Below are 67,884 nucleotides of genomic sequence, written 5' to 3' on the forward strand. Positions count from 1 at the left end.
AACCTTTTAAATTCGGAGGGATGGGCCCTGCCTAGTCATGCTTAGAGTAGACCCACTGAAGTATTGTACGCATGACTAAGACACGGATCAGCCCAGCAGGAACATGCTGCAACAGGGACCTGGATTGGGTCCAGGGGCTCGTGAGCATGGCCGGGTTCTAGAAGAGGCAGCCCTATGGGTTGCAGCCCCTCTGGCTCAGTTCACACAATCCTGGGGCTCCGAGGGGCTGGTGTGGGAGTGTGACAGGGCTGTGGGTTTCCCTTTGCGAACATCTGGCTGGCCACTGTGAGACCAAGATGCTGGACCAGGCAGACCCATCCACCTGCTGGGCTCCTCTTACACCTGCAACTCGCAACAGCTGCTTCTTCGTGTAGCACATAGTTAAACAATGGAACTTACTCCCACAGGAGACAGTGATGGCCACCAACCTGCATGGTTTTAAAAGAGGAGCAGACCAATTCATGAAGGAGAGAACTATTGATTACTAGCTGCAATAGCTGTGCTCTGTCAGAGGTAGCAGAGAGCCAGTGTGGTGTAGTGGTTAAGAGCGGTAGACTCGTAATCCGGGGAACCGGGTTCGCGTCTCCACTCCTCCACATGCAGCTGCTGGGTGACCTTGGGCTAGTCACACTTCTTTGAAGTCTCTCAGCCCCACTCACATCACAGAGTGCTTGTTGTGAGGGAGGAAGGGAAAGGAGAATGTTAGCCGCTTTGAGATTCCTTAGGGTAGTGATAAAGCGAGATATCAAATCCAAACTCCTCCTCTTCTTCTGAATGTCAGTTGCTGGAGGCCACGGGATGGGAGAGGGCTCTTGTGCTTGAACCCTGCTTGCTGGTTTCCTACTGGGGCATCCAGTTGGCCCCTGTGAGAACAGAATATTGGCCTGACCTAGCAGAGTTTTTTGTTTTTTTTTTGTTCTTATGAGGTGCTGCTCACAAGAACTGCTAGCTCCACATGTAGGGTGGTTCATGTGCCTACAGGACGCAGCACAGTCTTGTGGAGGAATGTGTCCTACCAGATTGAGCACCAGAAATGGAACTTACATTCTGCCTCCCATAATCAAGGCTTTTTTTCCAGCCAGAACTCAGTTCCGGCCCCTCTCAGGTGGGCACCATTGCCATGATAAGACAACAAGGGAGGCGCTCATGGTAAGTTCCGGCACCTTTTTCTAGAAAAACAGCACTGTGTACACTCAATGCTTTTCTGCGGACCTAGTTCACGCATTCAGCTGCTACTGATCAAGGACATACAACTCAGCATAGATAAAGAAAAGGATGCATGTGTGCCTGTGTGAACTGGGAAGGTTGCAGTTCTCACAAACGGAGCCTCCCCATGGGCCCTAACTTGTGTGGGGATAACTTGCTGCCATCTAGGACTGTGGAGAGAGGGATTCCTGGCAGATGCTCAAAGCAGTAAAAAAGGAAACCATGAGACACACCTTCTGGAGACCCGTATGGGGAAGGGGGCTTTGGTAGGCCAGGCGTGGCCTTGCAGGTCAGCACAAGTGATGGAGGGAATGGCTGGCAGAAGCGGGCCAGTGGGCTTGGAAGCCCCCTCACCATTCCCCCTCTGGCTTTTCCATGGGTCCTCTTGGCACACGGCGCACAGTCAGGGGTGGGTGGGAAAGGCCCATTCAATGGGCTCTGGCGAGGCAGCATCCGGGAGCATGGAAGAGTGAGTAGTAGGGCCTTTCCCAAGGTGTGAGCGTGCAGCACAAAGAATCCCCCCTGCTTTTAAGCGTCCTCCCTCCCTGCTAGAGGAGCGCAGTCACATGAAGGGAATGCGGGGGGGGCAGCTCCTCCAGCGGCGGCTCCTCCCGCCCGGCGTCCCCCCCCCCTCGGGGGCTGACTTGGTTAAAGTCATTGTTTGGCTTCGGTATTAACTACATTCCAGAGGGACGCAGCGCCCCGTCTCCTTCCTTCTCCTCCTCCTCGCATTCCTGCCCCACACAAAGAAGTCCCTCCCTCCCTCGCCGCACAAAGGAGCAGCCCGGCGCTGCCTCGGGCCCTCCCGCCCCGGATCTTGGAGCCCAGCCGGGCGGGGGAGAGCCGAGCTGAGGAGGAGGAGGAGGAGGAGGAGGAGGCCGGCCAGTCATCCAGCCGGGCAGCCTCGAAGTGCAAATTCCTCCGCCGAGCGCGCCATTGACTGGCCCCAGCAAACTTCGCGCAGGCGGGCGGGGACGCTTCCCCGACAACGCCGCCTCTCCCTCCCGCCCCCCACCCGCCGGCCCGCCGGCCGCTCTGCCTGCCTGGCGAGCTTCGGTTCATGGTGAGAGCCTCGGGGCGGGATGCCTGGGAGGTGACTCTCTTGTAGCCGGAGGCAGCGCTTGCGAGGCGGCACCGGGCGTCGGGCCGCGGCGGCTTCTGCTAAACTTTGCCGTCTGGAGCGCGCGAGGGCGGCGGCGGCGCCGCCGCCTCTCCTCCTCCTCCTCCCGCCGGCATGGAGAGGTACGAGGAGGGCTTGGGGAAAGCCAGCAAGTTGATGGCGGAGCTGGCGCTCTACGACGAGGGGCTCGGCCGCCGCAGGAGAGACCACCAGCCGCCGTCGGAGCTGGACGGGCGGGCCAAGAAGCAGCTGAACGGCGGCGGCGGCGTCTGCACCACGCTGGGCCCGCCGCCGCCGTACCCGTCGGCAGAGGCTCCTCAGTCGTCGTGCCTCCCGCTGCGCTCCCTCAACGGCGGCGCCGAGGACGGCTCGTGTCCGCGCTCCGAGGTGGCGCTGCCTTGCTACAAGCGCTACTCGGCCGAAGGCTACCCGCGCTGCAAAGGAGGCGGCGGCGGGGGAGCCAGCCCGCGGGCCTCGACGTGCTACGGTGGCGGCGGCCCGTTGGCCAGCCCGCGGGGCAGCTTGATAGCCGGGGCCGTCGAGGCGTCTTCGGCGCTGAGCCCGCGCTCCAGCTACGCCAGCACGGCCAGCGACACGAGCAAGCACTCCAGCCCGCGCGCCAGCCTGACCAGCTCTTCCGACGGCGGCGGGGGTGGCAGCGGGAGCAAGCCGAGCAGCAACCGCACCAGCGGCATCAGCATGGGCTACGACCAGCGGCACATCAGCCCGCGCTCCTCCTTGGCCGGCGCCGTCGAGCTGGAGGTGGCAGCCTCAGCGGCTGGGCGCCACGGAACCGGGCCGGCTACAGCGGCGGCCATGGCGTCGGGGGCCATCGCGGCGGCTCTGGCCAGCCCGCGCTCCAGCATCTCCAGCCACAGCTCGCGCAGCTCCCGGGGCTCGATGGGCGCCTACCCGGAGTTCCAGCTGCCGTCGCCGCGGGCCTCGCTCCTGCCCGAGGAGGGCCTTCTGTTGCTGGCTGAGCAGGCGGCGGCGGATGCCTACCCGAGGCTGCACGCCCAGGCGCCGCCGGTTGCCCTCGGGGGCCCCGACGCCGCCGTCTCCTCGCTGTCCTACGGCTCGCCGGCCGCCAAAGGCGCGGCGGCCGTCTCTAAGTTCCGGCTCCCCTACCAGGTGACGCCGTCGAGGGAGAGCGGGCCCAGCCAGGTGGAGCGGAGGCTGGAGGCGCTCACGTTGGAGCTGGAGAAGGAGCTGGAGATGCACATGAAAAAGGAGTACTTCGGTGAGTGCCTTTGCGGGACAGGACTGCGGGGGGGGGGGCTCTTCTTGAGACGGTGGCATTCAAGAGGAAGCAGGCAAGAGGCTCTCCGTATAGGGCATGTTCCTATACGGAGCCTGTGTTGCCTACACAGACTGGCAGCATCTCTTCAGGGGTTCAGGCAGGAAGTCTCTCCGAGCCCTACCTGGGGACTGAACCTGGTGCCTTCTGCTTATTTCTTAACGTTTAATTCCCACAACAGTCCTGTGAGGTATGTTAGACTGAGAGGCAGTGACTGGCCCAAAGTCACTCAGGGAGCTTCATGGCTGAGTGGGGATTTGAACCCTGGTCTCCCAGGGCTTAGTATTCCAACACATTAACCACTACACCACACCGGTAGGCCTTGATGCCTTCTGTCTTTGGTCCATCAAATTCAGTATTGACCCTCCAGGCAAGGAATTTCTACCAACCACAGCTGGAGATCCCAGGACTTGAACCCTGAACCTTCTGCATACAAAGCTGGTGCTCTAAAGTGTGCTCATTTTTTAAATTTGCTTTTGTGCGTGGGGGTGTAAATCCAGCATAGGGTCTTGCTAGACTCATTTGCAATTCACTCAAATCCTCTTCAATTAAAATAATAAGTGGGTGCCTCCTGAGGGCGGCTTCTGTCGCGCAATCCCAGCCATGTCTAGTCATGGTAATTCTCATTGAGAGCGTGTGGCTGCAAGCATGTTTCTTAATTTCACATTAAGTCAAATGAATCAGTTTGGGGTCATAGTATCATCAGCTGTGTTTGTTCCCTGCCCCATGGTGCTTACAGTCTAGGCTTTGATGCAGCTGGGGGGGGGGGAGGGAGAAGAGAGGAGGATAGCAGAAGGTGAGAGTAAGCAAATGCAAGCTTAGTGCTTAGAAAATGTTTGGAACATGTTGCTCCCATTTCTGACTACCCGCATCCTTGTGTGCCTTGTTCTTGCCCAGGCAAATCTTGCAAAGGCTGCAGAAATTCCTCTTCCTTAATTCTTAGGTGCCGGAAGAAATGACTATTGCATTCCACTGACTTTCTTCAGGGTTGCTGACTTTATTTACTTATTTGAAATGTTTCACGTTTGTGTTTTGCTGAACAGAGACTGAAGCTACAGTCGGGTGCAAATATCTACTTGCATGCTTGTCTTTGGGCAGCCAGCAAGCAGATCTTTTGTTAGCTGGATGAGAATTTGTAGTTTCCCCCCCCCTCCCTTTTTGGAGCTGTTGAGGCATAAACATACAAGAGCAGGTCTGCAAAGGCTAACAACCGGCTTCAAGTAAATAAGTAAATAAGCTGAGGGCTAGGAGCACCCATGATTTATTTGCAAGGATGTGTGATAAGGGACTGATCAAAAGAGGTGCTCCTGTCATCTCCAAAGGTCACCAGGCTTCAAGTCCTTCTGTGGCCAGATGGAGAAGGGATTTGTGTAAAACCACATTTAGTGCATTCAGGGGTGTAGTGGTCATTTCCAAGGAGTGGGAACTCTGCATGACAAGCCCCATAGCCACAGCATAAATTATTATTGGTGGTAATGGTAGGGGTAGTAGTAGTATCATTAAATTTATTACCTGCCCTTCACCAGAGTCCTGGTTGCAGCAATTTAAAATTCAGAATTAAAAGCACATAAAACATGCTACATTCTCCAGAATAGGGTGGGTCCAACTCTTGGAAGCAGACATTTCAGGTGTCAAAGGTCAGGGGTAAAGAAGTGCATCTTCAGCATTTGCTGAAAGCTATATAATAATATAAAAGGGACGTGGGTGGCGCTGTGGGTTAAACCACAGAGCCTAGGACTTGCCGATCAGAAGGTTGGCAGTTCGAATCCCCGCGACGGGGTGATCTCCCGTTGTTCGGTCCCTGCTCCTGCCAACCTAGCAGTTTGAAAGCACGTCAAAGTGCAAGTAGATAAATAGGTACTGCTCCAGCGGGAAGGTAAACGGTGTTTCCGTGTGCTGCTCTGGTTCGCCAGAAGCGGCTTACTCATGCTGGCCACATGACCCGGAAGCTGTCTGCGGACAAATGCCAGCTCCCTCGGCCAATAAAGTGAGATGAGCGCCGCAACCCCAGAGTCTGTCACAACTGGGCCTAATGGTCAGGGGTCCCTATACCTTTACCTTTATATAATAATATAAATAGCTATATAAAGCTATTTGCCATCACCTCCTGGCAAATAGAAGGGGAAGAAATGGAGTGAGAGATTTTACTTTCTTGGGCTCCATAATCACTGCAGATGGTGACAGCAGTCACAAAATTAAAAGACGCCTGCTTCTTGGGAGAAAAGCAATGACAAACCTAGACAGCATCTTAAAAAGCAGAGACATCACCTTGCCGACAAAGGTCTGTATAGTTAAAGTTATGGTTTTCCCAGTAATGATGTATGGAAGTGAGAGCTGAACCATCAAGAAGGCTGATCGCCGAAGAATTGATGCTTTTGAATTATGGTGCTGGAGAATACTCTTGAGAGTCCCATGGACTGCAAGAAGATCAAACCACTCCATTCTTAAGGAAATCAGCCCTGAGTGCTCACTAGAAGGGCAGATCATGAAGCGGAGGCTCCAATACTTTGGCCACCTCATGAGAAGAGAAGACTCCCTGGAAAAGACCCTGATGTTGGGAAAGATGGAGGGCACAAGGAGAAGGGGACGACAGAGGACGAGATGGTTGGACAGTGTTCTCAAAGCTACCAACATGAGTTTGACCAAACTGCGGGAGGCAGTGGAAGACAGGAGTGCCTGGCGTTCTCTGGTCCATGGGGTCATGAAGAGTTGGACACGACTAAACAACAAATATAGTAAAGGTGCCAGGTGACCTCTGCGGGGAGGGAATTCCACAATCTAGGGGTTGCTTCAAAGAATGCCCTCTCCTGGGCCACCCACAATTTTTTGAGCAAGATGGAAGAAATGAACTTGTAACCAACGCAGTGAGGCATTCTGGATTCAACACCAAACAAAATCTCCCCTCTGCCCGCTGCTTAACTTTCACAACTCTGCCGAAGAACTCTGGTGGGCTCAGAAGCTTGCTCACTATTATAATGTTCTGGTTGGTCATATTGAAACTTTTCAAAGTACAGTGGTACCTTGGGTTACATACGCTTCAGGTTACATATGCTTCAGGTTACAGACTCCGCTAACCCAGAAATAGTACCTCAGGTTAAGAACTTTGCTTCAGGATGAGAACAGAAATCGTGCTCCGGCGGCGCGGCGGCAGCAGGAGGCCCCATTAGCTAAAGTGGTGCTTCAGGTTAAGAATAGTTTCATGTTAAGAACGGACCTCCGGAACGAATTAAGTACTTAACCAGAGCTACCACTGTAAAAGTGATGGTTGGGCCTTTGGCCGTGCATGCCTCTTCTTTTGCTTAGCTTAGTTGGTGGTTTTCTTTCTCACGTGCAAAAAGCTTATGTGCCGGGCAGGGGATTGGCAAATGGTGATCTAGGCAATGATATTGCTGCCCCTGCTGTGAAATTGGTGGCAGTGCTTTGTCCCTAACCTGCTGCACTGCTGTGTGAGCTGTGCAGGAGCCACTTTTGGCCTCTGCTATAAGAGGCATGCAGGCTGAAAAGTCGCAGGGCTTCATGCCTGCCTGGCCTGGTTGCCTGTGCCACTGCTGCTCTGCTAAGTGAAGGGTCCCTAACCTGAAGCAAGGTGAGGCTTGGGGCATTTGAGGTGGATTTTGTAGTGTAAGCTAACTACACAGTGAATTCTTCATGAGTGCCTGGAGCTTAGGTCCTATACTGAAAGAGGCATGTCTAAGCCTCTGTGTGAAGTTTTTACATTTTGCTTTAAAGGGGGGGGGCAGGGAGATTCTTTAATATTCACCTGCATGTACTGTGGATTATTATTTGCAGAAACAGATTTAGAGGGTGTACCTGATCTCAGATAAACCCACCACAGGAAAGAGGCATCCTGGTTCCTAGGAAAAAAAGGAGGGCAAATGAAGAGAGAATCTAAGGATTAGAAAATGTGACATTAGCAGAATAGAAAAGTACAGGCAACACACACACCATTTACAGGGGGGTTACGTCCCGGGTCATTGTGCACATCTGCAGAGTGCATGTAAGCCCACCCCGTTCTGCCCTCTTCAGGTGCCAGACATGGCATGCACGGTGATGTGTGCATTGAATGCTACAAACTGAGAGTTGCCTGTACACTACAGGAGAGAAAAGCACATCTTTGGAACCCTAGGGATACCAGAGTGTGGTGTCCAAACAACTCCTCTGTCAGTTACAGCTCTGATGTCGCTCACTGGCAGGTGGGAGAAGTCAGCCTAGCTCAACTGAACTCAACTCACAGAAATTGTTTAGAAGGGTACGCATCCACTTTGCTTCCTAACTTTCCTTCTAGGAGGGCTTAGAGACCTACCTCTCTCTTTTTCATATAACCTCAGAGTCTGCCCCCCTCCTGGCTTGGGTCCTGGTGCAATTGCTGGCAGTCCCTCCACCTCCCAAGCGCTGGAGCATAAGAGATTTGAAGCAGTGTTTCTCCATGTCCTGCAGCTCTTGAATGAAGATTTCATGTCCTGCTGTTCACAGTGCTAAAGGGGCGTAATGCAAGCTTCCCCAACCTAGTGCCCTCCAGGTGTTTTAGGATTCATTGATTTAGACCATTTGTCTCCCTCTTTTCCGCAAAAAAAGAGGCTTCTGGAGTGGCTTGTAATACAGTCAGTTAAAGCAAGACAGTCCTTGCCTTGAAGCTTACAATTGAAAAAGAAAACAAAACCCAAGGGGAAAGGAACAAGGAGGAAGAGGGGAGGGAATCAAACTCAAGCAACAGTTCTAAAGCAGTTGCTCTTACAGCGACCGGCTGGCACAGTTCAAGGGTAGGAGGTGCCTGATGAAACAGCTTCCCATCTCTACCACTGAGGCAGCCTGATGGAATGATAGCTTTGGACTACAAACTCCCGTCATTCCCAGCCATTAAGGCACGTCTGAGGGGAACTGGTAGTCTTTTAATATCTGGAGGGCACCAGAATGAGGAAGGTTAGCCTAAGGTATGGCTGCAAAATCTGTAGAGCTCTCCCTCTCTCCCTCTTTCAATGAGGAAAGCAACCAAGCCAGAGAAGACTGTCGTGGCCTGGGGGGCCAGAGGCTAGATTAGCTACTCCACGGCAAGTGATGGGGCTGCCTAGACTTGTGCAACATGAGAAGTCATGCAAGGTCTTTCAGCCAGGAATTGGGTAGATCGGGGCTTGGGTTGGAAGGTTTTTTCACTGTAGAAAGAGAAGTATTTGTACATGGATTGCTTAACATCTGGAAGTATAGGCCTGCCTGCATCTCTTAACTTGGTTCATGTGGTGAATTGAGATGTTGCATCTTCTGTGGAAGAGTCTCCCTCTGAATACCAGCTGTGGAGGGCATCTTGTTGTATAGTTTAGATGCAGGGAGCAGCTAAGCCAAAATTTGGCTTAGTGTGTTGTCCAAACCCGGGATCATGCTTAAGCTCTTTCCTCCTTAACCACGAGATGTAGTCAAAGTTTGTTCTTGGCTGGGAGCAGCTCTCTGGGAGTATGGCATGCTTTTGTGGTCCTGGTAAAGCAAGACTACCAAGGATTACTGTGATGTAGTCACTATGTCACTAATTGTATGAAACAGGTGTTCTTAAAAAATGGATTTTGTTTCTCATGGAAAAATATAGGAGTGGAAATATTTTCATCCTGCGTTGCTGGATTCTGTGCTGAGAGATCAATCCAGTTGACGTGCTGCCTCCTGCAGCTTTCTGCTGGCTCTTACAGATTCTTTTCAACTTGTGCAAGCCTAAGGTTCTTGGGGGGAAGTGCATGGCTGATCCATATGTACAAACTCAGTCCTTGCCAGTTCCAGCTTGTTAGGCTGGCCAGGTCAGAACTGGCAGAGAAGAGGATGCCTTCACCCTGGTATGGCTCCCCTTTATTACATACGTAGCCCAACAGGACAACAGCAAGAACCCACCAACAGCATACAAATCAATCAGTGTTAGAAACTGAGCTATGAAAGCCAGGAGCTAAATGACACCTTAAACCTAGGTTATTGGCGCAATAACGGAATGTCTAAGCATACTTTTTTTATAACAAGAACACAAAGCTGAAAATGAATGAACTGCAGCTAAAATGTTATGTTCATTTTTCACATGGTCTAGTCCTTCCCCTGCCCACCCCCCTAATATTCTTAAGGGGGTCTTTTCTCCAGTCTTCAGAGAGTAGATGTAGGCGGGGAGGCAGAAAAAGGTCCTCCTTTCCTTCCACTCTGCAGTTTTAATCTGAAATCTTAGGTGCAGTACTGCATCCAGAGCTCAGAAACTGCTCATGCTAATGAAATTCCCTGTCGCAAAATGCGCCTAGAACAACGGGAGTTTTGAACACTGAAATCAGTATGGCTAATTTGACCCAACAATCCCCTCCGCCCACAAACAGATCTTAGTGCAGCCAACTAAAGACAACCAGCCATGCCCTGGGCCTCCTCCAACCTCTCTCACCACCAAGGAAATATAATAAATAGAAAAAGAACCTACCCAAGTGAAGCTGACATAAAAACCACATATACACCAAGTATAGCCACCCCTCCCCCTTCTCCTTCTGCCCCAACTTTATTCTGTATACAACATTATTAATGTCTCACTTCAAATGTCAAAAAGATTCTACAACCTGAAAAAGAGACAAGACATGATCTTTAATAAAAAATATTTTAAGAACAAAACAAACAAACAAAAACTGGCAGAGAGGGTGACAAATGCCTCCATAAGCAAGGAAGTTCCGCCATCTAGTTTGAAAGCTGAAGTTCATCCTCTGCTTTCCTCCTTTCTAGTTCCCACTCCATTGGAAAAAAAAAAAATCTTAATTTTATTCATTCATTCATTCAGCTGATCTCCCTCCCTTCCTTTCAAATGGGCAGTAAAAGATCAACCATTATCCATTTCGGGGCAATGTGTATGGACTGTTGACTCAAGTTCAGGATTTTTGGGGTGATGCCACTTCTGTTGACCCATTTCAGTCTGATATCCAATCCAGTTTTGGGACTGAAATGGCTTTAGTTACCTTGATGCCAGGAATGGCTCAGAGGCTGGAGCACTGAACCACTCAGCAGTTTTCAGAATTGTAGACCACCTTTTGCCAATTTGATGCCAGCCTGAGGATCTGAACTGCAAATCTTGTCAGACTCTGCTGAGGCAATCTGCTGTAACTTTTTCTGAATTGTCCTGCCAGGCTAAGGGGAACTGTATTACATTGATTTGCTCATAGCAAATGCCTTCCCTTCTCTCCAAGGAACTCAAAAGTTATCCCTCCCAAGTATATCCTCGCAACAATCCTGTGAGGTAGGATAGGCTGAGAGCTAAGGTCACCCAGTGAACTTTGTGACTGACTGGGAAATTGAATGTGGGTCTCTCAAGTTTTAGCTCTAGTTGGTATGCTATTTGCGTTGCTTTCTAAACGTTATTAAATTTGTTTTGGCTGTACTTCTGTGTGGGGCTGCCCTTAGAATATTGTTCTTTGAGGTCACCTGATGGGTTGGTTTCTGAGGAACTGATTGGAAAGCCGGGGGTGCTTTTCTGCTGTGGCCCCTGATGACAGGACTCATATATGGAATCCTCCTTTCTGGGAAGTCAAGATGGCCCTTCACTCTGTCAGGGATTCCTCAGTGTGAATATCAGTTGAGAGCAGACAGAATTCCCTGAATGACAGCATCAATTGGCCCCTTAATTATTTGACTAAATGGCCCATGAAACCTAGAATGCCACCTCGTAGGTGGTAGCGTGTGTCTCTTGTGCTTCACAGTGGTACCATTTGTGAGGTAAGCTGCTCTCCCTACCCTTTCCCCCAGTGGCGTAGCGTGGATTGTCAGCACCCGGGGCAAGGCAAGTAATTTGCGCCCCCTAACCCGTGGATTTTGAGCCCCCTAACCCGTGGAGCGCGGCCCCCCAGATGTTGCGCCCGGTGTGGCCAGCCCAGCCTGCACCCCCCACGCTACGCCACTGTAGCACAGAACACCATCCCTAATCCTGCAACTGCAAAAAGTTCTGCAACACAGCACAACAGACCGTGCAAAAGGATCGTTGTTGATGCTTTTATTAAAAAAATGTAAACAACAGCCATCTTTATTTACACTATGAGCTAACTGTCTGAGATGGGTAAAACCAATCCCAAAGGGCCCTTACAAACAGTAGATTATGCTACATTTTCCTTGTTTAAATCCACAATGTTTTGGTTTTTTTAAATGCACTCTACCTCCCCACCCTTATACCCTTTCCACCCAAGACGTACACCTGATGCCTTTGTCACACATTACATGCACCCAACCCCTTCCCTGCAGTCAGCTAGATTTCCCTCGCAATAAACGTGGGTGGGTAGGTACCAGAGAAGGGAAACCTGAAAAGAGGAAGTGGCTGCTTTCCTGCATTCTGCCTCATGGTCTTACTGCCCACCCAGCTCTGTTTCGTTGCTGTGTTTGCTCAAACGGAACAAAGAGCAGGGAAAGCCCCTCCCCTCCAGGCAGAGAGAGAGAGAGAGAGAGAGAGAGAGAGAGAGGCGCCCTCCACGAGTTGTCGAGCTTGGGCAACGGCTGCGCCGCCGACGGCGAGGCGCTAAGGCTCCCCAGGCTGCAGCGCTTGGCCAGGCGCTGCGCTTGCATGCCTGGCCGCGCCCAGCTCGCCTCAGCGCAGCGGAAAACAGAAGCAGTGGCGGAGACGACGACCCCCCACCCCAACCAAGCCTCGATTGCATGTCCCTTCCCTCTGGACTCGCGCCCCCCCAGGTGTTGCGCCCGGTGCGGCTGGCACCCCTGGCACCCCCCACGCTACGCCACTGCTTTCCCCACATCATTTCTGAGGAGGCAGACTATAGGGAGGTGGATGGAAGCCTAGGTCTCACCAAGGGCCTCCATCTGTTGTTTTGGCTGTGTACCACTTCAGAATGTAGGTAGGGGCTTGTGTGTTGGGAGGGCTGCCCTGCAGGAAAGGAAAACACCTACCTACCTACCTACCTACACACACACACACACACACACACACACACAAAAAAAAATTAGCAGGTCAAAGAGAATTTTCCTCCCTGACATGCTAGTCTTCCATATGAAAGGATTTTAAATACTATTTGGAGGAGCATTCCATCTTGTGGTTCTCCCCCCACCCCACTTGCTGCCTGAGGTGGTACAGCACAGACACAGGTTTTACCACCTTCACGAGAATTAGGAAATCAAATGTTCCTTCACGTAATCTTTTAACAATGTTATAAAATGTAATGGGACTATTAGAAGCAACTTTAATTTTCATTGTTTCACAAGATTGGTTGCTTTTGTGGTGAACATGGGTGCCAAGCTTTGTTGATGATTAAAATACTCCTCCCCCGCCACACATATGGGTAATAGTTTAAAAAATATATGATCAGCTGGATAACTCAGTTGGTTAGAGCATGGTGCTGATAATGCCAGGGTTGCAGGTTGAATCCCCGTTTGGGACAGCTGCATATTCCTGCATTGCAGGGGGTCGGACTAGATTGTGTGATTCTATGACCCTATGACTGGTCAGTTGACCAAATCCTTTATAATTGGCCAAATGCCAAGCCCCCCTGCGTGCCCATCACATCTTCCCCTATATTGCTGCAGTTAAAGGAGATTGCTTGGTATTCTAGTTTAGGCTGTAACCCAAGTTCACATGGGGGCAGTGAGGGCATTCAAGAGCATGCATTCCTTGTTTTTGTGTTTCTACCTATTCTTAATTGTTTTATATGTAAATTGCCTTGAGATGGTGGTTTAGAAGGCAATAAATGAAATAATAAACATTAATAAACAAGTGTGAAGAAGCAACAGCAGCAACAGCTGGGGTTGATGGCAGCACAGCCATGCTGATGGGAGTTGTAGTCTAAAACCAGAGCACCAGGTTTGATGGTGGCTGATCTTTAGAGAGTGCAGGACTTCACGGCAAACAAGTATCTGTGGAAAGTATGCCCTGGAGCTAAGTAGATTGAATGCCATTGTCCCAGGGCAGGGAGAACCTGTTCTCATAATTGCCTCCACCTTAATCAGACTGCTATAGCTTTAAAGCTGCAGTATAAACCTGCTTGGGTTTTGGCTTTTCATCAGTTGCATGAAGGACACATGTAGGCTTTCTATACCCATTTGCCCTAGGTGTCTCTAAGAAAAATAGTCAAATATTTCCTTGGATTATATGTCAGCAATAAGCAACTGTACTTCCTTCTTCCTGCCTAGTTCTGAGAAGGCAGGAGGTAAGAAAATGGGTGAGGGGTCTAGTGTTCCTAATGTTTACTGTAGGGCTCAGTCTGTGTCTTGTAAGTGTGGCCTTTCATGATGGAGAGGAGAAACTCTTGCACATGTAAAGATAGCATGTATAGGATAATGGGTTCTCCTGGCATGCTAGTCTTCCAGATGAAAGGGCTTTAAATAGGTATTTGGGGGAACATTCCACTATGTAAGTCTCCACCTGCAATCAGAAGTGGTACAGCCCAAACTCTGGCTTACTGCCTTCGTGAACTAGGAAATTAAATGTTATTGGCTGCAGTGATGGGTCACAGAGTGGTTCTGTGGCTTGCAAAGTGTGAACTCTTGGTTAACTCTGAAGAATGACTGGTGCAAAATCGGCAATGGGAGAGAGACTGGCAGCCACACTCCTTGCCCCAGGTAGATCTTGCTTAGCTGGCTAGAAAACAATGACTCTGGCAGGCTTTTGGTTTCATGGCTGGTAACTCAGAGCAGAGTTTGTCAATCTGTGGGCTGGGCTTTGCTAACTGTCTGTTACTGGCTGTGTCTCGGCTGGCTGCGTGTATCACAAGAATATATCTTGCCAGCCTTGGCATGTTGACTCATCCTCCCTGTAGGTCCATCTCCAGAGATTTCAGTGTTTCCAATTACTGTGTTTTGTGGAAGCCATGCAGCTAATTCTGCAATCAAGCAATATACAAACACTGTTAAATAAGAATTATAAAAGCATTCTGGTAGCATTCTGAGTTTTGTGGGATGCTGCTGGTATTCATTCTGTGTCTGGAAGAGTATCTTGGCACCAGCTATCCTTTCCTTTCCCAAGGGAGGAAATTGCTGGGATGGTTTTCATCTTGCTGCTTCGCGTGCCAGTTTTGTGGAGGAAAATGTTGACCTGATGGTGCAAATGATGCTGTCGTTGTGATCTTCCAAAACAAATCGTAGTACTGGAGAGAACGCTCGACAGTTGTGTGTACTAGAGCAAATAAATTTAAGTGCAGATCCATGGAAGCATTTACTTAATTATTTTCATTTATTTATTTAGGGCTTTTTGAATACAGCCTTATATCACAGGTAACCTTGAAGCAGCTTACATATATCAGTGCAATCGTAAAACTGCAGACCCAGGGGTGAAAGTAAACCTGTCTTGACCAACCTGCTGCTCCCATCTGCCAGCCAGTACCCTCAGTCAGCCTCACTGGTCTAATTGTTCCAGTTTCATATCTGCTAACACAAGATTTTGGTTACTTTTTAAAGCAAAGGCTGCTTTTGTTGAAGAAAGTATTTTTGTGGGGATCTGACCTTGGTTGACTTGTCTGTTTGTAGGAAAATGAGAATCTGCCCTCTAGGCCCATCTGATCCAAGTATCCTGTTCTCACAGTGGTGACCCAAATGCCTGTAGGAAGCAGGCAAGCAGGACCTGAGCACATGAACGCTCACTCCTCCTGTGGCTTTCTTCCAGCAATGGATTCAGAGCCGTTACTGCCTCTGCCTCTGGATACCCAGCATAGCCATCATGGCTAGCAGCCATTGATAGCACACCTCCCTGAATTTATCTAATCCTGTGGAAGCAAATTCCAAAGTTTAACTATGCACTGTGTGAAGAGGTGCTTCCTTTTGTCTGTCCTGAATCTTCCAATATTCAGCTTCATTGGGTATCCACAAATTCTAGCATTATGAGAGAGGGAGAAAAACATTTCTCTGTCCACTTTCTTCGTGCCATGCCTAATTTTATAAACGACTTATAACCTCACCTGTTACTCTCCTTTTTTCTAAATTAAGAAGTCCCCAAATGCTGCAACCTTTCTTCCCTATGAAGAAAATCACTGCATCCCCTTAATCATTCTACTTGCTCATTTCTTAACCTTTTCCAACTCTGCAATGTCCATGTTGAGGTTTGGTATCCAGAACTCCACACAATAATCCAAATGCTATTGAACCATAAATTTGACATTGGCAGTCCCCCCCCCCCCCCAATTCCTTTCCTAATGATCTCTAGCTTGGAGTTTGCCTTTTTCACAGCTGCTGCACATTGAGTTTAAAGGTTTAAGGCAGAGTTAACTTATCACATCTTACACTATCCCGTACCTGTATAAACATCCAAAAGTTGTCTTATGGGGAATTAGTCTAATAATCCATCTAGATCAGACTCACCCACTCTGACTGGCAGCACCTCTCTAAAGCCTTGGGGGCTTTCTCATGCTCTGCCTGCTTGAGAATTTAAAATGGAGATGCTGGGGATTAAACTGGATTATCTGTGTGCAAAGTGTGTGCTCTGCTGTGGAGCTACAGTCTTTCATCACGTTTTCATAATGTGGTCTGCAAACCTGTTTTAGGGGGCTATACTGAAGGTAGGTGTCACTATGGAGAATGCCCTACTCTGCTCCACTATGAGGTGGGTATCTTCAGGCCATGTTAACAAGGCCTCTTATGCAGAGCAGAGACTGGTCTGGTCTGGAGAAGGCATTCCCATTGATCCTGAGCTGCTGTCAGTACTTTGGTTGAATTAATTCAATATGCTATGTTAAATACCGGGTGTTGGCCTACTTAGGGGAGGTAATATCCCAGACCTTTCAAGATACAAGACTTGGATCTGGTCCCACTCTCCATGCTGTCCTTGCACATGAGAGGATCTTCATAAAGCAGCCTTCCAGCCACCTGTCCTGAGGTTTTGGACTTCAACTCCCATTAGCTCCCATCATGGCCAATGGGCAGGGATGGAGAGAGTTGTTGATTTCAGCATCCGAAGGGCACCAGGTTGGGGAAGGCTGCCATAAGCAATAGTACAGCCCTACCACTCCCCTGGGTATGAGTACTTAGAACACCAGGCTGCTCCTGTTACAAGGAATGGCAGGCATGCAGGCTTAGTCATGGCCTGGTGTGCTGAATGCAGGCCTGCTGTGCCCTATGGGATTCCTCTGTGTGCAAGTGCCATGTCTGTGGTGGACTGGCTCAAACCTACAATGTGCATGTGGTGTGGCAGATGTGGCTTCTCCTACTGGAGTGCTTTCTTCCTGCTGATATCTCATTCCATCTTTTTTAATAATAATAAAAAAATGAATTCTGTTAGAATGCATCCAGTAATGGAATTGGTAGTGAGAGCCAGCAAACACTGGGAAAAGATGCTCCAACCCATCAGGACATTTTTTTTAAAAAAACACCAAACCGCTAAGCCCAGCCCTATCCCAACAGTCATGTGGTTTCATTTAGCAATCAGCCAAAGCTACTGTGTTTTCTTTGTGTCTTGAAATATCCTTTATCTGAAGAATAACATAACTTGGGATGTTTCAAACATTTGGACTGTCTACAAGGAAACAGGAGGAGGGCATCTCCCAAGAAGATCATCTGACTGTGTCAGGGTTGTTGTTGAGGTTTTTTTATTTTATTTTTGAAAAATAAAAAACCTAAGTGGTTTGCTTTCCTTGACTTGCTGGAGCCAGGAAACATCTCTGTCTCCTGGGAACAGTGTGAAGCAGAGGAAAATACATGGGGTGTAACCCAGTTGGAACCCTATTCCAGGAAGCAGAACAGCTGTCAAAGGATTTAGAATGGTTAAATTTATGTGGGAGCTGATCTAATATGAGGAGTCTGCCCTAGGAGTCTGGGCTCAGACCCCCACCCTAGCAAAGGAGCCGTGGGGCATGTTTGTCATCAGTAGATGGTAACATACAGCCTCCCCATAGAATATATGATGATGGGCAGCTGTAAACTAATTGTGGTCTCCGTGCATTGGGCATGCCTTGTGTGAGTGAGTAGCTTGCTTACATATCTGTAGTGTCAAATTTAACAAAGGAGGGGGACAAACAAAGATTTTTAAAAAGACAGGAAAAACATCCTACACAGTGTCAGTTAACACTGATAATGCAATAGCTACCTGAAATGATACATGTTAAGGTATAAGCACTCTGGATGTCCAAACAGTATATGCACATGAAATTAGTGTTTATATGCTGAAATGTAGCAAGGTTGGTGAGGTGCTCAAACCATTGGTGGTGGATATTTATCCTTCCAGGCTTGAAGCACAAGTCTCTTGGCAACCGTAAGGGCTCACAGTGTCCACTTTTGCTGTCCTGCTGTTAATCCCCATACCATAGGAACATAGCTTAAAAGTACACAAACATCTGCAAATACCAAATATTTCACTACTACAAAGTTGATACAGCCCCCCCCCCCCGCCACCATCACAGAGCAAGCAAGTGTTTTATGATAACTCATTGAGGGTTAAAGAAGTAGGAACTTTCATTTGCTGAAATAGTTCGATATTGAGACCATGGGATGTTGTAGTCCCAAAATACAGAAACCAGACTTGGGCCAGCATCTATGCAGCTCTGCTCAGAGTTTCCCCAAGCTGTCTGTGCTCTCATGAATGAGGGAGGGTTCTGTGTCCACTCAGGGTGTCATAATCTCAAATTACACATTGAGAATGGAGTTGGGAAGGGAAGTAGCTTGTGCCAGAATTAGAGGCTCCAAAGCTGGTTTAGATCGTGATCCCTGGTGTGCTGTTCTAACTATAACTTCTTTGCAGTTTGGTGGAGCATGATTATCTGCTTTGAGCTTTTGTGGGGGTTGATGAGGGTAAAGTTGACCAACCTGGGTGGGTGAGTGTAAGTTTGGTAAGAGCACCAGCATGGTGTGATTCTCTGCCAGGCAGCTGTTCCATCCCCATCAGCTGTGACTTTCAGAAATCCTATGAGTTGCTGGATTTGTTCCATTCATGTTTATGACTTTCCAACTGCATTATCAAGTGTCTAGTCTTGTCCGGGGCAAGTAGCACAGAAGGAGCTTTGACATTGCCCCTAACACAAAACCAGTGGAGGCTGTTCATGCCTTCACTACCGAGCCAAGCAATGTGGGATGAAGTGACATTCTTGCAGTTACAGAATTGAGTACCACTGTATGTGAAATGTACTACCAACTTCGATGGTTGTAAAACAAAATTGGACAAATTCATGCAATGTAAGGCCACCATCAATAGCTGCTACTAGCCAGGACGGCTATGCTCTGCCTCCATGGTAATCAGAGGCAGTAGTAACACTTCAGAGAGAGTACAAGTTGCTGGAAGTCACAGGAGAGGAGAGGGCTCTCAAAGTCAGGTCCTGCTTGCAGGTTTTCAACAGGCATCTTGTTGGACACTGTAGGAATAGGATGCTGGCCTGATCCAGAAGGCTCTTCTTATGACTAGCAACATGGGTGGTTTTTCTGTGAATTTATGCAGGGTGCGTGTGTTAGTGGCTATTTGCTATGATGGCTCAATCAGGCCCTTGCATTCAGCCAGAGGCCCTGTACCTGCTTACCATATGATGGGCTCAAACAAGATGGCAGCTGCCTTAGTCATGCCCAACTTGTGGGCTTTTCACAGGCATCTCAATGGCCACTGCTGGAGAAAGGATGTGCTGTGCTAGATAGGCCTTTTGGCCTGATTCAGCAGGATACCTCTTATGTCATGAGAATGGGGCCCATAGCCTGCAGGCTAAATGAGGCCCTCCAATCTCTCCATCTGGCCCTTGGGACACTCCCTAGGCTACACCCCCCAAAGGCCTTGCTGTGCAACTCCCTCGAGTGCCTTTTCCTTTGCTGGAATGTGCCCTTGGCACCCACAACTTCTAGACATTTTGCCCATTCATGCATATAAAGTTAGTGGAGAGATATGTTGCCTCCAGTCCCTGAGCCAGTGTGTGGATGATTTTATTTCATTCCTATGGGGAAGAGCAGGAGGCATCAATGAGGAAATATGAATTGGGTGGGGAGGTTCATTATCTGGTTAGTGTCCTCTCTCTATTTCTTTAGACCTGTTTTAGATCTGGCCTCTTTAGACTCCCTTGAGTAATGGTTTTGTGTGGTGCTTGTGTTGATGGAATGGTGGACATTCTTAGGGCCTTTTCTAGCCTGTGACTCATGGAAATTAATGGACATTATTAACTCGAGTCTGTTAATTTAACTGAGTCTTCTCTAACTTCAGTTAGCATAAGCTACAACCCAGTTATTGGGACTGGGTGGCACTGCAGTCTAAACCACTGATCCTCTTTGGCTTGCTGATCAGAAAGTCGGCAGTTTGAATCTACACAACGGGGTGAGCTCCCATTGCTCTGTCCTCCCTTTTGCCAATCTAGCAGTTCGAAAGCATACCAGTGCAAGTAGATAAATAGGTACTGCTGTGGTGGGAAGGCAAATGGCGTTTCCTTGTGCTTTGTCTTCCGTCACAGTGTTTTGTTGCGCCAGAACCGGTTTAGTCATGCTGGCCACATGACCTGGAAATCTGTCCGTGGACAAACTCCGGCTCCCTCAGCCTGAAGCGAGATGAGCGCTGCACCCCATAGTTGTCTTTGACTGGACTTAACAGTCCAGGGGTGCTTTACCTTCTTTACCTTACAACCCAGTTACAAGCAAAGATGTACTTGTTCTTGAGTAGTATGATCAATCACATACAGCCTGAGAACATCGGCTTCTGCCTCAGTTTGAACTGTACTGCACTATGAAGTACCATCCTTTCCTTTAACTGCCGCAGTGCTCAGTGGAATGGAGGATTGTGGCCTATAGTTCTGAGGTTTAAGGAAGAATTTTAATAGCTCATCCCCAGAAATTCCCAGTTTCCCCAAATCTGGGTCACCCATGAGAAGCTACTGGGTCCCCAAGTCTCTCAGTGTTTTATCTGCTCACCGTCCCTTTATCTCTGTCAGGAATGCAGTGTTGTGTTATTCAGAAGAAGAAACTTAGATTGCTCCTGAAGCAAAGTTAGTGCCGGCTTAATATGTATGCATGCTCTGCATTTTATTTCTGTTAAGTATGTTAAGACTCAGAGTCCTGTTTAAATTATCAATAAACGTTTTATTTATATAACTGTATGTGGTGTTATACAGTATATTGTAGACTTTTAAAAAAGGGCAGGTCCCAGCCACAAGGATTTTACTTTCTTTATCTTGACAGTGTGGGACGTGGGTTGGGGAGTGGGGAGGCAGAGGAGGAGAGACAAAATAACCAATTTTCTATAAGGGTTATGCAAAATAAGTTAAAACCTTTCTCTGTTTAAGTTCAAAAGCTCTTAACAGGGCCAGACGGTTTCTGCATTAATTCTAAGCTGTAAAAACCTGTTCCCTGGTTCTTTTTTTGTCTAAGTGAGCCTAAATGATTCTGGCAGATTATGCTTTTGTAATAGATTTAGAATAATTTCACATTGACTTCCCATATTGCTTGAAAGATGATGTCCCATTCTTCTGAGGAGAGGTATATATGCTTATGAGATTTCAATAGTGCCACTTCTGTCCTTAATTCAGTGGTGGCCCAGTCCATCTATGGCCAAGGGACAGAGGCTGGCATTCTGGGAGGTGAGGGACCTAACAGTCTTCGTTAAAAAAAAAAAAAAAATCTGTTCTATTTCTAGTAGTTTAATCCACATTTTATTCCCCCGCCCCATCACTGAGCCCTACAGCAGTTGGGAAATCACCTTGGCTTGAAATGTTTTCAAAGCAGGGGTTGACTTCTCTTACTCTTTTGTGTTGGAGGGGTGGGGGTGGAGGGAAACCTTTGTATTGCTCCACTCACTTGCTTGGCTAGACTCCCAGTGTGCTTTCCAGTACTGTATAAATTCTCTTCAAAGGGAATACCCAAATTCTTGCACATATAAACTTGTTCTATTGTGTGCCCATCTATGTTTTGGTGAGCAATGTCCAAATAACATTATTTTGGATTCAATATAATTATCTTCTTTGTAATACACTATAATCTTTCTTAAGTAGTTTCTTCACACTTAACCAGGTAAGAGATATTAACACTAGTTTATCTGCATACATTAAATTCTAAACCTTTCTGCCGTATGTAACAGGTGAGCCCACATCCTCTGTTTCCAGTATATGGACTATGTCATTTATATAATTATTAAACAGGGTAATTGCCATTAGGCAACCTTGTTTTATTCCTCTGATAGACTGTTGTTCAATTTCCCCAAAGTTTCCCTAACTCTTAGGTTTCCACATTATATTTGAACTAACAGGATGTTGCACATGTTCATTTCCATGTTATTTGATTCCAGAAAATATCCATTTGCAGTCCTCTTAACCCTGAAAATCATGGGAGTAAAATAGTGAAATTTGAGGTGGTATACCAGCATACAGTTTTTTCCTGCTGTTTTCATGGGTGAACAGAAGAAGCGTGCATGTGTGGAAGGGATGAGGGTGGGTGACGTTTTCCAGTGATGTTCATTATTGTTTCATACCACACCCACTGGTGTGGTGAAATTCAATGTGACATGCTGGCATACTAGTTGAACAGTCCCAGTTTCATATCACAATAGGTACTGCAGTGTGAGAGGAACATTTGTAAACAGGACGACAGAAGTGCAGAGCATTATCATCAGAAAAACTAATGCAATATTCCCCACATCTGAATGCACCCTTAATTGATTTAGTAGTAAAAGATCCTTCTGTATAGTTGTTGAACTGACACAAATAATGTTTGGTCTATGGTTGTGCCTTATTCCAAAGACTGCCTCTGTTTACAGTATGAAATGCTGCCCAGAACTAAAAAGCTGGAAAACTGCTGCTGCTGCTGTTGTTAAAGCCTATAACATGAATCAGTGTGAATATACAAGTTCTACAATAACCACCATGAGAGGGTTTTCTAATACCACATTTGAGATTACCTCCACCTGATCACTTAGGGAGGGTGTGCAGCAGGGTGGGCAGTACATCCCTGTTATATTATTTATAATACACCTTGCTTAAGCTACATAATTTTCAACCTGGCAGCTATTCAGTGCTGTGTTTTTTGGTGAAATGAATTGAAATTGCCAGTGATCTGCTCCCGTTGGACTAATGGCTTTGGAAGCAGGGGTAATGGGCAACAGATCCTCATGCCACAGTGTTTCCCAGGAGAGAGAGCACTGTCAATGAATTTGCAAAAGGATGGGCAGCATCTAGCTGTGTTTGTGAATGAGCTCTCAAAAGGCAAGGAAATGGACTTCTGCCATCTTTGGAATGAGAACAGGAGAATCAAAGGGGTTGTTTCTCCTGGCTTGAAATGTCAGCAGCAGCAGTCAGTCAGTCACTGATGTGCTCAGATTCTGAAAGAGTGCAGATGGCGGCAGCGAGGTGCCAGAGGACTCTAAAAGAGTTGTTTGCATGGCCAAAAATAAACTTAGTTAATAGGGCAAAAACTTCAGCTGAGGCAGCATTGAGCAGTGCTGCTTGTACACTACTGTGCTCCAGTGTAATTGTATGGTGACATTTCCTGGGCTGTTCTACACAGTATGTATTGCATATTCCTCTTTGGGAATTATAAACACCTCCTTTTGGAAGATCTCATTTCCATTGCTTCCATTGCTACCTGGGTCTTTAGACATGATGGTAGACATGTGTAATGTAGTATTAGTATTTTCTAAAATTGTAGAGTGGGGCAGTTTCTAGCAATACAGTGGTACCTCGGGTTACAGACGCTTCAGGTTACAGACACTTCAGGTTACAGACTCCGCTAACCCAGAAATAGTACCTCGGGTTAAGAACTTTGCTTCAGGATGAGAACAGAAATCGCACAGTGACGCGGCAGCAGTGGGAGGCCCCATTAGCTAAAGTGGTGTTTCAGGTTAAGAACGGACCTCCGGAATGAATTAAGTACGTAACCAGAGGTACCACTGTACTTCAAATACACCACAATGGTGTAACCAGCCAGATAAACTACCAACAACAGCAACATAGGAATACTAAAACCACAGGGTGCTTTTACTATTTTACTCCCAACTTCATGGAACAAGAAGATTATTTTTACTTGATGGTGGAATCCCTTTAGACTCATCACCATCCGTCCTTCCAAGGTTGGGGAAGGACACTCCACAATGCAGAGAAACACAACAGCGAAAGCTCCTGTATGTTTCAGTATATGTGCCAGTTGCCTGTGCCAAGCTGTAAAGTGGGTTTCAACTGCAGTTTACTGAGTTTATGAACATTCAACTTGTATTGCAGTCAACTGCCAATTACTCTCTTTATAACAAGAGTCCACTTAGGAGCAATGGTGTCAACTGCACAAGTCTTTCACCTCCCACAGAATGGCTAGGGCTGTTGACGCCATACCTGATGGAAACCCCCTAAGGGCTCTTGGGAATCTGTTGGATTCAATTGGCTTCTTGGGATGGGTTGTTTCTAATAAGCCCACCACCCCTACAGAAAGGAACAGAACCAACCAGTGTCTTGGTAGCTTTTCCCAGTCATGCTTTCCCCAATATTTCTACCTTATACTCCTACAAAAGCCCTCCTCTCCTTCAATATTCTGACTCTCCCTTGGTGTCCCTTACGCCTAGAACTTCTCCCAGGACATCCATGTTCTTTCAGCCTTTCTTCAAAGCCACCTCTTCCATCCTTCTTTTGGCTGACTACACCTTTGCCCCTCCGCCTCAGCTGAAATGAAGACCAAGCCCTCTTTGCTGCATCTGCTAATTCCGCCAGTGGCCTCTCCTACAGTTGGAATCTCAAGATAGGGCCAGTATGTCTTTGTTTATGTTAGCCTGAAACGCTCTATACATAGATAGATGGTGTTGCAAAATGACACAGCTCTGCCTCAGCCCTACTCCCCTATGTCTGTGCGGTGCAAGTTCTGTTTTGAGCAGATAGGCTGAGCCATGAATCATAGAATTGTAAGGGACTCCAGCCCCCTGCAACTAGATTATATATGCCAGATGGCCATCCAACCTTTGCTTTAAAAACTCCAAGAAAGTAGGGTCCACCACCTCTCATGGGTCCACTGTCAGAACATCTCTTCCCAGCAGAAAGGTCTTCCTGATGTCAGAATCTCCTATTGTGTAACTTGAAGCCATTGTCAACATCCTTCTTAAATTGTGGCACCCAGAATTGGACACAGTATTCCAGGTGTGGTCTGACCAAGGTAGAAGAGAGTGGTACTATTATTTCTTGATCTGGACACTATACTTCTGTTGATGTAGCCTAAAATAGCATTGGCCTTTTTTTGCTGCTGCGTCACATGGTTGACTAACGTTAAGCTTGTGGTCTACTAAACCTCTGGATCCTTTTCACCTTTACTGCTGGCATGCGAGGTGTCCCCCATCTTATTCTTACATTCGTCCGTATTGCAATTCATTTTGTTAGTTGGGGCCCAGTTCTCCAATCTCTTAAGATCATCTAGAATCCTGATTCTGTCTTTAGCGGCATTGGCTACCCCTCTCAGAATTCAATTTTTGGAAATTTAGCTTTTGTGTGTGTTGTGTTGACTTTTCTTTTCTTCTTAAGGAACAAAGGGGGGGGGAGCAGTTTCTAGCACTTAATAGTTGCAACTTTCCATGCTGAAATACATGACTGAGAGCCTGTGTGGGATAGTGCAGTGTTGGGTCCCCATATGTTGTTGGACTACAACTCCCATAATCTCTGACCACTGGCTAAACTGGCTGGGAATGATAGGAGTTGTAGTCCAACAGCTTGTGGGGACCTAAGGTTGGAGAGCACTCATGTAGTGGTTAGTGTCGGACTAGGACCTGGGAGAAACGGGGTTTCAAATCCCTACTTGGCCATGAAGCACCCTAGGTGACCTTGGGCCTTGGGTCACTGCCTCTTAGCTTAACCTACCTCAAAGGGTTGTTGTTGTGGGGATTAAATGAGGAGGGGGAGAACCATGTTGACCACCTTGAGCTCCTTGGAAAAAAAAGGTGGGATCAAAATGCAATTAAATATATAACTCCTGGCACCTATTGAGCAATAAGAACAACTGGCTTCATGGGTTGGTAGTGCCTGCTGGTTAGGCGTTTGCAGCTGTTAGCTGGATTTCTACTGGGTTCTAATTTTCCTTCTCTCTCTTCTCCATAGGCATTTGTATCAAGTGCGGAAAGGGGGTATACGGGGCCAGCCAGGCTTGCCAGGCCATGGGGAACCTCTACCACACCAACTGCTTTACATGCTGCTCTTGTGGTAAGTCGCGTGCTTTTATGGCCTCTTGCAAAAAAATGCCTTAACTTGTGTCCCTGTTGGATTTTGAGGCCTGCCCCTTGGGGTGCCTTCACTGCGTGCATGGCATTTTGATGAATTGAAGGTCTAAATGTGTAAAATGAAGGCGAAAATTTGGAATACTTGGGGAATCCGCAGGTTATAATGGACTGCAAAAGTAGTGATGCTGTGACTCACCAGAAGTGAGGCGAATGGTGCTCTACTTAACCCATTGTAGAGCAGAATACCTGTGGCGGTCAAATTTCAGCTGGAAAGTGATGCTTCATTTTTATTGCTATGTTTCAAAAGTGTCTGGGCAGGTCTCATTACATGCAGGGGTTACATTCCTGGCTATTCTGTATATAAGCAAAATTGTGCAAAGCCAGAATGACTCCTGGAACTCTATGTGTCTAAAGCCTGCATTGAGCAGGCCTTGCCCCCCATGCAAGACGGGGAGCTTTTTTAAACTGCCCTCCTTGCTTACCAGGAACTGGGAATGGTGTGCAGTAGCAGACTTTGGGCTCTCAAATTTCAGCAGTGCTCTGAGACACCTTAAAATTTGGCTCTCTCCCTGCTCCCGACCCTTTCTCCTGCTCCATGCTACAACATTGTTGTAGCACCCCCTACAGTGCAGCATTCAGTGCGGCTGAACCAATCATGCTACCCTAAAACCACCTCTGAGTTGCATGAGGACTCTGGAAGGTCCTGTAAGGCTCCAACGAGGTCTTGTGAGATTTTGTGAGATCTCAGATGACCCTTCCAGGGGGTTTCCCTGTTCTTCTATCCCATATATTTATTTTCCTGTTATCAGCATAAAGCTGTGATCACGCATATAACATCAACCTAAGATGAGATCTACCTGCACAGATACTGGAGAATATTTAAGGTGATAAGGGCCTTCTCAGGAGCAGCCTCTCAGTTTTGGAGTACCTTCTGCAGAGGGGTTGTCCCATCACCTATTTTAATGACTCTTTGACACAAGGAAATTTTTTTTATTATTATTTTCACGGGCCTTTTAAACTCTGTTTTTTAAATCTGTTGCATTTTGCTGGGTGGTTGCTGATATGGTTGTATAACTTTGGAGGACTTGCATGGCTGCTTGTCATGGTTTGTAGACTTCTCTGATTTAAAATGACTGTATGTATGTATGTATGTATGTATGTATTTATTTATTATATTTCTATCCCGTTTTATGGGAAAAACAATTTCAGAGTGGCATGCAATAAAACAGCATATAAGCAACAAAATCAAAATCAAATGGCATAAAATAAAGCAGATGTTTTAGTGTTAGTGCTTCTAAAAAAGAATTTTATTTATGAGGATTTGTTGGGAGGGGGGTTGTTTGGTACAAAGATTTAAAGAAGTTTTTTACAATTAAAAATCCATCCTCTCCCTCGTCTTGTTGATACAGTTTTACAGTGGTACCTCGATTTACAAACTTAATCCATTCCGGAAGTCCGTTCTTAAACCAAAGCCGTTCTTAAACTGAGGCGCGCTTTCACTAATGAGGCCTCCCACCGCTGGTGCCCTTCTACCGTTCAGCTTCCGTTCATAGACCGAGGTAAAGTTCGCTAACTGGAACACTACTTCCGGTTTTGCGGAGTTTGTATACCGAATAGTACGTAAACAGGGCTGTTCTTAAACCGAGGTACCACTGTACATGGATTTTGTGATTTTTAACTTTTTAAAGCATGTTTTTTCATTAGCCAGAGAGCAGTTGTCACTGTGCATGGATAAATGCCTAATGAGTGAGTGAGTGGACGAATAAACGAATTATTAAATTGAGGCCACCTGTGCTCATTGCTTCCACCATACACATCTCCCTAGTTTTGATCAGTGTGGCTTTGTGAACCTGGTGCGCTCCAGCTGTTTTGAACTAGAACTTCCATTAGCCCCAGTCACCATGACCATATGATGCTGAGGCTGATGGGAGTTGTAGGACATCTGCACATTCCATGAGCACTGGGCTTACTCGTGTGTATTTGGTAAGGGACTTAATCAAAATGTTATTGGAAGTCCTATATATAGTATGTGGAAAAGCCAAAAGAATGACACACAGTCCTCCTAGAGGAAAGAAAAATAAGGAAAGGGGTGAGTTTTCAGATACCTGAACGGTTGGCAGAAGTCAATAGTAGACCAACGGTTTGCCTAAGACGTTTGTGCTAGTGTTGTGTTTTGATTAGAGTATGGGATTTGGACTGGGGAGACTTGAGTTCAAATCCTCCTGGTCTGTCATGAAGCCCGCTAGGTGATCTTGGGCCAGCCACCCTTTCAGCCTAGCCTGCCTCACAGGGTTGTTAGGAGGATAAAATGAGAGGGCATAGGGAGAGCCATGAACACCACCCTAAGCTCCATGGTGGAAGGAGAGGACATAAATTACTACATTTTTAAAGGTCCTGAGCAACCAGGTGGCTGAATTCTCTCTTTTTTTTTTTTTGCTGCAGGGTTTTGTAGTAAAAATTAACCTTGAACTGTTATGACTGCGTTTTAACAGAAGCTGTAATCAGTTTATGCTGTCTCTGTTACAAGGAAATATTTTGCTGTCTTTTATTGTTTTTAACTATTGTGTTGCATTTTTGATACCATAATATTTGCGAGCCCCCCAGGGAATGTTTGTCGATGGGCAATCATATGAAACTTACTACTATATTTATTTGTTACTGGATGGCTACAGAACTTTTTGTTTATAATGCCCTGGCATAGGGTCTGCTTGGGTGTGGTTTGTGGCCCTTCTCTCTCCACATCCAACAATGCTGTGTTAACTATTAATGAAAGGGTAGATGGAAAATACAAAAATTACCCAAGGGATTGGGTTCTTGCCCCCTCCCCCCTAGCATGACCTCCCACTTCCCACTGCCTTGATCATATATTTTTAACATTCTTAGGATGCTTTAAAAAAATAATCCCACATTATGTCAAGCGGTTGTGGGAACTAGAACCGATGTCGGGACGTGGCTGCAGCTGAGTGGCTGATCTGAGAGGCTGGCTTGGCACAAGGCCTGCTCAAACAGCCACCCTTCCGCCTTCTCCATGAGTTAGCCCAAAGTTAGCTGCAGAGACTTGTCCATGGGGACCTCTGAAAGAGCACTCCTTGACCCTGGCTTTTGGCCTGAGCTCTGCATAGCAGTGTTTTTACTTCTGTTCATTCTTGAAATCACAAAATGGAACAAATGGCTATTTCTGGCTTAATGTTTCAGAGGGCCACAGTCTCCTTAAGAACATTCATTATACACCTTTAGGCGCCAGGCAAAAACATTAACTTTTTAAACCAGGCCTTTGGTTGATCTGATTGACATCCTATACTCTTTTAAAATGTGGCTCTTTTGGGGAGGTGTTATTGGGTTATTTTTATTTTATATATTGTGATCTTTTCTGTGAGCCGCCATGAGACCTCCGGGTATAGGGCGATATATAAATTCAATCAATAAGAAAGAAAGAAAGAAAGAAAGAAAGAGAAAAAGAAAGAAAGAAAATTGCAACAGAAAGCTAGTTAGCAGAGACATGATTGTAAAAGCACCACCACTTTCCTTTTGTTTTTAAACTGTGTATCTGTTTGCTACCCTGGACTCCTTGGGGAGGAAGGGTGGGGTAGAAATTCAGTAAAAAAAGAATTTTAATAAGAGAGATATTATCTTAAAGCAGTGATTTCGCCTTGCCCCCCTTCAACTTTCTAAGGGCTGTTTTCCATATATATTTGGGCTGAGGGACCCCAAGTTTCTGTCATGCCATCCCTGCATGTTTTCGAGGCTTCAGGATGCCCACTCAGTTCATGTGGGGCCTAGCTAGGCATTTGGAGCATCACTGGCACTCCATATGAACTGAACAAGTAGCTCCACTATGCTCCAATAGTAGGATTAGCACTACAGTCGTACCTCTGCTTACATATCCCTCTGGATACGTAAACTTCGGGATATGAACGCAGCAAACCCGGAAGTATTTTTCTGGGTTTCGGTGCGCATGCGCAGAAGCGGTCCTCCGGAATGGATCCCGTTCGCATCCAGAGGTACCACTGTAGTTTCCAGTGTTTGCTGAAAGTGCAGTTTGAGAGTTGCCATCCTAGAAGTGGGAGGGATGCAACTGTTGTTTGAGGTCTGTTGGACATGACAGCCTCTTAGTGCAATTGCTCTGTATTCTGTTGCATTCGATCCTCCACCTCAATCCCGGAGATCCTCTGATGGGGCACTTTGGCCCTTGGGGTTCAGTTGGCCTTCGCTACGGACTGAGTCTTTAGGGTAACAGTCCCTGCTGCCCTGTGGAACTCGCTGCCTGTAGAGATTTGTCAGGAACCATCCCTCCCTTCTTTTTGGAAGGTAAACGGCATTTCCGTGCGCTGCTCTGGTTCGCCAGAAGTGGCTTAGTCATTCTGGCCACATGACCCAGAAGCTGTACGCTGGCTTCCTCGGCCAGTAAAGCGAGATGAGTGCCACAACCCCAGAGTCGTCCGCAACTGGACCTAATGGTCAGGGGTCCCTTTATCTTTACCTTTACCTTTACCACTTAGGCAGGACTTCTCATCATGAACTTTTATTTAAACCAACCAATATCTACTGATGCTTTACTGATGCTTTTAGTTATGTTTTATAGATATTCATTAACTGATTTTATTGTATCTGGAAAGTCACCTTGGAATATTCTGTACATTTTCAAATTAATACAGTGGTACCTTGGTTTGCGAACAGTCTGGTTTGCATACATTTTGGATTACAAACACGTCAAACCTGGAAGTGCGTGTCCCAGTTTGCAAACTTCTTTTGGATTACAACCCATTTTTTTTTTGGATTACGAACAATTTTTTGGGGGATGCCCCATTGGCGGAAGCTTGCCTTGGGTTCAGCCTGTTTTGGTTTACAAACAGACCTCCGGAACGGATTATGGTTGTAAACCAAGGTACCACCGTAAATACATTTTGGGCAGAATCCTGCCCTGTATGTGCTCAGAAAATGTTTCCTATTCAAAGCACACATATTCAGCCTCCTTGTCCTGCTCATATACTTTCAAGTGCATTTTCAGAGGTCCAAGATCTAAAAACATGCTTTTCTTAAAATAACAATAAAAATAAATAATAGCTGAGTTTCCCAAGATACTAAATTTGGGCCCAAGGCCATATTCTGTTGCTGACATACAGCCCCTGTGCTTGTTGATAGTGTGCAATGCAGCCAACAGATTTCTAAAATAAATTCTAACTGGTCGTACTTTGTCTCATGAATATAGATAAAATATACAGTACTTGTAGTACATTTGAGGTACTTATCTACACATACACAACATGGACACATTTTCCTAAACTTTGAATTGTGAGTGGCATTTCCTTTGTCCTTTTAGGATAATTTCACAAGCCTTTCATATCCTTAAATAAAATATGTGTGTCTTGCTACTGTCATAGGATGCCTCTCTTTAAAATTTAAAACTGTGCATTTAAAATGAAATCTGTGTGTGTGTGTGTGTGTGTGTGTGTGTGTGTGTGTACGGGGAGGGGGCTGAAGAGTGGCAGTGCCTCCCTCTCCCATACTTAAATTGTCAGATTCCAGACTGGGGTGAAGTAGAATAGAGTGAGTCAGTGACCTCAGCCAAGAAGAATGTTGCTTATTTACGTAGAGCTCCTGCTATTTTACCAGCGAGCCTTTTATTATGCAAGGACAATGTATGCCAGTTTCTGTATTTATTGGCTAAGTGAAGGCTTGCACATTTTGAGATTTGCATCCTAATAGTTTTAGTAACTAAATATATGCAAGCTCCCTGAAAAATAGCGCTGTGAGATTTTTGTTTTGTATTGCCCCATTTTCTGTGTTAGTCTTTCTTTAAAGGATCTCGTGCAAATATTGGAGACACTCCTTCTACTGCAATAGGGTCTGTTTGAAAGGAAAGAGAGTTACGTGTGTTACGCCCCTCCATTTGTGGGGCTTATGAGGGAAAAACTGTTGGTGGATTGTTCCCAGTCTTTGCAAAATTATTCCTGGGATTCAGCTGCTCTTGGAGCTTTATTTCATTTTGTTTTTAAATAGCGACTTTGCCTCCAGTTCCATCTTTATTAGGCAGCAGCAAAGAATTCTAAAATACTTCAGTGTCTTTTGATGCATGGGGGGGGGGACGGGGGACGGACTAGAATGCAATCAGTTTTAGTCCAGAAAATGTGAGAGTGTTTGTACAACTTATACTCCAGACATTTTTGCCCTCCATAACAAAAGGTCTTTTCAGCTTTTTCTGGCCTGTTAGTTGAAACTACAATTCCTTTTTTAGAAAAAAATAAATAAAGGTATGTTTGTTCTCTCTGGAGTGGTGCCACAGGAACCTTAGCATAACAGAAAATGTATGTTTGGGGATCTGATCTTGCATTCCTCCAAGTCAAAAGGGAGTGCAGGTGCAAAAGGGATTCTGTGTTTGGGATCCCACTACGGAGAATATAAATTGGTGCAGCCAGACCTGTGGTATCCACTTAGTGATTTTGGTTTCCAACACTGATGCAACCTGTGAATAGCAACTCCTGCCAAGGTGCAGTATCTCATTTTGAGAGGAATTTTGGCACAGAATTAATTCTCTCTCAACCTTTGTTTCTGGTACTGGGAAGGTTTTTTGTTTTTTTTAAGGGCTGGTGGGGGTGGGGAGTTCAATATGTACTAGGAGACTTGCTTCCTGCAGATATCTTGGTTGTAGGGCAGACCTCCCTGTTGACTGGTTCCTTCAGCTAGAGCTTAGCTTTCAAACTTCCTTACCTTTTGGAGCTTTTCCACCTTTCCCTGGAATCCCTGCATATTCTAGAGCAGCCTCTGCCAACCTGTTGCCCTTCAGATCATGGGTAGGCAACCTAAGGCCCATGGGCCACAAGTGGCCCACAGGGGTTGTTTAACTGGCCCACAAGCCACCCCCAAACCGAGCTGCCTGCTCAACAACTTCCCACACGCTGCGCTAAACCATTGCAGCGCAGGGACTCGCTTCCGCAGCGCCGGAAATCGCGTCTGCGCAGGCGCAGATGCCAGAAATCATGGGCACGCACACAATCCGGCCCTTGGAGAGATCTCTGCTAGAGTGAACTGGCCCAGGCGAGGTAAACCTTGCCGACCCCTGCTTCAGATGTTTTGAACTGCCACTTCCATCTGTTCTAAGAATCTGCTCAGCTCACATGAGGTGCTGTAGGCAAGGCATCTCAACAGGGCATTGTGTGTGCTGCCATTCCGCAGGAGCCCAGCAATACAGTGTAATTATAGGTGCAGAATTCAGCTTCTGGAGAATCTCTGCTTTCATTCTAATAAGCAAGTTTCTAATCCTTGTGGGCTGTAATGATACACAGTGATGGTCTGAGGTATTTTGCTTCCTGCAGTGAAACCCCAGTTCTCTAACCACCACCTAAGCCAGGGCTAACAGTTTTTTAAACAAACAAACAAAAAAAAAACAAACACCCCGAATTAAGTATAAAAATCTCACAGACATAAGAGAAAGAGGGAGTTTTGCCCTTCCAGACCTCCAACTTTATTATGAGGCAGCGTGCATCTACTGGATGAAAGAATGGATGGAGCTAAGAGATACCAACATTTTAGACTTAGAACGTTTTCATCTATGCTTTGGATGGCATGCATATCTGCATTATGACAAATCAAGGGTGCCCAAAGGTTTCCAAAACCATGTCATTAGTGAAGTACATACATGGTTTGGCAGAGACACAAAGATCTTTTAGAGAGAAAACTCCCAAGATGGATATCACCAACTGAGGTGGTCTGAGTGACAAGGTTGAACATGGATGAGAAGTGGGCCACCTTATAGAGTTTAGAGAAGGAGGAGAGAGAAGAGATTTTGGATCATACTGTAGATTGATTTCAGCACTTTCAGGTGAACGAGTTATATAAAAGAGACAATAAAGAAAAGGTATTTGCGGAAATGAGTTCAGAATTCAAAAAAATTGCAATAGGAAAGGGTGATAAATTAATCTTGAAAATTTATAAACTGCTACTGGAGTGGGAGACCAAAGATGAGATGGTAAAGGTGACAATGACAAAATGGGCCATAGATATTGATTACAACATAGAATTGTCCTCATTGGAAAAATTATGGGGGGAAATCATGAATTTCTCTGCCTGTTATCTTATTAAGGAAAACCTATAAAAGATGATGTACTGGTGTACTTGACACCCAGCAAATTAGTGAAAATAATTAGTGAAAATTTATTTTTAAAAGGTCTAATTTATTCTGGAAGTGCCACAAGGTAGAGGGAACCTTGATCAACATGTGGTGGTTGTGTAAATATGCTAGGGAGTAGCAACTCCTGATTTATCTTCCTGCCCTGTGAAGCCACCCAAAGGAGGTCTCTTCAGCCTTCCAGATCTGGAGAGATGCTTGAAAGGTTCCCAACAGAAGTCTCAAGTGTGGAATGAAGTTGGTTTGATTCTTTGTGTAGGGCATGGAATTTCCTTAGTCATCTTATGAAGCCTGTTAGGGCTGCAGTTTCCTGTCTGGGCTCACCCTGGAGGACCAGAGGCAACACGAGAATCCTCTTACTTTTCTTTCCCACACTCAAAAAATGTTATTCCTGAGGTTAAAGGAGCAAGGAATGCTGGGAATATCCTCCCTATATGAACCATTACTGAAATACTTTGAATTCTGTCTGCATCCTAAAAGGCTTACTCAGACACCCTTAAAATCCATGGGATTGAAAGCAAATACACTTATTTTGGAAGGAGAATGGAGTTTGATTCCCTCCTCCCACTACTTCCATGTTTGAATCTAGAAAGTTGGGAGGAGGAGAGGAAGAGTCAGCAGAAACTAAAATTCTTGGTTGGCATCCATCTGTCTTGGGAGACAATGGAGGATTACGCCTTTGGAGATGAAGTCAAAGGTTGCTGTGCCTGTAGAGACTGATGTGGGAGAGACATGTATTGTTGCAGCTGGGGCAAATGAAGGTGACCAGTTGTGCTGCTGCAGATGCTCCATGGAAATTCTTCCATCTGTGTTCCTCCCAGCGGTCATTCCTCTATAACTGCTCACTCTATAGATACACAGCTTGACTGTTTGTTTTCAAGCCCTGCGGTCATCTGCAAGGGATTCTCACATGGCGAGGTTGATATTGCCAGCCTTCATGTCATATTTGCAGGCATCTTTGCATCACGGAGTTGTTCTACCAATGGACCTGGTGTTCCCTGTGGAGCATTTCCTTTGGGGATCCTGCCATCTTCCATTCTGTGAACGTTACCAAGCCAGTGTAGACGTCGCTGAAACAAAAGAGTGTGAACATGTTGGGAATGTGGGCTTGGGAGAGCATATCTTTTTTGGAAATTCTGCCCTGCCATGTGATTCCCAAAATCCTCCTGATGCATGTGGAAGGTGTTGAGGTGTTGCTACCAGACTACCAGTGAGATTCATAGCTGAGTGGGGATTTAACCCTGGGCTCCCAGGTCCTAGTTTGACACTTTAACCACTACACCACACTAGGGGTACCCTAAGTCATCCTAAAGCTGGGCCCCTCCAGATGTTTTTGCATTTACTACTGCACTGCATCTTGGTGAAAGGAGAGTGGAACTGCTTTGTTGCTGCAGATGTGATTTGGAATGTGGGTCCCTCGGTTGTTCAGCAACTGATGAATGCTTCTAACCTTCCATATGATAAACTCTTGAGCCCCCAACGGGGCAGCTATAACCTTAGTCTCATGCCTGATAATTACACATTTTTGCCTCTTAATAAGCTGTTGTATGTGATGAGCAACTCATGATTCAACAGCACACTGAATGCATTTTTAAAGCACTTCTTAATAGTCCTATAAGGATCCCTCTTTGCCTGTGCCAGTCTTGAATGGAATTTTGCAGCCTGGCATTGCAAAATGAGCTATTGTTCTCCAAGTGCATGGGCAGGTGTGAAATGGAGAGCCACATCCTGGGCATTTCTGAAAACTAGTCCAACCAGGTTGCTGTGCCAGAGGGTTCTATCCAGGTAAAACCACAAGAGGAGGAAGGAAGGAAGCCTTGTGTTAGGGAAATACTCCTGAGGTGAAGGTCCCAAGAAAATCCTGCTGCAAAGAGTAAGGGAAAATGTATTTCATGTTGTGACACTATATCCCTTGCCAGGAGACTGCTGCAGGTTTGTGGCATCTGCCTTATAAAGAGGCAATTCTGCAGTTGTAGAAATTCCTGGTGAATATTATTTCACTTTCACAGAATTCCTGACAGATTTAGGCTCTGATACCGGCAGACAGTGTATTGTGACAAGGAATTGTTTTGAGATCTTTGAAGATACACTTATAAATACTTGCTCACCTATGATAAGACTCTTGTGGACTCTTTTGTGGACTTGTTTCCAGGGCTACTTCAAGTATTGAGACCAAGCTGCTGAACTTCTTCTAAACTTCTGAATTTGAACTTCCAAAACTGAATTTGACACCTGGAGGCTTTAGGACAGTACGAAGTACCCACCATCCTACCATCTAGGGCAAACCGTCTCATGCAAATTGAGAAAATCTGCATTAACGTACTTCATATATGTGTGCTTCATGCAATTTGCAGATGAATTGCTCTAGCAGCCTTCTATGGAGGGCCATTTTACTTTTCCCCCCAGGTGTAGGAGTTTAGTGGGGATTTCCTGGAAGACACTCAGAAAAGTATTGAAGGTTATGGAAAAGTGAGGGGAATGGAATCAGGGCAGGATGGTCTAGCAACCCAGGGCATGTATTTAGAAAGCCAGACCACAAAAATTCTCTGTTTTCAGTTGTGCATGGTTTTTTATCAGCAAAAAAACAACTTACATTCTCAGATTTTTCTCTGAATCCCATGTGGGTTAGAAACTTGCTTTGTAGGCTGAGAGCATAAAGAACCTGCCAGTTTCCTTAAAAGACTGCATACTTCCTGCTCCATTATACTGATATGGCCTTGGAGATTTCCAGACCCCTTAATCATGGACACCAGCAAATACCTATTTTGCATCAGGAGAGTGAGCAGCAAACTCTGCCTCCCCTCTTTACATGTTCTGTTATGGATTAAAATTCTTTTTATTGCCAGCATGTAGCCAACTGTACAGTGAATGGAATAGGTGTCTTCAGCTTCAATTCCTAAAGTTTTAAAGTAAAAATCCCCTGGCAGAAATACCTGTTCTGTCTTGTTTATTAGATGCCTTAATTTTAGTCAACTGCATGAATTCCTTTTAGGCAAAAGGATTGGCTGAGACAGAATTTGCCAACCTGGTGCCCTCCAGATGTTTTGGAACATCTGGACGGTGGCAGGTTGGCAAGGGCTGGGTTGATTCCACTTCCTTCACTTTCTCATCAAGGGAGAATGTTCATTCAGAGATTCTGACTGGGTTGTTCTTTTTTTCATCCAGAATGTATGAGCGTGAGTTTCAGTAAATTGAAGCTGTAGAAAGAAGGGAGAATCTCCTTCTACATCCTTGCCCCATTCTTCCTCCCCTTCTGACCAATCCCACCAGGATGTCTCCATGGGGCTCCTGGCAACCACCCCTAGCTAGGCAGTTGTAGTCCAAAACATCTGGAGGGCATCAGGTTGGGGAAGGCTGGCATAAGTGTACAAGGATGGGTCCCTGGCTCCAAGGAGCTGTTTGAACCCTAATGTCAACGGTGGGAGAGGATGCAAACACTGAGACTTCTCATCAGAAGTTTAATTTACTTCCTGTGTCAAAGCCCATGCATCTGACAAATGTCTGAATTATCTCTTGATTGTGAAACCTGGGGTGTCCGTGGTTCTTCCAAGTTAATTAATGCCTGATGCAAGCATGTCACCTTTGTGCATTAAAAAGAACAAAACAAAACAGGTTACTCCCCCATCCTACCCCAAAATTTCTTTCTTTTACCATTGACTTGCAGGTTAGCTCTTGCTCGCTGCTGGCCTCCATCTGGGTGTAGATTCTGAACAAGCTAGTACAAGCTGTTCGTGCTGAAGGGCATGGCAGAGCCTGGGAAAAGGAGCCATTTTTAAGTGAGTGAGAGGGATGCCAAAGCCAGCCCTTCCATCTCCCTTCTCCCCCCCTGCCCCTGAAAATAGTCTTTGATGTAGCCCAAATTCCAGCGGCTTCTGTGATAGTTGGCAGAGGATTGCAGAGTACAAGATGACAACAAAAGGCTTTTGGAAGCTGTTGTACTTGGATGCAAAATTAGGGCTTCTGTGTCATCTCAAGAAAGGGGGGGGGAGCCCTCCTTTCCTGCCTCCCTTGCTTGTGGTGGGTGTTGGAGAAAGGGGGCAGTTGCGGGCCCAGAAGCTTTTCTGTGTCTTTCTAAAGTTCAGGCTCAGGAGCAGTTGCATAGATTATAATGTTTTAGATTACGTGTATTTTGGGTTTTAGTTTACACATCCACTGCTTCTGTTGTTTGTCTTGAGATTATTATTTTTTTAATCCAGCAACAAAAATTTACAAAACAACTAATAAAAAAACAAGCCTTTTTCCGAGGCATGTGAACAGAAGTGTCCTTGGAAGATCTTACTTTCGTGTTATGTTGTATTGATCATTAGCCATTGCAGATTACTGAAGTGTCTCTCCCAATACCTGAGAAAGGTGAAAAGAAAGCATAGATGGAGACCAAGGTCCCCTGTATGTTGACCCTTTCTGTATATTTTGATATCACAGTTGTATTCATCTGGAATTTTTCAAGTGTGCAAAATCTTTACCAACCCTTGGTAGGGGCAGTCATTTTGAAAGTGTCTTGTTTTAAATCTTTGAAAAAAGCAGAGTTTGGCTGGGATTGTATTCATTATGCTCTTAAGTAGTTTTGCAAAGCAACACATTTTTTTGAGAAATACAAAACATTTCTGTGGAAAAATGCAAAAGCCCCGCATCATCACTACTAATAACACCAATAACTTTCAAGGATGTGTTCACACTGAGCGATATCTGTGTGTGACTCTGCAATAAGGGGGTGAATGAACAGGATCATTCACTAATGCATTAATCCCCAAATATGCAGTGATTTAAACCCAAATAAATGGACTTCATCATTTCCTAGATCTGTGGTTCCTAATGTGACCCCCGTGGTCATCCCAATGCCTTCAAGAGCTTGTTACTTGCTGCATCCCAATTTTTATTTCTAAAACTGAGTGAGTGTTTTGCATGTTAGATTGGAAATGTTGTTTTGGAGGTGGGGAGGGGCCTGCTCCCCCCCCCCCGTGTTTTACTTGTAATATGTATATGAATGGTTTTGCCTGGTTTTTCTTTTTCTTTGGTGGTGGTGGTGGGAGGTCTGAGCATTTCCCATTTCTTTTCTGTGAAATTGGTACTTTGTTGTGCTCACAAAAGTTTCTTTGATGTCAAAATGTGCTCCTGGGCCCTAAAAGTTTGGGGAGCCCTGCCCTAGATAAATGGAAGTGCCCCATGGGTACCACTGAAGCAATGACATTGAATAAATTATCTCTGCAGTTGCACTAATTGGGGCTTTCCCCCTAAGATATTCTAGAGAATGTCATCCATAAAATTGTCACTCATCTCCATTTCTGTTCCTTATTTCTAACAACTTCTAAGTTGGGGTATTATGGCTCTGACTGTGCAATCTTTTTAACAGGAAGAAGATTACGAGGGAAAGCCTTCTACAACGTCAATGGAAAAGTCTACTGTGAAGAAGACTTCCTAGTAAGTAAGATTTTAGGGCTTTCTGTGTCTTTTTTGGCAGTGGGGGAGCAGGGGAGGGAAATGACAAAATATGGCAGCCCTCAGCTCAGACATCTGTGGTTAGGAGGGTGGATGCCAGCCATAACAAAAGGGGAGGCCTGTGAAACTTCCGTTTGTCTGTCATCACTGTGAGCCCCAACGGTGGGGAGCTTAGCACAAGCAAAGGAAAATTTGCAGATTGACAGATGAGTAACCGTTTTATTTAAGCAGCAATTATGGTGTATACAGAAAAGCAAACAATAATGACAAGAATTCCAGAATCTGGCGAGTATGCTGCTCTCAGCGATGATGCAACATCCCCACATCTGCCATCCTGACCTTGGGCTAGTCCAACAACCTCTCCCTTGGAATGTCTTCTCCCTCCGTTTCATTCTGGGTTTCTGCATTTTGGGGGCCCTCGGGCACTATACCGTCAGTGCAAGGCTGCACCTCATCTTCTTGAATACTATTTTGCAAAGTGGGAATGGGAGAGCAGTCGGCCCCCCAAGTGGGAAATGCCTAGCCTCGCCACCCTCCAGCACCACCCCTACTCTCTTTGTAGACCACATGATTAGTGAATATTATCTTTCTCCTGTCACAGAGCATGGGCTGAATCAACTGCATGGTAAATAAGACCAATCACCTTTTAGGAGATGTGTGTTGTACAACCATTAATAGATTTTGTGTTTATAATTATTGCTGCTGCTCTTTTGGACTGAATTGTGCTTGTGTCCCTTGTAACTCTCGGCCTTCTGGTGGATTATTAATGCAGAAACAAACAGATAACTTGGAGCACAAAGATTGTTTGTCTTGCTTCTTGGCTTTGGCGTCTGCAAACAGTCTATGACTGACTGCATGTCGCCCTCATCCTGCTTCCAGCTTTGGGATGGGAACGGGTGATGGCTGTATTAGGGTGCTGCAAAGGTGTTTGAGATATCAGGTGGGCAGTGAAGAGCAGGCCAATGGAAAACAAGCCATGCTTTGCTAAAAGAAACTGCTGTTTCGTTGAATGTGGAACAGCTCATTAGCTTAGTGTTACATATGAACGTGGCTGCTATTGCCTGTTGTGGCTGCTTAGGCAGTTGGACCAGGCCTGGCATTCAGCAAGGGAACTATTCTTTCATTAGAGAGGGAAAAGAATCCCATCTGCCTTCTGCTCTCATAAATAATCCCAACTAGACATTCTTCCTCCATTTTGTCGATAAATTGCAGCGTAATTAGAGGCAAAGGAAATATGGCTTGCTATTTTTAATCAGGAACAACTTGGGTGCTCTCCACCCACTTGCCTTTAAATACCAGGTTAAAGAAAAGCCAAATAACTCACTGTTGATACTGGCAAAAGATTGAGGAGATGTTTTCCACACTGTACTGAAGCAGACAGAGTGTCTGGCAGTGAGGTCCATGGCAGGAGCTGGAGGACTAGAGCTCATTACCAGGTTTTCATGATGCTAGGAATAAAAGCTGCATCTCATTTGCATTTTAAGTTATCAGTACAGTCTGAGAGATGTAGTCAGCCAGTTATAAGTTCGACTTGGAAGTTGTGAGATTGGAAATATCTGCAGAGTTGGAGCTTCAATAAACCCTCTTGCCATTGGTCCATCACAAGTGGGACCTGCAACAGAATGTTGCAGCGTGGACTTCAGGGTGCCAGCCGCGTCCCTTTCCAAGCCACTCCCATTCCCCACCCAATGGTGGGTGTCCCATTGTTTTTCCCCTCTCCTAAAGTTGTATGTCTGGCAACATTGGAGTTCCCCAAAGCCTATTGATACATTCCTTCTTCTGTATATTTTGGCTGCCTGTGGATCAGCATTTGGTGAATTGAGTTCTCTGTTACTATGTAGATTGTTCTGTAGTATGCTTTGGTATCCTCGGAGTCTCATATATTACAGTACTTTGTTTTTAAGCAGCTTTCTTAACAGTTTTCTTCAGGGTTCTAGAGAAGAGTCAGGAAATACCTGGGGCCACATTGGTTGAAGTCTCAAAAACGAAATGGCTTCAGGTAGTGTTAAGTAGCTCGTGAGTAGGACCTGGGAAAGCCAGCCACTGCCTCTTAACCTAACTGCCTCACAGGGTTGTTGTTAGGATAAAATGGAGAGAGGGAGGATAAAATGGAGAGAGAGAGTGTGTTTGCTGCCTAGAGATCTTTGGAGAAAAGATGGGATACAGGTGCAATAATAAATAAAGTAAATATATCCCTGTCCAGGAAGTATAAGAAGTGCAGCAAAATTCAACAAGCAGCATCCACTCCAGCTCTTGGAGGAAGTATGCTAGTATGCTAACATACCTCTTTGGCTTTTTGTAAGTCACATCCCAGCTGTGCTGGATTCAGTGTGCTTGGTAGCTGTGCAGCCCACATTGTCCACTTGTTCATAGAGCTGTCCTTTGATGACAAAATACACACCTGACCACCAGACAACTTTTTTGAAATGGACCAGAGAATAGACAGCGCCCCCGTCCTAAATAAAAGGCTCAAATCTAAACTTAGCCACTTCTTCCTTGCATCATCCTGTTTTGGATGAGCCTCCATAGCACACCTGTCTCTTTCTCCCAACCTCCACAAGAAACAGCCCTTTTTAAACCTTAAGTGCTGTGTGGTTTCTTTAGAGCCTACTCTTTCTTATGCCACTTCTTGCCTAAGTACCCTTTGGCCTCCTGCCCTTTTCCTCAACACAAGTCCACTCCTTGCTCTGTGTCCTCCTTGCAGGCCCGTGCAGAGCTTGTCTGAGGCCTGGGGTGGAAGTCTTTCAAAACAAAAAAGCAGCTGGCCCCTTTGGGCCACCTTCTCCCAGCCATCTTAGCTTTCTGAGGCTCTGGGCAAGAGTATTTGGATTCTCACCCCACCCGCACCCCACAGGCCTGCCCCCTTGTCTCAGGGGCCTGCTGCGTCTTGGCATCTCTACATCATGGGAGCAATTCCTGGTCTTAGCCTGCCCTTGTGTGAGGCTTTAGCCGCAGTCAAACTGGCAACTTTCCCTTCCCTCACAGAAGTCGGACTGCAAAACACTTAGCTTCATAAGCAACTGAACAATTCATGCCATCCATCCAGCTCAGTGTCAAGTCTTCATCGCAAGCACACCTATAGCTAAATTCCACACCAGCCGTTCACTACTTTCCTGGCTCCTCCGTGTGATGTCAATTCTCTTATAGTTATATTAGGAGTTATGGTAAGGAGCTACAGGCAAATAGCAGCCACACCCCTCTTAACATCATCATCATTAATCAATTGTTTCAAGGCAATAAATATATCAAAAGCAATTAAAATCCAGAAAAGTAGCTGATGCATTTAAAACAGTACAAAACACAAACTCATGCAAAAACCTCTACTCTTCATCCTTACATACGTCAACATTCCTTTTAAAGTTCTAGTGGATGCAGGAAAAAACATGCTTGTTGAGGTTGCGGCTTTCTGAATATACAGTGCACAGATCAGGTCCAACTTTGCCTGTTGGCCACAGATATACATAATTCAACATTATGTTAAATGCTATTGGGTGACAGAGAAAAGGCGGAACTACTCAACACCTTCTTTGCCTCTGTCTTCACCCAAAAGGAAAGCGATGCCCAATCTCAGGCATCCTCAAACTCAGCCCTCCAGATGTTTTTGGCCTACTACTCCCATGATCCCTAGCTAGCAGGACCAGTGGTCAGGGATGATGGGAATTGTAGTCTCAAAACATCTGGAGGGCCAAGTTTGAGGAAGCCTGTCCAACCTGGTGATAACAGAATAAATGATTTAAGGAGGGAGCTGCAGCCCAAGATAGGAAAAGAGGTAGTAAGGGAACACCTAGCTACTTTAAACGGATTCAAATCTCCAGGGCCTGATGAGCTGCATCCAAGGGTACTAAAGGAGCTTGTGGATGTAATTTCAGAGCCTTTGCCTATTATCTTTGAGAATTCTTGGAGAACAGGTGAGGTCCTTACATACTGGAGGCATGCAAATGTTGTCCCCATCTTCAAAAAGGGGGGAAAGGAAGACCCAGGTAGCTACTGACCAGTGAGCTTGACATTGATACCAGGGAAGGATCTAGAACAGATAATTCAACTGTCAGTCTGTGAGGATTTAGCAAATGATGCTGTGATTACTAAAACCCAGCATAGGTTTCTCAAAAATAAGTCATTCCAGACCAATCTGATTTCTTTTTTTGATGGAATTACAAACTTGGTGGTTCAGGGAAATGCTGTGGACATAGTGAATCTTGATTTCAGTAAGGCTTTTGACAAAGTCCCCCATGATATTCTCACAAGGATGCTGGTAAAATGTGGGTTGAACGAGGTAAATGTCAAGTGGATTTGTAGCTGGTTGACTGACGAAACCCAAAAAGAACTCATTAATGGTTCCTCGTCATCCTGGAAAAAAGTGACAAGTGGGGTGCTGCAGGATTCTGTCCTGGGCCCGTTGTTGTTTAACGTCTTTATAAATGACTTGGGTGAAGGAATTGATGGGATGCTTATCAAATTTACAGATGACACCAAACTGGGAGGGTAGCTAATGCCACAGAAGACAGAATCAGAATTCAAAATGACCGTAACAGATTGAAGAACTGGGTGCAAGCTAACAAGATGAATTTCGATAGGGACAAATGTAAGGTTCTGCACTTAGGCAGGAAGAACCAGATGCACAAATTAGCATGGGGGACACCTGGCTTACTAGCAGTACATGTGAAAAGGATCTAGGGGTCTTGATGGGCCACAAGCTTAACATGAGTCAACAGTGTGATGCAGCAGCAAAAAAAGCTAATGCTATTCTAGGCTGCATCAACAGAAGCTTAGTGTCCAGATCAAGGCAAGTAATAGTAGCACTCTCTTCTACCTTGGTCAGACCACACCTGGAATACTATGTCCAGTTCTGGGCACCACCAAGTAGGATGTTGACAAGCTGGAACGTGTGCAGAGGAGGGCAACCAAGATGATCAAGGGCCTGGAAACTAAACCTTCTGAGGAGCGCTTGAAGGAGCTGGGTATGTTTAGCTTGGAAGAGGGGAGACTGGGAGGAGATATGATAGCCATCTTCAAATAACTTATGGGCTGTCACATGGAGGAGGGAGCATGCTTATTTTCTCCTGCTCTGGAGGGTAGGACTTGAACTTTAAGCCGCAAGAAAAGAGATTCCGACACAACATTTGGAAAAACTTTCTGACAGTAAGAGCTGTTTGGCAGTGGAACAGACTCCCACAAGAGGTGGTAGACTCTCCTTCCTTGGAGGTTTTTAAACAGAGGTTGGATGGCCATCTGTCATGAATGCTTTAGCTGAGATTCCTGCATTGCATTGGGGTTGGACTAGATGACCCTTGGGATCTCTTCCAACTCATAAGATTCTACGTATTCTTTCCCCTTCTTTGGGACTACTTAATTTTTATTTTATTTTTACATTGCTATGTCCCATTTAACAAGAATGCCTCATAGGGTGTAAAACAGTGCTAAGGAGAAAGAGAAGTGAGCTCATCTGCAAAAAGAAAAGCAAAAGAAATGGAACTGCAAGAGATCAGATGGGGAGGCACCCTGTGGCTGGAGTAGATAACAGGAGAGCAGCCAACCATGTAGTCAGTTTTTAGATTTTCAGTTCCTTTAGCCTCTGGGCAAAACTGGGAGGTCTGCCTATCAAAGAGTTTTTTTAAAAAAGCATAAAGGGGGAATTTCCAGTCACAGAGGAGCTTGCCGATGACTTGTGCAGTGTTAAATCAGCATAATATTTTTTTTTCTATACTGCAAAAACAAAACAAAAAGTCCAAGTGGGAAAAAGCAATGATGGAGGGCACTGGTTGTAAGAATGCAGAAAACACATGAAGGAAAAGGTAGACTGGCCTGAAAAAGATGAGAGTTGTTTCTCTTTATGATGAAGGATTTATACTCAAAGCTGTGATTATTTTAGCAGAGCTTTTTGCACATTGGACCAAGCAGTCCTTTATAAAATTGAGGTCCAAACACAGGGTGAAATGCTGATAAATGTAAGCTGACTGAGAGGACGCTGCCTCTCTATATTCTTTGGAGCAAAGTCTCATTGGAGATTTCTGCTCAACAGTGAGACAGTCATGGGGTTTTCTTGTGAGAAGTTCTGAATTGGAAAGCACTTTGCATGTGCAAGCCTGCATTATCTGAATCATTATCCTAGGCTAGGTGTGTGGTGGTGTCATTATGGGTTTTGTCAAAGGTCTTTTAAATGCTGACAAATCCATTCAAATAAATAGTGGTTATGCTGCGTCAGGAGCCTCAGAAGGGTTTATTGTTTGCACTCTAAATTTCACTTCACAATTCTTAGATGTGGGATATGTTTGGGGTTGGGGGGTTTATACAAGCCATCACACACAGAGAGCGAGGGAGAGCATTTTAGGCTTAGGTCTCTAGATCATGGGTAGGCAAACAAAGGCCCGGGGACCGGATCCGGCCCAATCGCCTTCTAAATCCGGACTGCGGGCGGTCTGGGAATCTGCATGTTTTTACATGAGTAGAATGTGTCCTTTTATTTAAAATGCATCTCTGGGTTATTTGTGGGGCATAGGAATTCGTCGTCGTCCAAGTATAGTCCGGCCCCCCACAAGGTCTGAGGGACAGTGGACCGGCCCCCTGCTGAAAAAGTTTGCTGACCCCTGGTCTAGATCATCTTCCCCAGCCTGGTGCCCTCCAGCTCTTTTGAACTACCCCTCCCATCAACTCCAGCATCACAGCTATTCCAGCTGGAGCTGTAGGCAGTTGTAGTCCAAATTGGTAGTTCTGGCCTAGGGAGTTGCAGTTCAGAATATCTACAGGGCACCTGGTTGGGGTGGGGGCTGATCTAGAACCCCAGGCAAGGAGGTACAAAGGTTGCATGATAATGAACTGAAAGGGTGTTCTAGAGCATTTTCTCAGAGGAAATCCTGAGGTTAAGATACTTCTCTTTCTAGCCTCTGCCTTTTCTGTTCTTTACTAAATGTATGAAAATCCATGATTGTGTTCTCTCCTTTGTTTTGCTTTTAAAATAAACTTTATTCAACAATCAACATTAACTTACACAACAACCCACTCCAATATACAATATACAACAATACACAAGGATGCATCACTAATCACAAATTTTCCTATGTATTCTTTACAGAAAGAAAAAGAAAAAGAAGAGGTTGTGTTCTCCCCTTTGAAGCAACATTTAATAGATGAATAATTCAATTTAAAAAACAAAAACAAAACACCCATAAACAATTCATTCACAAAATGTAGAGGGAAGGAGTATGTCTTCTGTGTATTTTATATTGAGTCTGCTTTAATATTAGACGATTAGATGCCCTGTGTTTATTTCACGTATAAACTCTATCAGATTCTTTTTAGAGCCAGTGTGGTGTAGTGGTTAAGAGCGGTAGACTCCTAATCTGGGGAACCGGGTTCGCGTCTCCGCTCCTCCACATGCAGCTGCTGGGTGAGCTTGGGCCAGTCACACTTCTTTGAAGTCTCTCAGCCCCACTCACCCCACAGAGTGTTTGTTTTGGGGGAGGAAGGGAAAGGAGAATGTTAGCCGCTTTGAGACTCCTTAAAGGGAGTGAAAGGCGGGATATCAAATCCAAACTCTTCTTCTTCTTCTCTTCTTAGTCTGTTTAAAATACAGTGTGTTCAAAATTAGTACGTATATATTCAAGGCTAAATTTCAAAACAGTGATAGGAAATCCATCCATCCATCCATCCATCCATCCATCAGATTTGTATAATGTTGCTTAGTAACATTGTTGCCTGAGTGGTTTACAGCCTAACACATCAATCCAAAGGCACCCCCCCCATGATAGGCTATTCAGAGTTTGTTTGATTGGAGGTGTCCTTCCAGTCAGCTCTGACAGCTGAGCCTTCCTCTAGCCACCAAATGGGTACACAGCAGGGAGATGGGTGTTAAATCCAGAACACGGCAGAAAATCCCAAAACAGTTGTTGAATTTGTGGCTATTTTCTTAAGTGGGAAAATCATCTCTTACAAACAACTCCCCCCCCCTTCCCCCTCCTTTTACAAACTCAATTATTCCATTAAACACAAAATATGGGCTTAATGCAATTGGTTTAGTCACATAGAAAATAGATTTTGTATCAGCTTCCCTCTTTTCTCCACTAAATAGCATAATTTATGGCCATCCAGGGACCATAAATGATTTCAACCTGCCTCCAAGGCCATTTGATTCTTCAGGAGTTCTGTCCCCTATTAATCAATAAATGGTCCTTTGCCTTTCTTATCAAATGACAGCCAGATGGTTCAGTTAAATTCACAGTGACAGGCTTGGAGAATTAGCTAGGCTTACACCATTGATAATCCTTTGCCGTCTGCCCTTCCCACCTGTTCCTCTTCAGCCCTGAGGTCATGGCCTCATGAAACATGCTGGCCAGATGGTCACCGCTATAGCCAGAAGCCCATGCCTTCTGGAGGCTAGTGCTTCATTTTCCTGGTGGGATAAAAAGGAGGAGAGCAAAGCAAGAAAGGAAGACAGCAGAGAAGATCTTGATGATTCCTTAAAAGTGTAGGACAGTTGTGCATTATTGCTTTCAATTTTTCAGGGAAACCTTTTCAATGGACTCATCTGCTGAGGGCCCCCAGAGCACCCTGGTTACTCAGTTCATGCTGGGCTATGGAAAAGTTTGTTGGGCCTCACCTGCCGATAGGCACCCCACAGCTGCCAAGCATGCTCTCCCCACCCCCAGATATTGGATTTGAGTTAAATCTCTGCGCACTGCAGTCTTGAATTCTGGCGCACTTTTCAAAAAGAACAGCTTCCCTGGCTAACTTGCAAAGATGTCATGAGGCCAAACACTCCCAAGTTCCTTGGTAGGAAGAAGACTACATCCATTTTAGCATGTAAGACTAAATCATAGCTGTCAACTTACAGATTTGAAAATAAGGGACCAGCAGCCTTGAAAATAAGGGACCTGCAGCCTCACCTGTTCCAGGCACTCCAGTCTTCCTGCAGTCTGGTCAAACCCATGCTGGTAGCTCTGAGAACACTGTCCAACCAACTTTGTAACCAGAGGTTCAACTGAATAGAATCTGAATCACATGCACCACAAGGCCTATGCAGCCTCAACTTAAGATGGCTCCCCGGCCTGGCTTTGCACTGCAAAGTTTGCAGCAGCACGTGCAACAAAATGGCGTCCCGCATTCAAAAAAACCCTCAGCTTGCATTAACTAGCCACACACAAGGCATGCAAGCTCCACCCCCCAGTTGTTCTTAGACTTCTTATTGGGTGAGCAACACAGCCAAGCAACACAGTTGGAGCCTCCCTCCTCCCTGGCTGGCAGGGAGGGAGGGAGAGGAGCTGCTTCCTTTGAAATTTAAGGGACATCATTTAAGGGACATTTAAGGGACATCCATCAATAAGGGACAGCAGCGGGACATGGCCCTGGAATAAGGGACTGTTCCTTCAAATAAGGGACACTTGACAGCTATGGACTAAATAGATCTGGTCTAGATCTGTCTTTGTTTTTAAATCCATTCTCCATAACAAGGCCACATATATAAGAGTTACAGCCACAGTTATGTATCTAGAATAAGCAAGTAGGCATTCAAAACTACTTGCTTAATTTACTTTTGATAACATAATTTGGGATTAGTTCATGGAATTGTAGAATCCAGCCCCCTGTAATGCAGGAATCTCAGCTAAAGCATCCATGACAGATGGTCATCCAGCCTCTGCTTAAAAACCTCCAAGGAAGGAGAGTCGACCACCTCCCAATAGAGTCTGCTTCACTGTTGAATAGTTCTTATTGTCATAAAGTTCTTCCTGATGTTTATTCAGGATCTCCTTTCTTGTCATTGGTTTGGGTTCTAGCCTCCAGAGCAGGAGAAAACAACCTTGCTTGATCTTCCATGTGACAGCCCTTTAGATATTTGAAGATGGCTGGAATATCTCCTCTCAGATTCCTCTTTTCCAGGCTGAACATATCCAACTCCCTCAACCATTCCTCATAAGTCTTGGTTTCAGGAATAGTTAAGGGAGTTGGGCATGTTTAGCCTGGTGCAGCGTGTGCAAAAAAACCAAAATGGCACCGAATGCAGTGCAGAGAAGCAACAGAGTAATAAAGAATAAAAATGAATACTAAGGAATAATTATTCCCTTAAAAACACAGGTGCATGCACACCTATGTAGAATCTTGGATCCAAAATCAGCTTTAGGTCAAAAGCAATTTTGATTTGATGCAATTTTTAAAAGATTTGTGGGGGCTTTAAGTGAATTTGTTTGTTGAAATCCAGCTTGTTGTAGTTTATTTTAAAGTAGCTGCTCTTCTTTTGCATTCACCTCCTGCATTTTGTATGTGTTAGTGTGTGCATGCAAGCACCTAGACCCACACACCTCTGTATGCAAACTGACTAGACGCATGGCCTCACACCCCTGCCTCCACCATGCTTTCAAGGCCATTTGACGTGGTCTAGACAAGTTCACCTCTTTTCCTGCCCTTGTACTGTGTTCCATGTCTTATCTACAGGATACACTTCCAACACCCACACCCCACAGAAGTGATCTCTGCAATAGCCCCAAATTGGTTCAAATAATCAAATGCCGAACTAAGCGGTGGCTTAAGTCAGACCAGTGCATTATTGAAAGGGTAGTGCTGTGCCAATAGTGGAGCACCCCTTTTGCATGGGAGAAGAGGGCAGTCGTGTGGCATCATATTTACATTGGACTGAAGGAAGGTGAGGTAAAGTCCATCCCCTAGCAAATAAGTGTTTAAAGATTAGCTGGCTGGAATTTCACAGAGGTTGTGGTGGGTCGGTCATTTTGGTGTTCAAAGCACTTGTCTGGCACACTCTGCTTACAAATGTATGTTTACATTTTGAGGGAGGCTGAGAAAACGTAATCTCTTGTCTTTAACTAGCCTCTCTCATTTTCTGCAACTAAACTCTATCATTTCAATTGCAACAAAACATATCCTCACCCCATATGGGAAGTACTCCTGTTTGGGGTTCCAGGCAGCCTGGAAAGGAGCCTGATGATGCCGGACAAGCCTTCCAAAGAGAGGGAGAGTGTTCAAGGGAAGGGAAGGGGCCCCTGTTTTCTTCTCCACCTCAAGGCCTTCCTGCGCTGTGTGGCAAGAGGGATCAGGCTTTGCTACCTGCCACTCAACATACCTGGTACTTGCTATTGTAAAATTGTGGGATATGAGTGCAAAAGCAAAAATGGTTAATCCCACCCTCTTTCCGATAGCTGGAAACATTATCATGTGACATAGGGAGGGGAGATTTTTTTAATAACAAGAAAAATACCAGGGACCTGATACTCTTCCTCCTCCAAGATGCTCACTGTAAGTTGTCAGAGACATCAGCAAGCTAATTCCTTGGCCAAATGTCAACATTATGTATCTCCTGCAAGCTTCTTGTCGGGCTGTTTGTCTTTTTAAAAAATATTTCTCATTCCTTTTTCTTAAAAAGTTTTGAGAAAATACAGTTACAACTATTGTCTGTCTGTCTGTCTGTCTGTCTATCTATCTATTTATCTATCAAATGATAATCTGATTGTAAAATCTGCCCTGGAACAACGGCCATGGCAAGGATGCAACCATAAACACTTATTAGGTACAGTTTGACCAGCCACTGGTTTTGTTTCACCACCACCATTTTACTCTGCTGAATTTAACTCAAGGATGCTCAGTTTTATTAGTTCATTATATGTTACTGTCAGTCTATCCTTTTTTGTGTGTGTGCAATGTATTTATTATGTATAATCTATTAATGTAAAAGTGTTGCTGCCCATCTCTTCTTCATTTCCAAGCTATGTCAGCTACCTTTGGAGTTACCTCCTGTGTGTTTTCAAAGAAACCCCTTAAGCAAAAGTACCAAAAACTTGCTTTTTCAATATCATAATTCTGCATTAATGGTCAATTTCTGCTTGCAGAAAGATGAGTGTTTAGAGGGCTTTAGATGGCTTTAGATGGGCTTTAGATGAAGATGAGTGTTTAGAGGGCTTTAGAGTGTTTAGAGCCAGTGTGGTGTAGTGGTTAAGAGCAGTAGACTCGTAATCTGGGGAACCGGGTTCGTGTCTCCGCTCCTCCACATGCAGCTGCTGGGTGACCTTGGGCTAGTCACACTTCTTTGAAGTCTCTCAGCCTCACTCACATCACAGAGTGTTTGTTGTGGGGAAGGAAGGGAATGGAGAATGTTAGCCGCTTTGAGACTCCTTCAGGTACTGATAAAGCGGGATATCAAATCCAAACTCTTCTTCTTTTTCTTTTGCATCCATGTTTCCAGATTGGCAGTTGCCCTTCAAGATTTGGCCGGCTTACCTTATTGTTGGAGTGGGGAGCTTTGGGAGGTAAAACAAAACAAGCAAGAGAGAGGAAGGAAGCAAGTAACCATCTTTCCTTTTCCCTCCCTTTCTTTCTTGAACAGTATTCAGGTTTTCAGCAAACTGCAGACAAGTGCTTCATTTGTGGACACCTCATAATGGAAATGGTAAGAGGAGAGGCTTCTAAAATGTGCAATATATTAGTCGGGGTGTGTGGTTTCTATTCCCCTCTTTTACTTCCCCTCCACCCAAACATGTACACACACCTTAAGAAGTTTCCTTTCCTTTCTGAAATGCCAACAATACTTCAAGATAGAGTAAGGTGCCTTCATGTTGTTGGGATTTTGGCGGAGGCGGTGAGAGGAGAGACTTCACATATTAAGTGATGGAGTCTTAGCTTGCAATAACTGACTAGAACAGAGATCTTGGGGTCACTGAAGAGCTCAATGAAAGCAGGGGAACAACACAGCAAGCTGCCTTTATACTGAATCAGACCATTGGTCTAACTCAGTATTGCCAACACTGGCTGCCAGTGACTTAGTTAGACAGGGAACACCACCAGCTCTACCTGGTAATGTCAGGGACTGAATCTAGGATCTTCTGCATGCTAAGCAGATGTTTCACCACTGTGTTGCTGCTCTTCCCCCAAATGCCAACCCATTTTGTAGTACTTGTTGAGTAGGTAATATGCCTCCAAGGGGATGAAAATTGATTTTGGGGCTGTCTTGGTTTCTTTTCCAGATTTTGCAGGCCTTGGGGAAGTCCTACCATCCTGGCTGTTTCCGCTGTGTGGTCTGCAATGAATGTCTAGATGGCGTCCCATTCACTGTAGATGTGGAGAACAATATTTACTGTGTGAAAGACTATCACACGTGAGAACGCAGAACCTTGTATGTTGGGGGGGACAAGGAAGAGGGGGGACGGACTGTGCATGAGATGAGGAAGGGCTGGTTGTTGCTTTCAGGTATTGCAAAACGGCACCGAGAAGAAAGCATCATCCAGTGTTAAATCAAATTCAAATACCAGGGAGTAAATGGGGCGAAGGGAAAGAAGGCCTTGCAATAATTTTGCACATTCCAGCAGATGCTCTTGAATGCCAGGCTGGCATTAAACAAGGAGGTGTCCTGAGCCTTGAATGCACCCTTTTAAATTAGGGAGAGCCAACATGATATCCTCCAGATGTTATTGGACTACAATGCCCATCCACCACAGACACCATGGCCCAGTGGTCAGGGATGATGGGAATTGAAGTTCAATAGCATCTGGCTGCTCCAGTTTTAAAGGGCTTTTTTACAGTGCCACAGAGGAGGCAAATCATCAATGGTCTTTGAAGGGCTTGATGTATCAGACCTCCAAAGTTGGGGCTCCCTGGGGGGCTCTGTACAATCTCCTTTCAGTCTCTGCTCAGAAAGAACACATGCAATGTCAGTTGCGGGGCAGGTTTTGTGTGGTTTGGGGGAAACTGCCAAACACCAGGTGAGCCAAGTTTACCCCTTCCAAACCAGAGGTTTCCCCACCTCTTCCAATGTTTGTGCGTTAATTAAAATATTTGGGGCTTTTTAGTTTAGAGAAAAGGCACGTAAGAGAAGGCATGCTAGAGGTGTATAATATTATGTGTGGTGTAGAGAAAGTGGTTAGAGAAAAGTTTTTCTCCCTCTCTCACAACACTAGAACTTTTGGAAACGCCCAACGAAGCAGAGTTTTGGAAGACTCAGGACACATAAAATGAAACATTGCCTCCCATAATACATAGTTAAATTATGAAATTCCACCCCTATTCCCTCAAGATGCAGTGATGGCCATCAACTTGAATAGCTTTTTAAAGAGGACTGGCCAATTAATGGAGGTTAAGGCTACTAGTGGCTGGGTACTGGTTGACCATTCCAAAAACAGCCTGATCCAGCAGTCTGTTACGTTCCTAGCCAGCCTGCTCTAAGTTGGGGTCCTCCAGATGTTTTAGAGTGTAACTCACATCAGCCCCAGCTAGTATGGCCGTACAGTGCTGGGGCTGATGGGTGTTGTAGCCAAAAGAATCTTGGTTGGGGGAGGCCAGTTTAAACTATTGAACCCAGTGCCTCATAAGTTTAGAATGCCAGCCCCTGAAACAGGTGTGGGGAACCTCTGACCCTCCAGGTGTTACTGAACTACAACCTCCATCTTCCTTGCCCATTGGCCATGCTTGCAGGGGCTGATGGGAGTTGTACTTCAGCAACATCTGGCGGGCTCAACACCTGCTTACAGCCTGAGAAATTCTGCTTGCTCTTAGTGATGATACGTTGTGAATTTACTAATAAGGTAAAGGGTGCCTCCTCAACCGGGTATTTGGGACTTGCGCCAAAAGAGAAGACTGCTTGAGCAAGACTTCTGCTATAGGGACCCCAAACTTTAGCGGTAGTTAAAATGCTGTCATATTCTCCCACCCTTCTCTTATATTTATTTTGCTTTCTTTATTAAACAAGAGTGTGACATACTTTCTCTTTTCATACTAGGGTTTTTGCACCAAAATGTGCCTCCTGTAACCAGCCCATTTTACCAGCACAGGTATGGTATTCCATTTGCTTATACTTTGTAGCCTTCCCAATGCCTCCTTAAATTTACCAAGAAGGTGACACTTTAAAAGTGTTGTTTGAACTTTGCTGACATAGAATTAAGATGCTCGCACACATACAATGAAGATGATGAGATCATTCTAGGGCTACTTTGAAGCAAGCAATATGTGGTTGTCTCAAATGCAGGTTCTTCCACATCCCCTTCTCTGACTCACTCAAAGGTAGGTTAGCAAGGTTTCTAGTAAGATCCACCTGCCTGTTCACGGCAGAGATTATACAGCCTTTTAAGGTGGATCTGCTCCCTTCTGGACTGCAAAGAAAATACGTTGTCTACAGACCTGATGTTCTAACCTCATCTCAACTCAGGATGACTTTGGAACTGTTTGGCAGGGGTCTGTTCTTTAAACAAAAAATGCGCCCTCTTCCTCCATGAGATTTAGCTACTCACCTCCATAAGCATATCAAATTGTCTGAAGCAAAAAGCCCCCAGCTACAACTGACAGCTAGAGAGTATTCATTGAGTTTCTTTTTGTTTATTACATGGTTGTGCAAATGAATACAATGTGCTGAACAGAATTGCTTATTGCTGGTGATGTCGAATGTGTTGACTACAAGGTCCTGACATGGTTTCCTGGCTACCAGTAAATGTGTGCAGCCTAAATAAGTGCACCTGGCTAGCAGTCAACCACATCAACATCCGTTACATTTTTCTCTAAAAGCCACTTCTGGGTCATTGGCGAAGAGTCAGCAACGTACTGGACACAAACTGTTAGGTGGTTCTCTTAGGTGAGACATGTGAAACAGTATGATAACCTTTCCCTAGACCAGCAGATAAAATATCTGCATGGCACAGAGCTCCTCTCCCCACTCACCCTGAGACTCTAGTATTTGCTCCTGTCCAGATGTGTGTAGCTGTAGGTCCCATTTTCTTTACAACCTGCAGGTGTATGGGCCCCTCCCGTCTTCCCTCTTCAGTGCCCCAACAAAGCTTTAATTCTGCAAGGGGGGGGGGGGAATCTGCACCTCAGCCTTAAGTTGTACACTGTATTTTGCAAGGAATTATCCTTGCCTGACAGAAGAATGGAATAAAATGAAACAATTCTGCTTCCACTAAAGCCAACCTCCAGAAACCCCCTCCCCAAATGAAGCAAAGAGTGGGTGAAGTGGAGAGACGTTTTCTTGTTAAGTTGCAAAAATAAAAAATAAAAATGGGGAGGGGATTCCCTGAGGGCCTATTTCCATTGAGGGGGAAATTATAGAATGCTGCCATACCTTACTTGTTACCTTCCTCAAATCAGGGTTCCGAGGAGACCATCCGGGTGGTGTCGATGGACAGGGATTACCACGTGGAGTGTTACCATTGTGAGGTAAACCTTGGAGCTTCTCCGGTGCTGAATAAGGCAGGCTCTTTGGCCTTGGTCTAAGCCAGCCTTCTCCAACTTGGCGCTTGTGCCTTACCCACCCGCCATTTTTATTTTTACAGTATTTTGATTAGAAAACATGTCAGGGTGCTTTACAATAGCTCCTAAAACACAATTAAATAGCCATCTTTATCAGGAAAATACTTTACAGCAGTAAAATGCAGCACTGGAAGCAGCAGCAAAAATTCATCAAAGGATAAAAGGCTGAGGAAACAAAATGGGCAGCTTTGCCAGTCACTTAAACATTAAGATAGGGCCAGGTGAGGTTCCCTGGAGAGAGTTCCAGAAGCTGGAAGCCACCACTGAAAAGGCTCTGTGCGCTGCTTCTACCCTTTAGGTGGCAGGAGAATCTGGAGAAGGGACTATGAGATAGAGTTTGGTGTATGGTTGATGTGGGAGAAGAAATCCTCTTAAGCATCCATGCCACAAGCCAGCAAGGGTTGTTGGGAGTTGTAGTCCAAAACACCTGGAGGGCCACCAGGTTGGTGAGGGCTACCTAAATGTGATTCTTTTCATTAGGAGTTTTCCCCAGCTGTCTAACATGTGCATACTCTTGTTCCTTTTAGGACTGTGGACTCCAGCTCAATGACGAAGAAGGCCGTCGTTGTTATCCTTTAGAGGGGCACTTGCTTTGCCATGGTTGTCACATCAGGCGCCTCAGTATGACAGTGCCACCCCACCCTCCCCCTGGATACCCAATGCACATTACTGAACTCTGAGGTGTTTTGCGCCCCATCAAATTGCAACCAGGAGGGAGGCCGTTGTTGGCGGGAGAAGATTTCCACAGATGACTTGTCAGTTCTTCTTTTAAGAGACAAAGCAGCCAAGTTTATTTATTGCTTCTGAGACTGAAAAGAGAGGTGTGCCTCTCAGAGTGTGTGCCTAAATAATTCCTCCCAAGACACTGGGTACTTGAAAAATGATGCACCACGTGGATGTAACTGTAAAAGTGCAGCGAGAAGTGTTGTTTTCTGTGCTATGCTAGGCAGGGCCATCCGTTCGTCATAGTTTTGTCCCATTGTAGTTTGGGTCCCTGCAAGAATCTTAACCGCTTGCAGCAGTGCTGCAGGAGAAAGCGGATAAATGCTACATTTTTATGCTGGGTCTCATTGCATCTTGGCTTGAGGCGTTTTGAGAAATGACCTCACAATATGAGGGTCTGGGTGGTTGTTGCAGGAGAGGATTGGGTTTTGTTTTGTTTTTTTAGTCATGGTCAGATTTAAACATGACTTAAGAGAAAGAAGTTGTTCTGTGGGGGAGAAATTTATTGTCTTAGCCCATGGTGCTTTCATACAGTGCCAACAAGAGAGATGTGGAAGAAGCTCTTTGTAGAATATTATATGAACTGAACCCACTGAGGAATCATCGATGCAACAAGCATTTTTGCAGGGGGTTTCTTAGATGTTTGGGATCCCTTGTGTGAGAGTTCTGGTGCCCATTATTTTACCAGTTTAGGGATGCAGGCCGGATCCAGTTACAACATAGTCCAAGACTGCAGGGCAGGTTGAGACCTCATAGCCTCCTTGAGCTGGCAGGCAACTATATAGTTATGGGCATAGTTGCTTATAATAGTACTATTGGTGTGCTGGCAGGGACTAATGGGAGTTGTAGTCTAAAACATCTGGGAGGAAGGCTGATGTAATGGGATGCAGAAACCTGAAAGGCTGTCTAAGAGCTGAGATGTTCCCGCCCTGCCTTGTGATTCTCCCTTGCTCATTCGAGCCTAATAAGAGGCAACCAAGGAATGAGAGTCTCCTGTTTTAACATGTCTTTCCTCACAGTGACTTGGCCCTGGCACTCTGGACATCACTGCCTGCTTACTAGTGGCAGATAAACAGCCACTAGGGGTGGCTTCCCAGGTCCTCAAATTCTGGTGTGTGTGTGTGTGTTTTTGTTTTTTTGTTTTGGTCAGTCTCTTAGGCTTTTACACCAATTTCAGCTAATAACTTCAGTCCTCCTGACTATGCAAAATTCTACTTGTTTTGCAATTGTCCTAGATTATATGTTGCCTTTGTTGTGTGTGTGTGTTTTTAAGGGCAGCAGATTTATGGTGTGGTTTCAGTTGCAGGTGGCGGACATTCTTTTTCCAGAGAGGTCCTTTTGAATTGGTTTGCTCCATGCTGGATTTTTACAGCTTGCCTCTTGATAAGCTCAACTCTGGAGGTCAAATTATTAATGATTGAATCCCCAGCATTTTCAAACTGATTTCAGATTATTAGGAAACAAGTGGCCCTTGACAAGCACATAGCAGTTTTCCAAGGAGGCCCCGAGGGGCATTTGCTCCATCTCTCCCCTCCTCCCACCCCACTGTTTTTTCAGGCTGAAGTGGGGTCATGCCACATTTAATAAAGGCCATTTAAACATCGTGTAATCGCCTAGAATGTCTGGCAAGAGTAGCTTGTTTGGATAGTTCAATAACAAGAACCAATGGCGGAAGATGGGAGTCACTGATAGATTTGCCAGTGGCATGCTGAAATTTTCATTTTCACCAAATCCACCTTGAAAGTCTTTACCCATCACCTCTCCAGAGACAATTTTATGATGTGCAGACCTACTTGGAGATGTCCTTGGAGGCCAAGCGGAAGTAAAAACGATACTTAATAACAAACACAAAGAGTTCCTTGAAATGTGCATATTTTCCTGTTTTGCCTGAGCTCCTACAAAACACCCAGAACTCTGTAGACTCATCAGACTTTATCGACCTTAAGCATGTTTTAACTGGTTTTAACTTTTACATGCGGGGGCCAGATTTCTGTCTGCTGTAAACAGTTGTATGCTCCAGTAATTTCAGCAAAACTAAGAATCTGATCCTTTCGTTTTCAAGCTGTCAGCCACAACAGCCAACAGAACATCAGTGTTATACTTTGAAAGCAAACCAAACTGAACCCCTCAAAGCAGGCTTCACACACCACGTCTGCTCTGGCTGGAGTTGATGGAAGTTCTGGTCCAACAAAACCTAAAAGGCATCAGTCAAGGAAGGTTGCCAAGCTGTTTTGCTGGAATTATACAGGGGAAAAATAAATGGCAAAGGAACAGTTTTGAGATTTCCCTCCCGCCCTTTTTATATTATAAAGTATAATGGATTAAAAATATACCTGTTCTCTCTCCAGCAAGGAAGAAATGCTGCCTTTTTGAACTGATGCAGAATAATGCTTGGGCCCTCTTGGTGTTGGAAACAACAGTCTTGATCCAGTGGGACCCAGTGGGTTGTGGAGTCTAGTACATGCCACAACCCGGAGTGATGGATGCTCATTGTATTTGGATCCCTTGTACAGCATGCTTTGTTTCTCGGAGCATCAGAGGTAGCCATTGAAGTACCTTCAGATGCTGTTGGATTGCAACTCTCATCATCCCTGAACATTGGCCATACTAACCTGAGCTGGTGGGAATTGTAGTCCAACAGCATTTGTGTTGGTTATCCCTGCTGTGTACGCTCAACATTGTGCATGCTTTTCTCCTGTGATTCTCTGGATTGGGGCCAGTCCACCTAAAACCAACCTTCCATCATTTACGTTGAACTCTCTTCCTCTCTTCCCACCCTATAACCACAATGGGAGTTGCAGTCCAGAACATTTGAAGGCCAAGTCAGGGAAGTCTGTATTACCCAGTGCCTTGACCATATTAGTGGCAAACCTTTTAATTCATATTCCTGCCTTAATTTTCAGTGAATAGCACAACATCCACACTATGTACATACGCTACTGTTTTTACTGTTCTAAACTGACATCCGTTGGAATGGAGTATTTAATTTCACTTGTTAAAAATGTTTCAGGTCTTTTTTTCTTTTCTTTTTTTTACGCAGTTCCGTATTGTTGTATAGATGCTGAACCTTTTTATTTCTAGCGAGACCAAGTTTGCCCTGTCCAGAATGCAGTCATTTTCCATAAACTGTTTTTCCACAGAAAGCGGAATTTGATCACGGCTCAGTGGGCTGTGTCTTGCCAACTTTTTTCTTTCCGTTTTGAAAAACAGAGCTTGTTTAGATTTCCTTAATTATTTTTTGTTGAGAAGAAAGCATCCAGAAAGCTTCCCACAGCGACTCTGAAATGGTGTGCACTGAAATTAGAGTGAAACGTTTTACCTCTTTTCCTTGGAAAGTATAAAAAGAAACTCCCTTCAAGTTTTTTTTGGGGGGGGTGCGGATAGCTCAGTGTGCAGGCAGTCCCAGACTTCTCCAGTTGAAAGGAACAGGTAGCAAGTGATGCAAAAGGCCTGTGTCTCCCTGTGTCTCTGGAGAATTCCTGCCAGTCAGGAAGCAACACTGAACTAGAATAGCCTTTGACAACCTGGTGCCCTTCACATGGGAGTTACGGTTCAACATCTGGAGGGCACCAGAAAGCTGGATTAGAGGGACAAAGAGTTTGAGGCAGCTTTTTTATGTTTGCTTCGAGAGAATTCTTATTTAATAGGGATGGAACACTTCTTTCATTTGTGCCATAATATTTATTGGTGATTTTTCCTATTCTTTCTACTTTCAGTTTTATTGCTTAGTCTTTGCATTAATGAAAAAAGCAGGAATTTTGCCTTCCACATTTCTCTCTTGTTGGGAAATGCAAAAGAACAGCCTACTTGGAAGTTCCACCATATCCCTTAAAATTACAAGGTTCCAAAGGAAAGACCAAAGTAGTTTTGAATTTGAATGAAAAGAGAATTGCTTAAAAATAGAGGGTGCACATTCTGAAATTCAGAATTTCATGAAGTCCAAGAATTTAAACCAAAGCTCAAAGAAGGCACACAAAAGCTGCTTTCTCATGCCCTGAGGAAAGTTTGTGATTCATCATGCAACTAATGCCATAACTAGAGTATATAATTTGACTTAAATTAAGTTTTTTTCTTGAGAATTATTTTCATTTTCTTTAAAAGAATATAGTTTTTTTTCCAAGAACTTGGACCAATGTTAATTTTTATTTTGTAGGAAATATATTAAATGCCCAATTTGTATATCGTGTCTAGTTTACATGCTGCAAATATGTTAGTTTAACCTTGTTTGTATATATCATTCTAAAACCTTCGGCCTTTTAGTTAGTACATAGATTGACTTGCCGGGTTTTTGTCTTGTCATTTGGTTTCCTTGATTGTTGAAGAATTAAAGTTGGGAAATGTAGATTTATTTATCTAAAGAAGCTGCTTGCTATCGTCCTAAGTTATTTTAATATTAAAAGTCAGAATTTCATTTAACCTTAGATGTTATAATCTGCTTTTTTTTCCAATAAAGACATTTTGTAGTTACTTCTGATTTTATAGTGTGTTACCTAGAAGGAATTGATTGGTTATGGGAACAAACTGCGTGTTTCATGCTATGCTCTTCCACTTTTATTTTTTGAAAAACAAGTAAATGGCAAAGCTGCATCAGGAAGCAGGGCGTTTAAAGTGGAAGAGATGGGGAAAAGATGGTACAAGCCTTTTCTCACCCACAAATCAACACACACCCCTCCAACAGCTGTCCTTTGTACACTTTTAAATGTGCCAGTGGTTTGGTTTTTTTAAGGGTTACAGTGGCCACTTTCCAGTCCTCACGTATGTAAGCGGATCTTAGAGAGAAATTTTATATTTGTGTTAGAAGATCAGCATTTTCACATCTTGTGTTCTTTTAAGAACTTTATGGTAGATGCCACCTGGACCTGGTGATTTGTTCATTTTTAAATTTGTCAAAAAGATCTGCAGCTTCATCTCTTGTTACCACTATTTATCTCAGTTCTCCAGCTCCCTTCCTTGGGATGATTGAATCAGCAATTTTACTGCTGGCAACTGCTTTTTGAAAGTTGGGAAGAAGAGAGGTTCACCCCACAGGAGACAAAATAGTAATGAGGCCCATTTTTAAGGTGTGGTGTTATGCACCTAAAGACAGAAGTCTATCAAGTGTTCTTAAAAAATAAAATAAAAGTTAAATCCAGAATTCATTATCTGAACGGATTCAGAGCTTAAACTGCTAAGCTAGTTATACTGCTTTGACTTTCCTGCATACATCAAAGTCTTCTGTGGAAACCTGGGACTTAAAAAAAAATAAAATCTGGTAGTCATGGTTTAAAATCTACTAAAAGCAGCAGCAGCTTATCCCTAAATCCTCCCTTTTACCTTTATTATCAAAGTGATGCATCTCTGTGGGTGGTATTATTTTGACCCACCTCTGCAAATATCGGTGGGGGAGAGAGGAAATGAGATCATTGCCAGTCATGTAGAGGTGGTGAAGAAAGAGGATTTATTTTTCTGGCTTTAGAAAAGACGCCCTCATTTATAAGAGACTGGAATCTCTAGATCAGCAGGTGATTAGCTAGACTTTGCATCTTTTTTCCTCTCCTAGCAATATTGGGTGTGCCCCTTCTGCAAAAGCTTTTCTGGCATTCAAGCCCCCTGATCAATATTTGCTCCAATGGCCTTTGCGGTGCATGAGGTGCTATTGTTCTTTGTGTTTGGAAATGCAGCAATTGCTCAGCTGCTTTTAAAAGTAGCCAGGGAGCAAAAGGAGGAATGCGAAGCAGGAAAAACAACTCCTAGAGATGCCTTAAACAAGCAAAGACTTCACACTAATTGGCCCAAAAGGTGCTTTTTTTTTCTTTTTCTTTTGGCAAAAACTCAGGAACAATGAAGTGTCTCCTAATCAAACAACATGATCCGTTAACAGCCCAGGGTTCACAAATAGATGCTCCAGATATTTTTGGACCGATAAAAAGGATGCAGGTAAGGTTAAAGATTACATTTAAATGCTGCTTACAATGCCGGCTGGGATATTCTGCAAGACTTAGGACAGAATCCAGTGAGAAGTCTTGAAATGCACAGCAGCTGTGGCAAACCGAGTGCTTCTGGCTCACTTCAGCGACACTTGTCTTTTTAGAATTTGAAGCAAAGTTTAGATCAGGTTCTTTTTGTTTGCACTTCAAAATAATATATCCTGATTTCATTTTCTTTCCTGCAGAATCCAGTGTTGCAGGCATCTTCTGTTACCTACACCCAGCGTACAGGAGCACCCTAGCAGGATTGTGAGAGACTTTCCCTCTGGAAAGGCAAGGTAAGAGCAGTAACAAGTGGTCTTGTTCGGTGACTTTTCAAATCCCTGGCCTCAAACACCTTCAGAATCTCCTCCACCAGGATCTCTTAGCAGAACCACCAGCCCTGCCTTTGCCAAGTGGATGGATGTTGCAGCCCAAATCACACCAAGGGCCTTAGGGAGGGTGGTACAGTGGTACCTCGGGTTACATATGCTTCAGGTTACATACGCTTCAGGTTACATACTCCGCTAACCCAGAAATAGTACCTTGGGTTAAGAACTTTGCTTCAGGATGAGAACAGAAATTGTGCTCCAGCGACGCGGCGGCGGCAGTAGGCCCCATTAGCTAAAGTGTTGCTTCAGGTTATAAACAGTTTCAGGTTAAGAACGGACCTCTGGAACGAATTAAGTACTTAACCTGAGGTACCACTGTATTAGAGTCATGAGGAGCTAATACTGTCTGCCCCACTGTGACAAATTTGTTTTTGCAAGGCTCCTCCCCTTCCCCGGCCACCAGCTGTTTGATCTTACCTGGCAGCATCTGGTGCCCAACCTTCTATGTCTCACATGCTGCCCAGCATTGAGAGCTGCTGCCTGGACTTGCCTGCTGAATGCGTGTCTCTCTTTCTTTCCAACATTGACAGACAGCATGATGAGTCGTCTGTGGTAACCCAACCCACCTTCTTCTTAAATGATGTTATTGTTCACAATTATCTTAATTATATGGTAGTTTACTCTAATAACCTTTTTGCTTTAAGCCCTGCCTGTAGGGAAAAAAATGTGCGTCCCTAAGGAAGCAGTAAAGCACATGGTTCTAGAAGCTTCTATTAAGAATAAGATGGCTGGATCTCTTATTTATTGTGTGGCGCATTCCATCAAACTCCCTACTCTTGAGACCTGGGAGGTTTTGCCACCATCTTCTTTCTCACTATCCCTTTCTCATTCTTTAGCTGCCTGTTTCTTCTGTTCTTCTCTTCTGCAAGTTTCTGAGGTATTGGGGTTCTGAGCCGCATAAGGCTTTACAAGTGAATACCAGTGCTTTGAATTGGACTTATGTGTTTGGATCATCCTCCCAGATCAACAATCTGACCACGGAGTTCTTGCTGTGTCTGATGCTGTTTGTGGTCTTCAACAGCAGCCCCACATTGAAGGCTCCAGGTGGCTGAACAAAACTCCCCAAGCACAACCCTCTGAAAACAACAATCAAAGTGGGACTGCAGCTGTTGCAAACAGTGCCACCCACCCCAAACATCCACTCCAGTAGAATACGATGGTTAATGGTACCAAATGCTGCTGAGAAATCATGGGGAAATAGCGGGGCATGTTCCCCCTATCCTCCTGACAGAGGTCAGCATACATACAAAGACCACAGGGGCCATCTTAGAGCACTTCTTCCATCTTGCTTCCAAAGAAAGGACAGCCTTGCATCTGCCTCCTATATTGTGTGGCTGCATCATATTAAAATCAAATAAATCCCCCCCTCCTAAATGATTGATTATGCATATACATATTTATGGAGGTTTAATAGAGTAATTACTTGAAATTAAATGATACTTATATTTTTAAAAATAGAAGCAGGTGGTAGCTTCAGCTATTACTTTGTCTCTGAAAATAACTTCAGGTGCCTTGTTGGTTCCAAATAATAAACACTGTCTTGTACAACGTATTGTTGCGAGTTTGGGATGGGAGGTTAGGCTGTATGCCTGAGTCCCTTCTAATTCCTGGATCCAGCAAGGGTTAAAATCATTGGATTCCATTGTTAGCTGGCCAGCTGTCTGATGAAGCTGAATGTTGGAGGATTCAGGACAGATAAAAGAAAGTCCTTCCTTACGCAGGGCATAGCTAAACTACAGAACTCTCTCCCACAGGAGGCAGTGATGGCTACCAACTTTGAATGGCTTTAAAAGAGGATTAGACAAATTTGTGGAGGCTATATGAATGGTGAGGAACCATGATTGCTATGCTCTGCCTGCACAGCTGGAGGCAGTAATGTTTCTGAATATCAGTTTCTAAAAACCACAGGAAGGACGAATGCTCCTTGCACTCATGTACTTGCAAGCTTCTTGTGGGCATCTGGTCAGCTGCTGTGAGAAGAGAATGCTGGCCTAGATGGGCCACTGGTCTTATATTCTCATGTTTCTTGATAGCTTGCTTTGCCCCAACGAAAGGCAGCCCAGCAGTTTGCCTCGCAATTACCTCTTCCTATGCTTGTGGCATCCATCAGTCTCCCAGTCCTTTTCCTCACTGTCTCTGGGTGACCCCTACTGGAATGATCAGTTAACTCCCATGCAGCAGATACATCCTGCAGCTCTATCTCCCTTCTGCGCTTAGCTCCTTTTCCCCTTGGAATGCTCCTCCTTGTGGCAGGCAGTGGCCTTGTGTAGAAGAAGAGTTTGGATTTGATATCCCGCTTTATCACTACCCTAAGGAGTCTCAAAGCGACTAACAATCTCCTTTTCCCTTTCTCCTCCACAACAAACACTCTGTGGGGTGAGTGGGGCTGAGAGACTTCAAAGAAGTGTGACTGGCCCAAGGTCACCCAGCAGCCGTATGTGGAGGAGCGGGGACGCGAACCCGGTTCGCCAGATTACGAGTCCACCCCTCTTAACCACTACACCACACTGGCTCTCTGTAGCTATTAAGCAAGTCTATCCTGTAGGCCAGGGGTAGGCAACCTAAGGCCCGTGGGCCAGATGCGGCCCAATCGCCTTCTCAGTCTGACCTGCGGACGGTCCGGGAATCAGTGTGTTTTTACATGAGTAGAATGTGTGATTTTATTTAAAATGCACCTCTGGGTTATTTGTGGGGCATAGGAATTTGTTCATTTTTTTTTTCTTTTCAAAATAGAGTCCGGCCCACCACATGGTCTGAGGGACGGTGGACCAGCCCATGGCTGAAAAAGGTTGCTGACCCCAGCTTTAGGCTGTACTGTTCTTAGCCCACTGAGATGACTACAGAACACTGGCCACATACAATTGCTCAGGGCTGGCCCAAGACGTTTTGCCGCCTGAGGTGAACCACCCAGCCAGGGAACAATGGGAGAAGGAAATCAAAGCAACTTTACCTGACGGTTGAAGTGGGACTCAGAAGGAAACAGGCCTGTTCTGAATCAAACTAGGTAGGTGCAGAACCCAGGGGACCCAAAGGAAAGCCCTCATTTCCTCCCTGGGGGTGGAAGACCAGCAGCGCCTTCTATTCATCAAGAGGCTTCTGTAGAGGTGGCATGGGGGGGGGGGAGCTGAGGAGGCAGCAAAGCCGGCCTTCAAGGAGTGCAGCAGCCATCACACTTGCAGCAGCCAATGCATTCCTTGGAGACCGGATCTTCTGCCCCATGGATCTGCCACCTGAGGCAATTGTATCACCTAGCCTCATGGATAAGCCAACCCTGCAGTCACCCATGCTACCAAGGGCAGGTCACAATTAATCGAGGACCTTCATGTGGCTTTCACCCAGTGTTACAGATTCTGTGGGACTATAGTTTTCTTCTCAACAGAAAGGGGGGATGGCTGGCCAACTAGGGATGTTAAAGTACCTTCTCTGTAACGGACCAAAAACTGTACAACTCCGTGTCCTATAGATGCATGCCCACTGTCATCTCATTTGCTTGTTTGTTTATTGCCTTCCCTTCACCCTAAGGTCTCGGGTGGGGGGTTTACAGTATTAAAACACCATATTCAAAATGGTTTAAAACACTTTACAACCATAAAAACAAGATGGGTCCTAAAAACAAGTGTCAAAAGCCCGGGTAAAGAGGTTTGTACCAGAAGCTGTATAATGAAGGTGCTGTGGGCACCTCTGTGGTGAGGGGGCTCCACAGCTTAGGGGCCGCCACAGAGAAAGTAGCCAATTACCCAAATTCTAAGCCCCAGAATTGCTTGCAAAGTCCCAGAACATGCCTGTGTGTTAGCCAAGTTATTATCCAAGTAGTTTTTGTTTAATAATTAAAATAATGACGATTCAATTTATTTGTAGTACAAAACATTTGTTGTACAGTGGTACCTCGGGTTAAGAACTTAATTTGTTCTGGAGGTCTGTTCTTAACCCGAATCACCACTTTAGCTAATGGGGCCTCCTGCTGCCGCTGCGCTGCTACTGCACGATTTCTGTTCTCATCCTGAAGCAAAGTTCTTAACCCAAGGTACTATTTCTGGGTTAGCGGAGTTTGTAACCTGAAGCGTATGTAACCCGAGGTACCACTGTAGTTCACATTCTTCAGGGAAATTTCAACAATCCTACGATGCTCCAATTTGATATACAGGTAAGGGAAAACTAATAACTAAAGACAACCGCAGCCCAGCCCTCCAGATGTTTTAAACTACAACTCCCATCAGCCCAAGCAAGCATGGCCATGTTGGCTGAAGCTGATAGAAGTTGTAGTCCAAAACAGCTACCAGGTGCTAGATTGGGAAAGGTGGCCTTTGTTCTAGGGTATTACTACTTTACATATAAGCCAATTCAGTGGAAATGTCTAAATTTGAGAGCAGGGCATAATGTATAGGAATGAAGTGAAATGTGGTTGCCTGATTATGCCTTTTCCATATGTATACCAGAACTGACATTAATTTGAGACTAAAAACTCCTACTTCCCCTTGGCCCTCTGTATTCACTGATGGCCACTAACTTTTAAATGGCTTTAAAAGGGAACTGGATAACTTCACTGACAAATGGCTTTCAATGGCTACTAGCAAAGATGGCTATATTTTGCCTCCATGGTCAAATGCAGTAATGCTTATACCAGTTTCTGGAAACCACAGGAAGGGGAGAGGGCACTTGTACCTGAATCCTGCTTGCTGTTTTCCCACAGCCACCTCATTGGCCAGTGTGAGGCCAGGATGCTAGACCTGATAGGCCAGGGGTGGCCAACTCCAAAGAGTCTGCGATCTACTCACAGAATTAAAAACTGGCAGTGATCTACCCCCCTTTTTGGGGGTTCAGGTCAAAGTTGTTGAGCTTTTTTTTTAAACAAGGAAGGCCATTGGTCTGATCCAGGAAAGCATTTCTTATGTTCTTATCGGTAACTCAGAATTAGCTTTTCCTTCATAATATCCATCGCTGTTTCACTGATAGCAAAATCAAATGAGCGAACACATATTATCGTAAGTTAGCAGCATATACTATAGTACGATAAATGATCCTGTTTTAGGACTATCAGGAATATATGTCAGGAGGTACAAAACAAGCCGCTGAATCAGGCTCAGTCATGGCAAGCCAACAACTGTCAGCTGCTCCCTTTGATCTGGTCCGATCTTTCTTCAGTTCGCTGAAATCTTTCTAATCATTTGTCTTTGATCCCTTTGTAGAATTCTTCAAAGGGCTTCCAAATTAACTAACACATAAGCAACCCTTACACACACAGAAATTGCATCTAGCCTTCGCACATACTTTATTTTCACAGTGCCAGTGGGCAGCTATAATGCTTATCTTAGATGAAAATTTGGGGCAGGGAGACTTTAATGGTGCAGATGCAGCACAGCTGGGATAGCAAGAA

At 45.1% G+C, this 67,884-nt stretch overlaps 1 protein-coding gene across 2 annotated transcripts; it reads left to right on the top strand.

The window, feature by feature from the left end:
- The first annotated feature begins 1,963 nt into the window (after positions 1 to 1,963).
- On the top strand, positions 1,964 to 60,640 carry WTIP (WT1 interacting protein). 2 transcript variants are annotated; one of them, XM_081017025.1, is made up of 8 exons: positions 1,964 to 3,566; positions 25,544 to 25,645; positions 39,138 to 39,205; positions 51,546 to 51,608; positions 52,183 to 52,313; positions 53,931 to 53,982; positions 55,289 to 55,357; positions 55,978 to 60,640. In XM_081017025.1, exons 1-8 carry the CDS (start codon positions 2,441 to 2,443, stop codon positions 56,128 to 56,130), a joined length of 1,764 nt encoding a protein of 587 aa, XP_080873151.1. In that variant the 5' UTR covers positions 1,964 to 2,440; the 3' UTR covers positions 56,131 to 60,640. The 2 variants fall into 2 exon arrangements, 1 of the variants encoding a protein (XP_080873151.1); XR_013989632.1 differs by lacking the exon at positions 55,978 to 60,640 and having other exon boundaries at positions 39,138 to 39,209.
- Positions 60,641 to 67,884: the final 7,244 nt, after the last annotated feature.

Source organism: Podarcis pityusensis (genome assembly GCF_964106645.2).
Source record: "Podarcis pityusensis genome assembly, chromosome: 8".
Lineage (NCBI taxonomy): Eukaryota > Metazoa > Chordata > Lepidosauria > Squamata > Lacertidae > Podarcis > Podarcis pityusensis.

Bases quoted from the DNA above. Each gene is read 5' to 3' on its own strand.
- WTIP (XM_081017025.1), top strand. From the start codon at position 2,441: ATGGAGAGGTACGAGGAGGGCTTGGGGAAAGCCAGCAAGTTGATGGCG. The intron at 25,646-39,137 runs GTAAGTCGCGTG...TCTTTTTAACAG, and splicing joins CTTTACATGCTGCTCTTGTG to GAAGAAGATTACGAGGGAAA. The intron at 55,358-55,977 runs GTAAACCTTGGA...TGTTCCTTTTAG, and splicing joins TGGAGTGTTACCATTGTGAG to GACTGTGGACTCCAGCTCAA.